General features: G+C 37.5%; 4 protein-coding genes across 7 annotated transcripts in view; 1 reads left to right on the top strand and 3 right to left on the bottom strand.

Moving 5' to 3' along the window:
- crip3 (cysteine-rich protein 3) overlaps window positions 1–5,328 on the bottom strand; it is a 17,253-nt gene extending 11,925 nt beyond the window's left edge. The window contains exon 1 of the mRNA XM_084393657.1: window positions 5,123–5,328. Within this exon, the coding sequence (XP_084249783.1) occupies window positions 5,123–5,165 (43 nt within the window). The 5' untranslated portion in view covers window positions 5,166–5,328. The remainder of the gene's footprint in view (window positions 1–5,122) is intronic.
- A 4,941-nt stretch (window positions 5,329–10,269) lies between these two features.
- Window positions 10,270–40,001, bottom strand: htra1a (HtrA serine peptidase 1a). The gene is made up of 9 exons (XM_084392882.1): window positions 39,373–40,001; window positions 25,930–26,032; window positions 25,599–25,803; window positions 14,040–14,234; window positions 13,798–13,830; window positions 12,907–13,021; window positions 12,752–12,809; window positions 12,437–12,532; window positions 10,270–11,060 (listed from the first exon to the last, which is right to left on the bottom strand). Exons 1-9 carry the CDS (start codon window positions 39,836–39,838, stop codon window positions 10,892–10,894), a joined length of 1,440 nt encoding a protein of 479 aa, XP_084249008.1. The 5' UTR covers window positions 39,839–40,001; the 3' UTR covers window positions 10,270–10,891.
- Window positions 40,002–43,750: 3,749 nt separating this feature from the next.
- plekha1a (pleckstrin homology domain containing, family A (phosphoinositide binding specific) member 1a) lies at window positions 43,751–62,208 on the bottom strand. Of its 4 annotated transcripts, none has more exons than XM_084393963.1 (13): window positions 62,058–62,175; window positions 56,257–56,449; window positions 56,114–56,170; window positions 55,982–56,027; window positions 53,798–53,895; window positions 52,069–52,191; window positions 51,469–51,612; window positions 50,853–50,921; window positions 50,180–50,244; window positions 48,704–48,767; window positions 48,380–48,469; window positions 47,399–47,469; window positions 43,751–45,141 (listed from the first exon to the last, which is right to left on the bottom strand). In XM_084393963.1, the coding sequence occupies exons 2-13, from the start codon at window positions 56,395–56,397 to the stop codon at window positions 44,916–44,918; spliced, it is 1,194 nt and encodes a 397-aa protein (XP_084250089.1). In that variant the 5' UTR covers window positions 56,398–56,449; window positions 62,058–62,175; the 3' UTR covers window positions 43,751–44,915. The 4 variants fall into 4 exon arrangements, with proteins under 4 accessions (XP_084250089.1, XP_084250090.1, XP_084250087.1 ...); XM_084393964.1 differs by having other exon boundaries at window positions 51,469–51,609; window positions 62,058–62,145; XM_084393961.1 differs by lacking the exon at window positions 47,399–47,469 and having other exon boundaries at window positions 62,058–62,208.
- A 1,893-nt stretch (window positions 62,209–64,101) lies between these two features.
- Window positions 64,102–71,140, top strand: cuzd1.1 (CUB and zona pellucida-like domains 1, tandem duplicate 1). The gene is made up of 21 exons (XM_084394179.1): window positions 64,102–64,148; window positions 64,317–64,349; window positions 64,465–64,497; window positions 64,840–64,938; window positions 65,052–65,093; window positions 65,193–65,291; window positions 65,479–65,517; window positions 65,685–65,780; window positions 66,871–66,900; window positions 67,060–67,158; window positions 67,346–67,384; window positions 67,548–67,643; window positions 68,176–68,232; window positions 68,406–68,504; window positions 68,736–68,777; window positions 68,887–69,043; window positions 69,318–69,529; window positions 69,723–69,898; window positions 70,023–70,414; window positions 70,626–70,870; window positions 70,975–71,140. Exons 5-21 carry the CDS (start codon window positions 65,063–65,065, stop codon window positions 71,013–71,015), a joined length of 1,950 nt encoding a protein of 649 aa, XP_084250305.1. The 5' UTR covers window positions 64,102–64,148; window positions 64,317–64,349; window positions 64,465–64,497; window positions 64,840–64,938; window positions 65,052–65,062; the 3' UTR covers window positions 71,016–71,140.
- Window positions 71,141–72,089: the final 949 nt, after the last annotated feature.

The following is a 72,089-nucleotide window of genomic DNA, read 5'->3' as shown; positions in this document are numbered from 1 at the left end:
CTCAAAAGTGAAGGTAAAGACAGAAAAGTTTATTTCAAATAAAACTTTTATTTATCAAAAAAATAAATTGATCACGGTCAAATATATCAAAATGATCAAATCAAAACCTTTTTACAACATTGATAATAAGAAATGTCTCTTGAGCACCAAATCAGCATATTAGAAGGGATTCATTAATTAATTCATTCAAATATAAAGTTATTTTTAAATTGTACAAATATTTCACAATTTAACTATTTTACTCTATTTTTTATCAAATAAAAGCAGCCAAGTGAGCATAAGAGAAATCTTTCAAAAACATAAAATAAAGAAATCTTCTGACCCCAAACTTTTGAATGGTAGTGTACTTAAAGTTCCCCTGTGGTAAAAATCAAGCTTTTAATGTTTTTTATATGTCAATCTGGTGTTTTTAATATGCTTTAAGACAAACCATGTGCATATTCATAAGTCATCACCATTGCTGAGTATTTTCTCCTTAAAACTCAAAAACGCGATTTGAAATCGCTGGTGTTTCTGATGTCACAAACTGTAACCAATCACGTCAACGAGTGGATCTCTGAGCTGGTGAGAGTGAGTGGAGGCGGGGCTAATTTGCATAATCATAGAACCGTGTATACTAAACGAGGCAAGTGTGTAGAGTTGCATTCAAGGCATGACGGATTTTTTTTTTTCATTTTGGTGATCAAAGGTGAGTTTTAAAGGATACAATTATTGACTAAAGCGGAACTTTAAAATCTTTATTTATATAACTTTTATAATTACTGTTACTGTAAATTCATAGTTCTTTTCAGGTGTGCCCAGCTCGGCAAATGCTGAAATACAGCTTAACACAGCAACTACAATTGTGTGTGTGTTTGTGCATTTATATCTGTCGAGATATCTATAAACAGTACTTACAAGAGCTCTGAGAAAGACTTTCCACACAAAATACTAATTCTAATGGGTGGGGTTTGTAAGTGTGTGTGTGTGTGTTTGCAGCTGAACAATGCAGCATCAAAGGAGAGGAAGAACAAACTAGACCATCTGAAGAAAAGCTCCAAAGGGAGATCCTGTTACAACGCAAACCCTGCTGCTGAGTCAGATCTGCTCCTATCAAGAGGATGTTGAAAAGTGCATCTTATCTCTGACCTTCTGACTTTCACAAGCAGTTATTGTGCATAATCAACTCAACAAGCATTTCACTGATATTTCAAAAGAAACTAAGCAATGAAAAAATAGAAACAATACCATTTAAAAGTTTGGGGTCAGTAAGATTTTTTTTTAATTAATACTTTAAATGTTCTTTTAAACTTTCTATTTATTAAAGGAGAACTCCGGTCAATTTTAACATTGAGCTCATTTTTTTGGTACATTTGGAGTGCTGTCAGTACAGAGAACAACGACAAAAATCGGTGTTGCCTACACCGAGTTATCCTCTTTTTAAAATTTGCACCCTGTTGACTTCAATGGGGCAAGTTTTAAACCTGCTTTTAGCCTCTTAACATCCTTGATGTGTAATTACAAGTGCACAGGTCATGTGAGTGATTCCTTCGGAGTGAACGTGGGTGAATCTGACTGCAGTAGATGTGAAAGATATTAATAAAAATTATGTTTATTCAGCCAGCGCACATACCTGTATTTACATCCTGTTTTCGGTCGAAGTCCACAGTAATCGATTGTCGAGTTCACGCGCATAGGTTTAGTACCTATGATCACGAGCGTGAACTCGACAATCGATTACTGTGGCAGCAAAATCAGCATATTAGAATGATTTCTGTAGGATCATGTGACTGGAGAAATGGCTGATGAAAATTCAGCATTGCCATCAGAGGAATAAATAATATTTTAAAAAGTATTCCAATTGAAACAGTTATTTTAAATTGTAGTATTATTTCACAATATTACTGTTTTTACTCAGAGTGCGAATTATACCACCATAATTGGGGGGTACTGCTCCTTCACTTCTTCTATGACCCTCATGGTCCACTACCATATCAATCCCCACCGTGATCGCCAAGTGCAACATGTGTTGTGCAACACACATACAAGGTCTAAACATGCGACAAACTGATAATCAGTAGGCTACAGAATATCTCATTTTTATTATATATCCAAAATAGAACTGTTTTGATCAACTCCCAAAAGTTAGAAGTTAAGTGCACTGAAATACCATTCTAATTACTAGTAAAAGTAATACCTTTACAAGAAGCCTATTGCCTATATCAGGGTTTTTCCTGGCTCAAAATGAGGCGGAGGTGGTAAAATCATAATTTATTTTAATAATAAGATAATTAAATGTGTATTTTTTTTGTAGATCATCATATAGCCTAATGTGTTTTCCACATTTTTTTGTTGGTAGAGCTTGGTATCTCTAGGGGGGTCTCTAGGCCTATAAAATTCATTAATCTGGTGCACTTTGAGTCACCCGAATCCACTATTAAAAATAAATAATCCACCCGCAAACCGCCCATATTCTTTGATTCAGATATCTGCATCTCATCACATTACAATTATTCAAATTCTTAGTGTTTATATGGTAACATATCACAAGTAGGCTGATTTAAAATGAACATTTATTTAAAATAAAAGTTCTTCTTTTGGCAAAATTACATTTCCTTAATAGCCTAAACAGAGGCTTTACTCCCTTCAAGCTTAAATTGTCAATGTTTCATTACATCACTGAATACTGAACAGTTTTTTTCACAATATCAGAAAAATTATCTGACCCCCCCAAAACTGATATTTCTGTCCCTTTGGGGGGTACTGGGTCTTCATTGGGGGGTGTGTATATATATATATATATATATATATATATATATATATATATATATATATATATATATATATATAACCTTTATTTAAACAGGAAAAGTCCCATTGAGACACAGTCTCTTTTACAAGGGAGTCCTGTATAGCACGTTCAATCATATTGTATCGTATAGTACCCCCCAGTACTTCGAACTATGTTTTTACTGTATTTTTGATTATATAAATGCAGCCTCTTAAGGACCCCAAACTTCTGAATGGTAGTGTATGCTGATTTTCAGCCTTCTTTAGTAATGTTTTACAACTTCCATTGCACAAAACTGCTTGCCTGTGTTCTCTCATTTGTCTATCAGCTCCTGAATTTAACATAACTACGGGGGGGGGGGGGGGGAAATCAATAGTTTGCTATGAGCAAACACACAGTAAACAACCATGGACTTTGGAGCATAGGAATGAGAAATACAAGTGATTTAGAGAAAGACACACGTCAACATTCCACACAAAAAATGAAATAAATAAATGTACTTTTAGATTTTTACTCAAAAAAAAAAAAAAGGTTCTATATAGATCTATATTGGCATTGATGGTTCAAAGAAGAACCTTTAACATCCATTGAACCTCTCAATTCCACAAAAGTTTATTTACAGTGGAAAAAAGGTTATTTGAGGAAGGGTAGGCATTAGGCAATTTCAGAGAGGCTAGCAATAGCAAGCTAGCTTTGAATGCATAAGATCCCACCCTCCCTTCAATTCAATTCACATTAATTTGTAGAATGCTTTTAACAACACGTATCGCTTCAAAGCAGCTTTACAGAAAATGCTTTACTTCTCCATAACACATGAATGCGCATAGCCAGAGCAGAGTCTGGAAAGTATCATGAGAGATGGCGTTAAATTACCCCATCTCTCAAAGCACATAACATTACAATAATAATGAATGTAAACGACTTCAAAGCTCTGACTTGTACCACATGACTGCTGCAGCCTACCCTATACCTTCTTAGAATGTTCTTCACACTAAGAAAAACGTTTTTTAGGAACTGTTGACTGGTTATTTGGGGAAACAAAAATGGTTCTTCTATGGCATCGCTGCGAAAACCTAAAATACCAAGCGAAAGAGCTATAATATGGTACAAAAAACATTTGCCAGGTTGACATTGTGCATATGGGGGACTAAACCCACCATCCCAGAACCTCACACACTAACCAGCCAACATTCCTAAGGTCTGTCTTTCTCACACACACATTCCATCACACAAAACTAGTCAGGTCAAACAGAGAGCACACCGAGTCAGACATTTTCAGAAGTCTAGGCTCAATGGGGATATCAAATCATCAAGCTAACATCTCCTCTTTAGCGCAGCCAGAAAGACCGTTACTCCATCCGCTAACCTGCAACAGTAGCACAACAGATCCTCTCACTTTGTTCCAAGAGTCCCTTGCCAAATTCTTACGTAACACTGTCACCCAATTCTCTTTTCATGGGCTAAAGCATTTACTAACCCTGTGGCTACCGGATTCCGGGACAGAATACTAAACAGGAGCATATAACGTGACAAAAACGGGACAGACTAGAGAACATCCTCCAATGCGGTTGTGGGAGCGTCTGGGTCACTTGTGCTTGACCTATTAATAAAAATACTTAGTTCTGCACAGGCTGCAAGATAAGACTTCTTCTTCTTGAGACTGACAGTTTGGTGTCCCATATATCCCTATGCCGTCTATGTGAGAAAATTCATAATAACAATTTTGAAATTAACCTATTATTTTACCCTACATCTTTTCCTCAGACCCAGTTAAAACTACTAGACTGATTAATTTAACCGTTTACAAAGCAGACACATAGCCTACTTTTCAGAATGTTTCTCAAGGACAGGAACACCACTTTTGTTTGGGGCTGACGTACTGATGTGAAGGCTAAAGGTAAGAATATTAGTATATGGAAATACATTGCATTTATTCACATAAATCCCCAAAAGACGAAGAACAATAATGAAGCAGGCTACTTATAAAACATAATTCGTTATAAAGCATTTAAACACACACACACCATAAAGTTTCTAACCGATGCTACACCATGAAATAGGCTATTTGGAACTATTAAACTGGATATGAGGTCTTCAATATCCCCAAAAGAAAAGTGTTCAATTCCCACTGCTTATAACCCAATGACTCCAAAACCAATAAATACACTTTCCATAACACTTGTTATGTAGCCTAACTCTGCCAAGATTTTTTTTTAAAACCTTTGACCTTTCAGAACATAATTTAAATGCCCTGCAATTTGAGTCAATTAGTCCAATCCAATGATATGATAACAATGAAATTAAATTGGCTTAGACTTCTGCTAAGTGATAATTCTAGAGGAAAACTCTCACCGAAAAACACAGTCTTATCGCATCTTGGACAAATGGACGTCATTCTCTAGAAGAATCTTTTTGCCACGCAGGTTCGGGTCTGTTCGTCTCGGTTCGTTGCCTGTCTGTCTCTCAGCGCCTCTGCACACTGTGTGCAACTGCAACACAAGTCGCGCCGCGGCGTTTATTTAACTTTAAAGAGCCTCCGTGCTTGTCTCATGAATAATGAATGCATTGCGTGACGTTCGACCAGTAAACTGATTGACTGAAAGTTAGCTAATCCTACTATGGAGAAGGAAGACTTGTAAATATTAAATAGGAAACGTGACTGAACGCTCCAAGGTTACCAAGCAACGTTAACTTGACCTCATTAATATTCATAGCCTGCGCCATAGTAGGATCCGTTTTTTCGCCTAGAGCTGCGTGGCACCGTTACGCCACGCCTCCGGCTTGACCAATGAGGAATGTTTCTTTCTCGTCAATCAAAACAAAAACGTACAAAGCTACCCATCATCAAACCTTCCCGTTTTTTTTTTTTTTTTATCAGTTTATTTTCAACAAATCAAAAGGTGTTATAAGTCTGTTGGGTTTTTTGTAGTATGAATTGCTGGGGTTTTCATTAAAAACAGAAGAGTTTTTTGTCTCAAAAAATGAAAAACGAAATATTCTTGAAAAAAAATCTTAAAGGGTGTATTTCTAAGGGAATGTGGTTTTTAAAAATGCTATTTTCATCATCTCGATAAGGTTTCATACTGCCTCCTGGTGTTTTAAATCAAAACAGCACTGATAGAACTGGCAGAGCTTTTCATTTGAAAAGATTTTAACAACTTAAAATTAAACAAGATTTTGAACCTGGCTTTATCTTCTGGTCAGATTTCTGTTATGGAAATGTATGCAAAATAGTGCATATTTAATCAGATAGTGCATCATTTAAACATAACATTACATAAAACTTGTAAAATAAAGCATTTGTTTTAATGAAATCTGATTAACCAACTGAGGAAGTATGGTAATATCTATTAAAATGTTTACTTTACCCTATTCATCTGTGCTGTCTTGATACGCTATGAGGTTCTTTTTAAAATGAACCACAATAAAACACACATTGTTCCAAACATGTGTGTATTTCTCTCTTCTATATGGAATACAAAAGGAGATATTAGGCAAAATGTTATGGGCCGACAGCCTCGGGCAATATTCACTTTCATTGCATCTTTTTTTTTTCCATACAATGAATGCCATTCTGTGAAAGGCTGTTGTTCCACCTAACATCTCCTTTTGTGTTCCACCGAACAAACAAAGACATATGTGTTTGGAACATCACAAGGATAAATAAATAATGACAGAATTTGTATTTATGGATGGACTCGGTTGAATCCAAACTTTGTTGTTTACTGGAGCAGAGAGCCTTTCCAGTGCTCTCGTTCATTCTTCTGACTGTTTACAGTAAAGATATTGTAATTAGTACGGTCTAAACAGATGGCAGTGAATGATGGAGGCCTCAGTAAATGCACTTGCAGCCACTGGCATCACCACTGAGATAATAGATGATCTCACACACACGTCCTTAGATGGGGTCATAGGTCACCGTATGAGAGACAGCCATCCTTGGTACCAACTGTTTACGATACAACTAAATCTCACATGGTCTATTACATAACTGTGTCTCACTGTCCATGGGCTTTATACCCTCAGATATGTGTTAAATTACTTCAGTATCTATTCGGAATCATGTTTACTGCAAAAATCAAACAACAAACAAACAAACAACAGCATGCAATAAAAACAGCCCAAAACACCTACGCAAGAATTTATACATTAGCCTATATTTGTGGAGAAAATTAAACAATAATAATAACAAAACCTGAAGAATATTGGACAAAATGGATTGATTAAATAGCTCCAGTTTATCCACAAATATTATATTGTATAATTTGTCTCCCTATTTTTGCTTGTTTTATATTTTATCTGTGTATTCATTTCTATTTATAAGAAAAAAAAAAAAAAAAAAAAAAAAAAAGGATGGCGCTATAGTGAAATATGGATACACTTTGTCGTTTTTTGTATCTACACACTGCTCAAAAGTTTGGGGTCTCTTATGGTCACCAAGGTAATATTGTAAAAATGTCACTTATTCAGTTATCTTGTCTTAGATTTCATTTTCATGGACTTTTAGTTTGCTCAGCGTTGTTTCCTGTGTCCTTTGTTCAGTTTCCCTTTGTAACTATGGTTACTGTTTAATTTGATCACACCTGTTAGTATTCTGTTCATTATCTGTTCTCAGTTCACTGTCGGTTATTGTTTGTGTTAGCGGTTGAGCTTAGATGTGGACTTGGTTTATTTTTCTTATTCATTTGTTTTTGAATCTCTTAAAATCTCTCTCAAAAAAATGACCAAAGAGTTTCGATATTTTTCCTATTTACAACTTGACTCTTCTGTAGTTACATCGTGTACTAAGACCGACGGAAAATGTAAAGTTGCGATTTTCTAGGCTGATATGGCTAGGAACTATACTCTCATTCCTGCGTAATAATCAAGAAACTTTTGATTTTTGACGCAGCGCCTGAAAATAGTCCCCAGCTTCCAACGTGACCGGGACTAAGTTTGTCTAACCTATTAGACCTATTTTAAGGCGCTGCGTCATATCATTACGCCTGCTGGACCCATGGTACGGCAGCAAAGTTTCTTGATTATTACGCAGGAATGAGAGTATAGTTCCTAGCCATATCAGCCTAGAAAATCGCAACTTTACATTTTCCGTCGGTCTTAGTACACAATGTAACTACAGAAGAGTCAAGTTGTAAATAGGAAAAATATCGAAACTCTTTGGTCATTTTTTTGAGAGAGATGCTAATGGTCCTGTCCGATTCAATGATCTATGCTAAGCTATGCTAAAAGTGGTACTGCCAGACCCGGAGATCGGCAGAATGGATTCGAAAACGGTAAAACTGTTTAACTCTGGGGGAGTTGTAAAATGAGCCTATTTCCAAAAAAGTGGAGTATCCCTTTAACTCGTCTTTGTCTTTGGACTTTTAGTATTGTGACAGAAATATTATTACAATTTACAATTATTTTTTTTAAATGTAATTTATTCCTTTGATGCAAAGCAGAATTTTCAGCATCATTACTCCAGTTTTCAGTGTCACATGATCCTTCAGAAATCATTCTAATATGCTGATTTGCTGCTCAAGAAACATTTATTATTATTATCAGTGTTGAATACCGTTGTACTGCCTAATAGCTATTTTTGTGAAAGTGGTGATACATGTTTTTTTTTCAGGATTCTTTGATCAATAGAATGTTTAAAATAAAACCCTTAAGAACAGTCTTGGTTAAAATAGTACCAAATATATAATCAATAACTGAGACAGGTGTTATGTTGTAAATACTGTATTTTCTACTTACATTCACTCATTATACATCAATTTGCTTTTGTATAATATCACTGGGATATTATTATGACATATCTGAATGGATTCATCTGCAGTAGGCAGTGGGAGGAGGATGCTGGGACTCTGAATGAGCCTATGTCTGCTCTCACTGTATGATAGCGCCCTCTACTTGCGTGAAATACGTATGGGAAGTGTGCGTATGTGTGTGTGTGTGTGTGTGTGTGTGTGTGTGTGTGTGTGTGTGTGTGTGTGTGTGTGTGTGTGTGTGTGTGTGTGTGTGTGTGTTTTTCTATCCCGGTGGGGACTTCAACCTGAATGCACACAGACTCATGGGGACTTGTGCCACAGTGGGGACCTAAATAGAGGTCCTCATGGGTAAACAAGCTTATAAATCATACAGAATGAGTTTATTTGGAAATGTAAAAATGCAGAAAGTTTTCTGTGATGGGTAGGTTTAGGGGTAGGGTTAGTGTAAGGAGATAGAATATACCGTTTGTACAGTATAAAAACCATTACGTCTATGGAGAGTCCCCACAAAGATAGTAAACCAGACGTGTGTGTGTGTGTGTGTGTGTGTGTGTGTGTGTGTGTGTGTGTGTGTGTGTGTGTGTGTGTGTTTACTTTACTTGTCTTAGTTTTGCCCTTTTCCTTATTTATCTTGGTATTTTTTATATCATTTTGTGGTTGGAATAATAAAGAGCACACTATTTTGTCTGATTATCACACAAAAACTCTCATCAACATCATTATTAAATTCACATGAAGTTCACTTTTAATATGTTGTTTATGCCTGTTGTTTATGTGTGTTGTTACACACTATCACCACCAGATGGCGTGTGTTCACTGGAGTTTACTGAACACAGGACTATAAGGTCAAAAGGTCGCTGGTTCATTTAGTTCATTTATGGGGGGAAAAGCTGAGGTTTGCCAGTGGTTCTCACCTCTTTTTAATGTAATGGTAAATTTCCAATCATTGCATATATTGTATTTTGTGTATACAAAATCAGTGATTTCAGGTTTCACAGCACTGCGTAACAACTTAGAATAGTGCTGGTTAATTTATGAGTGTAGCTTAATCAAACCTTTCAATTATTTTCTCATGCTGTAGAGAGAACAATCTGGAAGTATTGGCTTGGGTTCTGGGCTTGTTATTCCAGACTCTTTTTTTTTGGCACCTGTTAGTGCCAGCTGAAAGCTGTGTGCCATGCATGACATACACTGAAAGTTTGTGATTTCGGCCAATTCTGTAAAGTGCACAGCAAAAAAAATTAAAAAGACCAACATGATCGTATTTGATTTGATTTTGTTTTTCTTCATGTAAACAGTTTGAGCTTGGCTAAACAACTGGTAAACAGTACAAAATATTGACAAAATCGTTTTATTGTCTGGACAAAGAATGACTTTGTGTTTTCATGTACACAACTGTTCTAAAGTGTTTGAGTTTTTTTTTTTTTGTTGTAAGAAGTCACTTCTGCTCACTAAGGTTGTATTTATTTGATCAAAAATACAGTAAAACAGTAATATTGTGAAATATTATTACAATTTAAAAACAACTGTTTTCTTTTTGAATATAGTTAACATGTAATTTATTCCTGTGACAGCAAAGCTGAACTTCCATTATTCAGTCTTCAGTGTCACATGATCCTAACATGATGATTTATTGCTCAAGAAACATTTCATATTATTATCACATTTAAAAATAGTTGTGCTGGTTAATATTTTTGTGGAAACCGTTATTAAAAGTCATTTTATTAATTTATTAATTATTATTATTTTGATCTTACCAACCCCAAATTGTTTAATGGTAGTATATAGACTTCAACAGAATCTAATATTGAGATGTAGAGGTCAAAAGTACCACCAGTAACTGCCATTAATGTTTTGTTAATACACCACCATGTTTTTTCATGTACATTTTTTTCAGGTGCAATTGTAGTCTTCAAATTATCCAGTAAAACTTTTATTTAAAAAAAACATATGAAACATTTTTGCTCTAGAAAAGCGCAATATCAAAAAGTTTTTAATCTTTTAAACAACAAAAATTTCAATTTATATTACAAAAATTCCAAACAAGTCCAAAAAAATCCTTTAAGCTGCTGTGCACTAAATTGTTTGGTAATGGAAGAGAAAATGTGTATTCTGGAAAAACTAATCCTATCCAATGGCTTATGTCGAACAATAAACAGTAGTAGCATCCTAAATCATTCATTATGATTAAAGTAAAAACATTAATAAATGTGAGTCTACATCAATGTGCTCTGTACAGTCTAAAACCTCAGGCTGAGCTTTCACCCTGCCCGTCATTTCAAGAGCACGGACAATTGGCCAAACGTCCCTCGTTGGGGCGGGACAGAGGACACACCCGGTAAGTTCATTGGTGGGGCCGATGAGCACCGGCTCAAGGGTCAATCTCCATGGGAATGATAGTGAGGATGACGTCCTCGTTGCCACGTCGAACCACCACACGTAAACTGGTGTCCTTTTTGATGGCCGCGCTCACATCCGTTGCTGTAGAGATGCGCTGACCATTGATGGAAATAATGACGTCGTGTTCCTTAAGTCCACCTCTGCAGAAGAGACAAGAGAAGAGGGAAAAAGCATTTGAGGAGGAGGACTAAAGAGGACTATAAAATTAATTTTGATGAAGGTTTCTTCATCTTTAGAGAATTTACATCACAAAGACTGAAACCTCTCCAGTACAAATCTAATATTGCTGGATTTCCCAGAATTACTCCAAAACAGCTTCCAAAACCAACGCTGAAGGCTGTACGTAATGTATTTTTAAAACTGTACGCTTCATCAAAACATCAACATTCAAAAGCGTAATGGCTCTATAATTCAGACCTTATCACTTCAAATGGCTTTTTAAGCCATATTTCAGATATATACTCCTACATCTATATTAGGTCAAACAAAACACACTGGGATCGTATCCACATGCTCTGACAGAGTAACCACCTAGGTTATATACTAGACTTCACAAGTACTTCCTGTTTGTTGGACTGTGTGACATTTGGTGATCATCTGTTATTCAATTGTGAATCATAACCGTAGTGATGTCGCACCGAGAGGAAAGAAGCAGTTGTTTGTGTGTCTGGGTGCCATCTGAGCTTGTTCTTAACATGTCCAAGCTTTCAGGAAAACTAAAAATGTCCTGGATCAGGATGTGGTGGGCAGTGGATTGGACTGTGGTTGTGGAATTATAACAAAACACTGTTTCATGCACAAAGAATTTCATCACACGAACCTGCAAACCATAAATTTGCCTTTGAGTATGTGTTTACTTTTGTTTTGAACAGACATGTATTGAAGACAAAAATGCTAACGGATGTGATGTGGCAGTGACAGGACCTGAGTCACATGATTTGGGTGACTAACTGGAAGTTGTTAGTCGAATTTAAAGGAATTGTCCACACGAAAATAAAAATCTGTCATCATTTACCCACCCTCATGTTGCTCTATGACATTTTCTCTTTTCTTTGTTTTTTGGTTCTGTAGGAATATTTTAGCTGTTTTTTTTTTCTGTCCAATGAAAGTTTCACCGGAAAAAAAAGAAAGTCATACAAGTTTGGAATGACATGAGTTTTCATTTTTAGGTGAACTATCCCTTTAATTCGTATGCATTTTCAGCACTTTAGATGTCTCTCTTGCTCTTACGCACATAATGCTTTTCAAAACAGAATAAGAGGTTTTTTATGAGAGTCAATAAACATGTCGGGCTGAAATGATGAACATCAGCAGGTTTTTGTGCGAGTGTGTTTTGATGGGGCTCTAACATAAATTTAAAACATGTGGAGACAGACGGAGCCAAAGGCAATATCCCTCCAAGCATGACGGCAGAGAGCATGTGGCCAGTAAAAACAGCATGCGAGTGCTGCCAAACGAGTTGACCTGTGCTCTTGACCTGCTTGGCATTATGGGACTTCGAGTTTTGGTGACTCACGCTGCAGCTGGGGTTTTGGAGATGACCTCAGTCACATAGGCTCCTGAAGTGATGTCAGGGAAGTCTCGCAGTCGACCTTTCAGCTCTTTGGACAGTCTGCGAGCGGGAATGAATACAATTACATCAGATCTGTTGCCATCAAAGAATTAAAGAAAATATTAAAACTAACACTCTGTGTAATATGGTACTGTAAATCATGCAGAGTATAAAAACAGAGACCTCATAGGATTACAAAATCATGTAAAATCTTTCATGATCATGACATTAACCTTAGGTATTCATTAGTTTGATGCATGGAAGTGGTTATGTACTCACGCAGGAGTGAGGGTCATCATACGAACACCGATGTATCTTTTTTTGGTCGCTCCTCTACCTGTAAAACAGCCAGATGAACATAATGTAAGTTAGTATAAAGAATAAAGTAACACACCGTTACTCTATGTCATATATCAGTTCTGGAAATGTCGTACCTCTGGCCAGTCTGTCATACGACTCAGCAAGAAACTGACGTATCTTGTCTGAAGGAATAGCAAAGGAGATTCCGGCTGTCACCTTCAATGTGTTGATCCCTATCACTTCTCCATCCTACAGGAAAAAGAATGATCAGGTATGCACATGATTATCCTGCTGCTGACATACTTTAAAAATGACTTTTCATGTCCAAAAACGTAGGAAATGTGGTAAGTAACATCTAAATAAACTTCATTCAAGTCAAGTTGCCCCTGGAAACCAATCAAGAGCACGACTCTCATATTATATTATATTCTAAAATAATTTGTGATCATTTTAACCCAAAACAGTATTGTTATTTTAACCAAAACTATTAAAAATTATTTTCTATAATTTAAATTAATTTAAATATTAAATTGAAGATAAAAGCCAAAAGAAAGTACTAATAAATAGTATAATAGTACATAAATAATACTTAAGTAACTATGACTCAAATAAGTATTTCATGTATAATTATTTATTTATTTGGTAAGCCATTTAATCGGATTATGTACGGATTAAATGGTCATTATCACAAAAACACCTTTGGGATGATATAAGACCCCTCCACTGCAGGTCCTGATCACCTTATCAGGGTTTATCTTTCGATAATGTACATTATCCCTTACATATTCACTATTTACTGTAATCCTTGGGACATGAACTTAAAAAAGATGCCCTTTTACACATTTGACTGAGGGTTAGATGTAGGGTAATGTCAAATTACACTGGGTCTCGTTGGGTAACATTACTGTAACACCAGACACATTCATGAAAATGGGTCCTGATGATTACCACACAGCCATGCTCTGTGCAAATACATAGTGTATATTCATATATGGGATTTTATTGAAGAATGAGAAAATGCTCACCAGATTGACTAATGGTCCTCCTGAGTTGCCATACTGTAAAAGAGACATTTCATGTGTTAGGACATGCTTGATTTGTGTCTTGATTTGTGCGTGCACATGATGTGTGAGCCTCATGGTAAGACCATCAGATGGAAAGACAGACATAAAAATAATAATAAAAAGTAATAAATTGCTTAAATTAAAAATAAAGCAATAAATCAAATTTGCAGTTAGAAAGAGTAATTATTCAATTATTCACTCACATTAATGATGGCGTCAGTCTGAATGTAATCCATATCTGAGTTTCGTAGACCCAGCTCTTTCCCGCCTCTCTGCGTGGTGCTTACTATCCCTGTGGTAACCGTATTCTGGAGGGAAAATGGGCTGCCGATGGCAACCACGAATTCTCCTGGTCTGAGGTCAGCCGATCGGCCGAGCAGAAGCACAGGAAGCTTACTCTGTTGGCCAGAAAGAGAAGGAAAAAAAACTTTACATTGGAAATGTAGCCTTTATTTCAATATCTGCCCATAAGACAAGAATAAACCAAACTTTCACAATCTTAAAGCCTGCAAAAGTTTATAAAAGAACTTTAATTGATATCCAATAGTGGCCACCCAACACAGCTGTTTTTGACATTCTAGCAACTTTATGACATTGCAAAGTCAGTCATGTGATAAATGCTAATGCAGGCGTTCCATAATTCTACCCTTCAGTTTCCTGAACTGCCCAGAACTGGTATACAAACAGTCATATTCTAACACCTCTGTGTGTCCACTATCAAGTGTCTGCTAAACAGGAGTTTGGATTTTAAATTCAGACCTCTGAAACCTTATCACCAGGCAACCTTTATGACATCATGGAAAAATAGGCACTTAGGACAGGACGGGACAAATCAGAATGCTGTTTTGCCCTTCCTGTAGGGAATCATTTACGGAATCTCCCCTCTCATCACAGGGGCTTGACTAGGACGATCAATGTGACAACAGAATATGCATGTTTAGCTACTGCACTGGTGTCTAGTTTGTTTACTGACAGTAAAAATAGAGTCAGAGAGTGGATAACAGACATGCTGAACTTGATATGCACACACATTCTCATTTTGCCTCGCATATATGGGCTTTTTATGAATTGCGGCTATTTTGAGGATATCGGTGTGAGATATGTCTTTACTGAGAAAACATCACTGAAAGGTTAATGAGGGAAATTTTCAATATTGGATTGTTTAGAGGTTGTGTAATGTCTGGCTAAGCTCCCTAAAGGCCCGTTCACACCAAGAACGATAACTATAATGATAACTGTATTTGTGTCCACACCAGAAAATGATGACAGTCAGTTTATTCTAAGCTTACGCACTGCAGTTTAAAAGTATATGTACAACATGCCATTGAACATGTTTTTGCTGTTCTTGTAGCATATACACGGCTGACCTCAGCTATTAACTGATGATTATTTTTTCCGTTTGCCTGTCCTTTTGAGTTCTCATTAATTTCCTTAGCCATTCTGTTCAGCTGTGAACCTGATTACTTTCTTTTGTTTGCCTCAAGCATTTATACCCTGAGTTTGTCTGTTCCTTTGTCCGTTCTCGTTTATGCAAGTAGTTTTCCCTGCGTGTTATATTAAAGCTTGTTGTAATTTAATTCCTGTCGTCGTGTGATTCATTCATCACAGCTAACCCATGACATCCGCAATGTCGTCTGCCATTTTAAATGCTCAAGCCCTTAAATCTGAATGGATTCTGATTGGCTGTCAAGTGTTTTATCGTTCAACCGCTGGAAAAAAACTAGTTCTGAAAGTGATCCCAACGATTTCGTTCCTCTATATCGTTATAGCTGTGGTGTGGACTCTACTATTCTTTTATAATTTTATCACTATATCATTATCGTTATCTTTATAGTTATCGTTCTTGGTGTGAACGGGCCTTAAAGGGGTCATATAATGGTACATGCACTTTTACAAGTTGATTGTACTGAAGTTGATTTAACCATCATAAAATGATAAAAATCCATCCAGTGTTTTTTTTTTTATCTTCTTATATGTTTTCCCCTCTCTCAAATCAAACCGTGACGTCACAAATTCGACGCCCCTCCCACGATTGTCGCTCGTGAGCGAGCTGTCAATCATAGTCCGCGCGGACCGACGCGGTCATTGTTGATACGCTGGAGCACTGTCTATGAGCAGAATGGCGTCTAAGCGATTGTGGTGTTCTGTTCTTGGGTGTAATAACGAACACAGCAGTCATTTTGATGTTCCTAAATCCGAACCGCTGAAGACGCAGTGACTGAGTTTGTTTTCGAAGGGAATATTCCCCACGATCAACGTCAATGCTTTCATGTTTGAGCAAATCATTTCACACACCAGACTGCTTTACAAACGAGGTCAATATAAAGCTGGTTTTGCTAAGAAGCTGCTCCTGAAAAAAGGATCGGTACCAACTATTCGTGTTCCTGCTGCACCTCCAGAAGAAGAAGTGAGTGTAACATTTTATTAACCTTTATATTAATATTTATATTAATCTTTGCAAATCGCTTGCTGCACGCTTCACGATGAATGCGGCTGTTTACACTCAGGGTACATTATGGCATGTTTTCTATATACAACGTTCTCAGTATAATTCATAATCCCACGTTTATAATGAACAACGCGTTATGGTTATTGTGTTATTGTGTTACGGTGTACGCACAGAACAGGGGGGCGGGGTGAGCAAAGCTCATTATCATTTAAAGACACATGCACTTAAACGGCGTGCTTAAAACAGAGCTGTTTTTGACCAGGTAAAATGAGTGTTTTCTTGCAATACTAATGAGAATTTTTAATTAAAGTATATTACAAACTTTTAATTTAGACCCTAAAGAATCATATTAGCTAGTACAAAAATGGCATTATATGACCCCTTTAAGGCCTGATTTGGAAATTACAGGAAGATGTTTCACAATATTACCACTATATCCTAACATAAAATGAAAATCTGAACTAACACCTTAAACGAGAAACAAAATGGTTGCCTTGTTACTGCACAGTTTCTACTCAGGCTGTATCTACCTGATGGAGAGGAAGGAAACTGTAAGTCCAGAGTAGTAAACTGATCCTGAGCATTTATCACGAGGTGAACTCAGCGAACTCGACCTGCGCTACCAGGGTTTTAAAAATAGAAGAGGATAAAGATGATGATGACTGGCAAACAAGACAAAGAAATGTATTACTCCCTCCTCCCTAGAGGCCAAAATGATGCACAGCAATGGGCTAAATTAATGTCATGACAATATGATCCTGTGTTCTTGAAATTTGAATTCATAACCTTATACACTTAAATGTAGTTTATTATTGTTTATTGCACTTATTGCACAGTTTAAATTAAAAAGCAATCTTAATCAACATTGTGTGTATACCGCCCTAATGAAGAAGGGCACATTTTATATCCGTATATGTGCGTGTGCCGGAATAAAAGATCAGCCGAACACTGCCCATGCTCCTGTCAGAACATCAGAGCTCTATTGGGTTACCATTGCAAAGATATGAGATCATGCTTCAGACACAAAGGTCACATTAGAACTTAAACCACTTATTAGCCACAATGAAGCTAAGTCAGCCATTTTGAGTCAATGTGGCATTTTGGTCAACCATTTTGTGTGTGTGTGTGAAATTATAGTTTCCATTTAACATCTACAGGATACAACCACCATGAAAGCTTCCCTCTTTATTTTTCACTCTTTCTCCTCACCACAAAGATGACTCAGTGTTCATGTCCGAACTCAAACTAGGCTATTATCAGTATATTAGAGCAGTGATTATACATTGGCAGGATATCAAAAATGGTGCGAGAGCTAAAAAAGCTTTGTAATTAATGTGTGTGTGTGTCTATTTATATGATATATGCACTAGGCACAGCTGCAAACAAACAAATAAACAAACATTAAAACAACTATGGAAAAAAACAACACAAATTACACTGTATATACACATTTAAGCTTGTATGTATGTATCATATATTTATAAATTAAATTTTGTCTACATTATTATTATTACATAAATTGCCTAATTAAGTGTTTATACACTTGTATATATTGTACTTATCTATATATACCTATATGGACTATGAACAAAAGTATTGAGAGACACCTCTTAATTGAGAGACCCATTTCCACCAGAGTAGAAAATCAAGCACCTAGCCACGCAGTCTGGATTTACAAACATTTGTGATAAAATGGGTTGTTCTGAAGAGCTCAGTGAATTCAAGCTGTGATAGGATGGCACCTTTGTAATAAGTTTGTGAAATTTCATACCTACTAGATATTGCAACGGTCTTCTGTAAGTGCCATTATTGGAAAGTGGAAGCATTTAGGAACAGCAGCAACTCAGCCACGAAGCAAACCCGAAGACCACTTAAAGTCACAGAGCGAGATTACCGAGTGCTGAGGCGCATGGTGCGTAAAAGTCACTAACGGTCTGCTGATTCCATAGATGAAACGTGTGTATATATAGGACAAGTAGCCTATATAATTTTGTGTATATGACAAGCTACTCTGACATACAACATACTGTATGATGGTGACCAGTTACGTTGGTCATTTCAGCAGGTTGTGAGGTTACCATAACAGGCCATGAACTCTAATGAAGCTCTGCTATGTGAGACTACAGGTCAGCAGTTCCTTATAAACATTTACCAGCAGAAACACCTGCATCCATCTGGCCTATAAAAGCATCCAGTTACCCAGGTGTCTTTGTTAATGATACCGCAGTCTGAAAATACCAGTCAATCTGGGACATGTAAAAACAGTCTCACCCTCACCCCATGCCAATGAAACACTAGTAGAACTTTGAAAAAGAAGACTTTGTTGTCCCCATAAGACCTCCAAGATAAGGTGATAGGGATCTCCAAACAGAGATAGAAGACATGTGTCACAAGAAAGGCAAAGAAAAAAAGCTAAACAAGAATGATCTACTTTCAGTAGAGATATACTATGTACACATACCAACCAGACTCATGTCAGACAGAGAAAAACACAAAAACAATAATGAAAACAAATACCACTTGATTTTCTGTAAAGGGTAAGGACACCTCTCAAACATTTATATAATGATATGGAGGATGTGAACAAAATTTCCTCACCTATAAAATTGGTAGTGATATATTTTATTTCTTAAGGTGATTTTAATTTCCTTTTTGAGTTAATTTCAATCAAACCGCATTTCCACTGCCCACATCTGTAAAAACCATTCCAGTAGCTACACTTTAACAAGCACTTATGCAGGTGCAAAATGGGTAACAGTCTGACGAAGGTTTAGTTCATTATTAGAGTGACAGAGTTTCCACAGGTTTACATTCCCATGCACTACTAAAAATGAGTGTCTGCTTTTAAACATCAGTTTTCAGTTAGTCACATTCTGAACAAATGCAGAAAAAGAAGCATTCAAAAGACACCATTAGACTCGTGCAGTAAAAATGACTAGGAACCGGAGTTACTGAGATCACCGTCCCGCTCTGTCATCATTGTGCCCTTCAGTAGGCACCTCGTCCCACGTTGTGCCTCTAATTACTGCGTTGTGAGTGACTTTAGAAGATAAGCGCCAGTTTAATTGCAAGCACCGGATTCTCCACTTGGTGGGTTTGTGTTGGATGTGGCTGCAAGATATTTTCAGTGAGTGAGCTATTGAAGGTTCTTCCCAGAGGAAACCTCAGAGGTTTCTCCATCAAAGCTCAGTAGACTTAATAGAGGTCTCAATTATGTTTCATGTAAGTATAGCACACTCTTTGTCTTTGAGATTTCTCCAAAAAGTCCCTATGAGTAATAAAAATAGGCACATATAAGACAATTACTGACATAGTAAGACATTACTGATATAGTAAGAGTATAGAGCTATAAAAAAAAAATTTGCTTATAGCTTCCCTTTTATTGGCTCACTCACTCAACTTGGTCTTGGTAGAATATGATGAGAAATGTTTGAATCAAATTGATTTAGTTAAATTTGAAATCTCAAATTTTCTTAAACTGTGCTCATGTTTGAGATACAACATCAGTGACATTAAGCGTATTTTCATGCACACAAAGTGTCAGACTAAAACAATAAGTCTTTTGCAATAAGTGCTGAACAACCTTTACTGGTGTGCCATAGATGTAGAATTGGGGGTGGGGACCGTGGTCTGTGCAATGATCTCTTGGTTGTTCACTTTCAGATCAATGGTCTTTTGGATGTTGACTTGTAGGCCACAAGCTTGGTAGACTGCGCATACAACATCTAGTGTGTGCTACATTGTGGTAGGGCTGTGGGATAGCAGAGCACAGTCATCAGCGTATTGCAGTTCATGAATTGTGATGGTGGTGGTCTTAGGCTTGCAGACGGCGGAGGTTAAAGAGGTTCCCGTCCAGATGAAACTGTAGGCAAACACCCTCATTGGGGCTGAGGGAGTTGTGGGAGAGGAGGGTGACTGCTGCCAGGAAAAGGTTGAAGATCACTGGAGCCTGTACACACCCCTGTTTCAGTCCTGCCTGCACAGCAAAGGAGGGGGATTGAGATGTACCCACAATAACACGAGCCTGCATGCCAACGTGAAACTGTTGTAGGATGTCCAGAAACCTTGGTGGCACCCCAAACTTCTCCAGAATGACCCAAAGGACTTGGCGGTCAATGGTGTCAAAAGTCTTTGCCAGGTCAATGAAGGCAATGAACAGGTCTTTGTTCTGTTCTCTGGCCTTCAAAGACAAAGACAAAGACTTGGGGCAGAGCTGACTGCTACCAACCACGTCCATAGGTGGCGGATAATGGACAACCCTTCAGATATGAAGGTAAGCTACGAAATAAGCTGGGGGCTCCGTGCGGTGGTTCCCAGTCGAATAAGTAGCTGTGGACCAACAGCGGAGGTCTATCAGGTATGGAGGGACTAGATGAGTGGCATCACTAGATCCGCTGCAAAAACTCAATTTATGCCAATGATACTCCTCGACATGGCGAGTGCAGTCTGCCATCAACTAAGACTGCTGCCCCCACTGCTCTGTGGGTCGTCTTCCGCGAGCATTTCGTCGTCTCAAGACAAGGGGACAGGCGTTGGGGACACGTGAGAGGCCGGCTCAACAGACAGAGACCTGGCAGCCCCCTGCAACTCCACCGTCCATTTGGTTGTCAAGAGTTCATCTCCTGCCACTGGAAACTGGATTCTGGAGTGAAGCTGTGGAGATAGGGTCTGCGCACCCCTCTCTTCACATTAATCCACTCTCTGCGTATGCTATCACTTACACAAACTACAACTGGCCACACACACTGAAGTGTGTGATGAAAGACAGGAGACATGCATTATGTATTAATGCTTAAAATATTAACATTGTGTAGGCGTATATGCATTGTCTCATGTATACTCGGACAAATGAAGACTGTCTCTTATATGCAAAAAACATACTGACTGTTAATATAAGATCTTATTTAAAACTCTAGAGGAGACATATACGCTTAAATTGGCCAGTTGGAGACTTATTTGCTTCATTTGCTGCTCCCGTTGCATTTAACAATTGCAATATTAAAATATATGATTTTCCTTCCTTCCTATGTGTTTTTGGTGTATTCAATCACAGAGCAGCTGAAAATATCAGCCTGGGACCATGGGATACCGTATACTGCAAACCAGAGACGAGTTCAGACTTGTGAGTTTCTGAGTGTGTGTTTGGGGGGAGGGGGGTGGTAAAGGGGATTCAATGACATTCTATTTCCACGTTGCTGTCACACATGGTAGATTATACCATGTATATCCTCTATGCCTTTCCAGACTTCCACTCTGACCAAAACTACTGCTCTTTTCCCACGTGTGATTCACATCTTACCCAGTAATATTAAATGACTCAATTGGCCCAGCCAGCAGTCAGCCACATTATAGTAGTCTGGACTGCATTTTAGGTCACTGGAACATCGAAAATCCAAAGAAAACTGTGTGTGTGCGCAAGCACAGCATGTATTAGCCTTAATGTTCTTATGCTAAACGGGAACCTTTCTCTTTGCTTTGGCTCACGACCAGAGCAGAGGAATGGAAAGGAAGACAAATGGGAGATTTACAAATGAGTTGATTATGAATGTGTGATGGGCTGAGATATGAAAATGATTCATTTTCCTGGAGCTTCTGAGTTTGGGAACAGGAATGATGGGAAGTTCAACTGAGTGTGGAGGTTGGACCCTTCAGAGCTCCTCATCCGTACAGCATCGGCTTGAATGTGGGTTAAATTTGTGCCCACACACACACGCGCACACACACACACACACTTGGACTCATTTTCAGTCCCTAACCACATTTTCTCTCTCTGAGAGGGAAACTTTCCCCTCTTTTCTGTTTCTGAAGTCTGGCTTCTGCAGTCAGAGTAATGATTTCCCAAGAGACAGACAGCCACCAATAAAGGGAGAGAGAAGGAGGAAGAAAGACTATGTGGAGGACAAAAGATTGGGAAGAAAATAAATAATCTGCTTTATGACTCCCCTCTAAGTTCATCCACCATGTGCTGCCCATTTTCTGCATAAGTGAAACTGTGTTGTGTGATATATAAGCTCATTTTTTCTCATCAAGTCAAGGCATGAGCATATTATGTTAGTGAATGTGAGTTTAGACTCTGAAGTTTGCAGTGGTGGGTAGTAAATAACAAAAATGTGTGATAGACCTAACATTTTTAACTACAACTACAACAAATATTGGACTAGCATGACAGAATGTTACATCACTGTTTTTTGCCTAGCTGTAGCCAAGCAAACTGAGGAATAATCAACACTCTCTGTTTTCTCACTCATACAAACTCTCAAATCTCAGTTTGTTTGGCTCGATTCAATGAATTACATGTATCCTGGTTTATATTAGCGAATCAGTTCATTCGAATTGTTCAGTTTTTGTAGTTGTATTTTTCAAAAGGATAGGTAGTTTGCTACTTCCAACTAGCATTCCTGTAGCTCAAATAATATAGCATGGGATAGCAACACCAAGGTCAAGAGTTAAATTCCCAAAGAATGCATGAACTGAAAAACAGTGTAAAATACTTTACATGAATTTTAAATGTTTGATTTCAGTTGGACTTAAGCAGTCATTTATATTTTGTAAAAAAAAATTAAAAAGCTTTTTTAAGTCAGATGTAAGAAATTGTAGTTTGCCTCGACTCAGATTCCACTCCAAATTATATTTTAGAATGAGCTCATCCCTAAAATGGCTTAATTATCATACAGAAGAAGAAAGTCAAGTTATATTGTTTCTTAACCATTTGGGCTGATCACATCCTGAGCAAATGGTCATCATCAATTGTAGAATGGGAATGGGTGTGGGACACAGAGAACCATCTCAGACAGTGGGGTGTCAGAACTTCATTAACATACTGACCACAGTTGTTACAACAGGAGCAACTTCATTTACATTAAGAGAGGTAAACTGTAAGAGGGTAAAAGGTTTGAGATTTGGATGTTCTTCTTCAAGATCCTCATCATTTTTTCCAACACAGACTACCAGACCTATAGATATAGCTCAGTTTTATCCAACATGTATACATGTTAATCAGACACAGGCTCAGTCTGTAGCTGGACTACTCAAAAACTCGATTATAACAGCATATGTGCAAGCGTACTTACTGAAAGTGCTGACCTACTTAAAACCTTACAACATGCATCAGAAAAAGGGAAGAAATTGCAGTAATTGCTTACAGGGATGCAGGCACACACAAGTTCTCTCAAACACACACACACACACACACACACACACACACACACACACACACACACAAACTCAGTCTTCCCAGGGCCTTTGCTGTGCCTGATCCTTTTCCAGAGCATGAACTCTCACTTACTTGTTGTGCCATTCAAGCCAATGCCCTTTTTTGATCCACTTTTTATTTTTCCCAATGTCCTGTAAGTTAGAGGCTACTCTTATATCAGAGACGAGTCTGAACTGTCTCTATTAAACTCTTTCACTGTAGCTCACACATACACACATGGTCATGATGTCATTCAAGATCACTCACTCAAACTGGGGCAAACTCTTTAGCAGCTGACCATTAAAGAGTCACTGATTCAATCCAGCAGCATCCGAAACACTAGCTGAGAGAGAGAGAGAGAGAGAGAGAGAGCTACATAACACATCTCAGACTGTAGGCACTGCCACGAGATACGTTTTGACTACAGGGATCAGGATAAGAAGCAGTCGAGGAATCTGATCTTGGAGCAGTATGCATTCTTTGGGAACACCGGATCAGATTAAACTTGCAGTCTGGGTTTGCGTGTGCTTTATTTCTCTGGAGAACATATGCTTAAGAGTGATTGAGTGATTGTGAGGTTAGGATTGTCAGCCAAACATGCTGCCTGGTGTCTATCAGCTCGCATTGACATATATTATAAGAGTCTGCACAGTGCACTGCACTGACCTGAGTGAGCGGGGGGTTGTGGGTAATAGAACATTTTCGCCTAAGACGCCTTATAAGGATTGCATTGGTCATTCTGTATTTATGCGGTCAGTAATGTTCCTATTTTGGTTGCATGAAAAGTCTCCTTTCCAAATATTAATAGGTTATGTGAATGCGGTAATTGCTGAAATATAGTCAAGTTTGAATTCCTGCAATCTTTAGTTTGCCTATCTGTTTTCTTTTCTTCTGTTAATGAAACAGAAACATGCTTCAAATGTAATGAACTTGGTTTTTGATGTTGCACTAATAGTAATGGCATATTTGCTGCATCGCAGTACGTACTCATTCTTGAAACTTTTTCAGTATAAACAATCAGGATCAAAAATAAAACCTACGCTTCCATTTATAAACCACGGTGAGGTGGCTTCCTGTGTAAAAAAGACATTATAAAACTGTTCAATCTGTCCACCTCAGTACACAAACCACACCGATGTTTGGTCTGTGGTAGGCTAAACATGCTAAGTGCCTGCTGAGAGAATAATGGTCATTAAAACAGTCAACTGCTTTCTGGAGCATTTCTTTAGCATTCGAGTCTCTGTGTGAATGCGTATGTGCTCAAAAACACTTTTACGCCTAATGAAGAGAGTACAACATCTGTTCCTGAGGCCTAGTAAACTTTTCCTCTCTCTGTAAGTCAACCTTCTTCAACCTCATTTACCCTTTCCTCTGGTCAACCTAAAATGGGAGAACAGCTAAAGGATGCTATTGAAGGGAAGTCAACCTGAATGTTGCCATTATTGTTGCCAGTAAGAGGCTTGGATTTGTTGTAGAAGGATATATGGCACTTTCCATGAATAGAGTACAAAATAAGATCTGAAATTCTTTACTTTTTGTATGGGAAAAGAGATGCTGAACTTTCAAAAAACATTGATTGTCATCCCCAGTAGGTATTTAAAAATAAATACATTAATATTATATAAATATTAAATATTAGCAATACTAGCAATAAACATTAAACACATAAAAAACTAATTCCGTAAGAATGTGTAACAGGGTTTGCAAGGATAAGGGGTGAAATATTAGTCTAAATTAATATTAACTCAATAGATTTCAAAATGCACAAAAACAGTAGGATATATACAATAGTTTTCACAACAACAACAACAACAAACAAACATGGGATTTGTGCTTCTAATGCTCATTCTACTGCTAAAAAAGCAATGTGTACCGTAAAGTGCCTGACCAAAGCGGTGAATGTGATTTCACCAAGAGCCCGTTCTTGGATCAACATCTTTGTTGATCCTGGAATAACATTCCAATAAATCAATCAGATCTGAGAGACAAGTTTACAGTTTATGTCAAGTTTAGGCTTACAACAAGAGTTAAGGCTTCTGCACCATTCTTATTCACCATCATTTCTTTCTGATTGTTACGGGTAGGGTTAGATTTAGGGGTAGGGATAGGGATTCCTCTTACCGGTGAATCAATCTTTATAAGGGCGATGTCTGCTTTTTCATCGACATCTTTGATCTTAGCATCATAAGAGACTCCGTTTTTAAGCTCCACCTTCACACGGTTTTTATTGGCTACCACGTGGGCGTTTGTCACAATGAGGCCATCATCAGACACCACAAACCCTGACCCGCTTGCCACTGCCATCTCACGCTTTGAGTACACCATCCTAAAAAAAGAGGCAAAGGGCATGAAAGAGAAAGAGAGATGGAAATGGAGGTAAAGAAAAATACATTTGGTCAAATGTTCCTCTGTCGAACTTATAGTCTAATGAAAGCTTATGTGAGAACCTTACTTGCGGTAGAGTTCAATATGAACCACAGCAGGGGCGATCTTCTCTACAACGTCTGCAATGAAATTGTACTTGTATCTCAGGCTGTTGGGGTTATCATGGATAGCTGGAAAAAAGAAAAGAAAAAAAAACAGAAAATGAGATGTAATGAGAATGTATAATGGAAGAAATGGACAGTAGAGGACAAACATCTAAAAATATCAAATGACATCACTGACACGGAAAGGAATATGAGACTAGTCGTTAACTAAAAAAAGACAAGTGGTGGGATTTTTCTGTGTAAATATATATATGGGACTTCTGTTGCTTACGTAAGTCAGCATCACACTCACACACACACACACACACACACACACACACGTGAGGAGCAAGATCTGAGGAGTCTCTTGGAGGACATGTCTGGAAATGTTGACTCCGGTCCTCTATAATTTCAACATCAAGGGAAAAGAAGTGAGAGATATTCTTTTCCATTTCAACCAAAAGAGTTTATTATCAGCACTCAAAAAGCTCATAATAAACATACACAAAGTGTATGAAAATTGCTCTTTTAATTTTCTACATTCTTTCGTTCCATCGCCCTCAGGGTCAGACTGTTAAGCTTCACAGACACAAAGGCACAGACGATAGTAATTGCCATTTGATCAAATCAGTAAGACTGTCGCTGCAATGATGGACTAGTCCTTTTAATTATACAGGATCACAGGGACCCCAAGAGGACCTGGCAGTTGGAAAGCATGTAAGTTCAAAAGATAAATGTGTCTGAGGCCAGATAAATTTGTGCTAAGTAAGGGGACATTAAAATGAAAGAGTGGAGTGGTTTATGAACAGTTATGATGTTTGCTCGAGTGTAATTAAAGTCACATCCAGCGTGGCGCTTGTGTGCATTCTGACCTGAGAAATTCAACCTAATTATAGTTTTAACACCAAGTCTTCTCAGTTTTGCGGGATGACAATGTTCCGGATCACTTTCCTCAAATAAATATATATGTATAAAAACACCACCATTCAAAAGAGTCTGTAAGCTTTTTAATGATTTTTGAAAGAAGTCTGTTATGCTCAACAATGCTGTGTTTATTTTATTTATTTTTTTATTACATTATATTTGTCAGGGATATTCTGCTATTTGTTCGTTTTGTTGTTTTCATGGACTTCCCTGTTTCCTTAGTCTTAGTTCCCCACCATTAATCTGTTACTATGGACACTCATTTAACAATCACACCTGCTTGACATTTATAGTTATTTGTTAACTTGAATATAAATGCTCTCTGTTTTTAGTTCCTCATTATTGAATTATTTAATAGACCTTGTTTTATTTTCATCCTTTTGGCATTCATTTTCATCATCATCTGGACCTAATTGTTACATTATTATTATTATTATTTCCTATTTTAATAATTTTTCCATTTAAAATTTAATTTATTCCTGTGATAGCAAAACTTATTTTTTAGCAGCCATTACTCCAGTCTTCAGTGTTACACGATCCTTCAGAAATCATCCTAATATACTGAAACATTTATTATTATTATTATCAATGTTGAAAACTGTTGCGCCGCTTAAAGGAACATTTCACCCAAAAATGAAAATTACCCCATAATTTACTCACCCTCAAGCCATCCTAGGTGTATATGACATTCTTCTTTCAGACGAATACAATCAGAGTTATATTAAAAAATGTCCTGGCTCTTCCAAGCTTTATAATGGCAGATTGGCAGTGAATGGCCGTTGTGTTTTGAAGTCCATCAAAGTGCATTCATCCATCATAAAAGTGCTCCACGCAGCTCTGGGTGGTTAATAAATGCCTTCTGAAGTGAAGTGAAGCGATGTGTTCGTGTATAAGAAACATATCCATATTTAAAACTTTATCGACTAAAATAACGAGCTTCCGGCAGACGTATGCATCGATATACAGCGAAAGAGTAACCTTTGACATGACGCATTGACGAAGCGCAGAGGATAGAGCAAAACAAAACACCAGTCATGAATTAGAAGTTTTAACCGAGAATTTTTAAAGAAAAATCTGGGAGGAGCTTGAGTTTGTTGCCCAGCCCTGTTTGTTTGAACCGCAAGAGGCATCAAAGCTTACGCTACCCCTACATCCTATGCCCTACGTCATACATCGTCAAGTGTTACTCTTTTGGCGTAAGTCGACTTGCATAGGCCGTCTGCTGGAAGCTAGTTATTTTAGTCGAATGGATTTTTTAGTCGAAAATATGGATTATTTTAGTTGAAAATATGGATATTTTTCTTACACGAACGCATCGCTTCACTTCAGAAGGCATTTATTAACCACCCAGAGCAGTGTGGAACACCTTTATCATGGATGGATGCACTTTGATGGACTTCAAAACATAAACGGCCATTCACTGCCATTATAAAGCTTGGAAGAGCCAGGATATTTTTTTATATAACTCTGACTGTATTCGTCTGAAAGAAGAATGTCATATACACCTAGGATGGCTTGAGGGTAAGTAAATCATGGGGTAATTTTAATTTTTGGGTGAAATATTGAAATGAAAAACCTTTTTAACATTAAAAACATCTTTACTGTCTGCTCGCTGAATAAATGTTTTAAATTCTTTTTAAAAAACTAAACTTTTGACCTCAAACTTTTACTGTAAATGTACATCATGAAATGTCATCATATTCTGCCAAAAAGAATTTAGGACACTAAATTGTGCCATAGAAGGCCAACTGTACCGGATTGCAAATAAACTCTTCTGTCATTGACTGTCTAAATTTATCTTACATTTACGGAATATCAGTCTGACTGGACTGGAAATTTACTCTGGGAAGTTAAAGGCCAAAGGATTCTGAACAAATCCTCCCTTTTTTTCCTCTTTGAAAGACAGACCTATGATTAGGTCAAACACACTGGCAGAGACAATAGAATCAGACATGCTTGACTCATCTTGGCCCAAGCTCAGGTCCTGAAACCCAAGAGGATCACAAAGATTTAAACAAATCCATAACCTCTTATCTTTGACAGAACAAAAGGACATTTTATGAATTATTAGTGTGTATTCTGGCCACAATTCTACTATAACCTTCAAAATGATTTAACCAGTGCTACTATTGATGCATTTATGGTTTAAGACTCCATAACCTTTGCTCATAGTGCTGTAAGACTGAAACATCTGACAGTTAATCACATTACCAACCCTGACAGAACCAAAATCACTGTTGACATTCACACCTGCATGGTTTTGTGCATTTGCTGACTTTTCATCTGATGATACGCTTGAACACACAGTACTGAGCACAAAATTCAAACCATCACAACTAACCATCCTCTTCAGACCAAGAGGAAAAGGAAACAAAAGTTTATTTTATGGCAGCAGAATATCCAGTGTGGTGAGACTGACCAGCTCCAGACCATCATTAAACAAGGGACAGCATTCAATCTAAAATCACATGTTTTGAGAAAAGCTCAAAACAAAATAAAACAAAATAAAAAAAAGCTCATGGTCAAGATGGATAAAGTATACCTTTCACATGAAGATGCTTATCACGTTGCCAATATAAAAAGATGGATCAGTAATCCAATAATGCAAAACACCTTATTATAAAATGGAGAGTTCAGAGTTATGACGAGCTATTTGTTTAAAGTCACCATGAAATCAAAATGGGCAATTCTCATTTTTTATGGAATATGGAGGTATTTATTATAAATGATTTATCCGTGCACATACATATATTTTTTTTCATTTCAATTTATTTGCCATCATAAACTCATAAACATAATCAAAATAACTATTGCAAACCAATCGCAAACCACAATAATTCAACGATCCAATCAATTCCCGATGGACAGAATCAAGTCCCATCCTAAATTTTTTCTTGTTTGAGAAGCGGTTTCACATAGATATGTGTCACAATAGGAAAGAACAGACTATGGCAACTTAGTCTCAGCCTCAGATATCACACCCACAGACCGTTGGCTGAACGCCTGATGCATATGGCACACTAATCTGGAAACACTTCAGGAGTTTTGAAGTCGCGATCTGATTGGTTGAATTCTACAGGATGTCCGGGAGACGTGTGTGTCACGTGCTTTAACGGTCCTCCTGGAAGAAGAAAGCCATTGTGTTTACAACTGTGACAATGAGCGCTTACCAGGCTCAACTAAACGCTGGATTTTCAAAAGTTTGTGAAGTTGTGAACAGCTCCATTGTTGCAGTAAACTTGCATAACGTTCTTGAATGAATAATTTATTAGATGCATGCCGGTCTGTTATTGTAGGGACATCGACATTATACTGTCACATCCCTAAACATGACGCGGAACAAACCGAACTGTGATTGGTTGCGTTACATGTCAGTCAAACGTCCTCTTGGGCGGTCCTTGGCCAAGAAAAGCTGCGATAGAGTCCAGACCTTCTGCCGTCAGTCTGAAGGTCTGGCTACTCTGACTAATCAACTTCCATTTCATGCAAACATAAACATAGTGCAATTACATGGCAGAACAATACTGTTTGTCCTTATTTTTGTCAATAATAAATGTAACTATTTATGTTTATATTTATTTAACATTTATTTAAAAAAGCCACATGCTTACACACCTTACCTGTGGTACAATCATTGTAATGCACAACCTGGCTAATTTCTTTAGTAAAATATCAGTAAAGTTACAGTTTTACAAACTATATTGGGCTGGTATCCAAACCTGCCAAGAATTTGCTAAGCTCTGACCTAAATACATCAAAGTCTACGTTTAGTCTTCAGAAATATGAGGCCTTTGTGTTTTTACTGAACCGCTGCCAGATTATAGCATATGGTCTGAGTGAATGAAGTTACATTTGTCCTAAAGATCCTGGGTGTCAGAGACATACAGACTCAAGAAAGCAGTTTACACAATCAATAGCACCACTTTTCAGCTTGTTTTCAGAATAAGTCATCTTGAAATTTAGCGTATACATAAAACTCTTCATATTCCATACTTAAAAAGAAATAGCAAGACATTTGGACACGGATTAAATGCCATCTAAGAGTGTTCAGTGAAAAGTTTGACTTTATTGATCATGTTCCAATATATCAATAATACTCATGTGAACTCAAGAGAGTATTGCAACACAAATAATTTGTGTTCACAATGGATTGTGTAAACAGTATGGTTAAAAAGTTTGTAGTCATAAATTGATTTTTAATAACTTAATTATTTTATTCAGCAAAATACTTTTATTCATTAAAATGATTAAAAGTGACAGTAAAGTAATTCATTATGTTATAAATGATTTCTATTTCTATTTTCTATTCATGAAAAAAATCTATTCATCACTGTTTTCATAAAAATATTAATGTTTTCAACATTGATAACAATAATAAATGGTTTTTGAGGACCAAATCAGCATATTAGACTAATTTCTGAAGGATCATGTGACACTAAAGACTGGAGTAATGATGCTGAAAATTCAGCTTTGCATCACATGAATAAATTACATTTTAAAATATATTAGGAATACTATAATATATCATTATTTAATATAATCATTGAAAACAGTTATTTTTAAATTTGACATTTCACAATATTACTGTTTTTACTGTATTTTTGATCAAATAAATGCCTTGGTGATCTAAGAGACTTCTTTCAAAAACATAAAAAATCTTACCAACCCAAGCTTTTGAATGGTAGTGTAGGCCTATGTGGATAGAGGATAGGGGGAAATTTGTCTATTCTATAAACAAAATGTAAAATATCAAGCAGAACATTTCAACATTTCCTTATTTTTTCCCATTAATTTCCCATCATTACTATTGGTCACCCTTTACATCTGTCTGTGGGTTTTGCAAATATTTAACCAATGAAATGTATTATAAAGAGCTTGTGGCTAAACTTCGTAACTACACTGGATCCTCAAACTGTCAGTCAAACCTCATTATTTCACCCACCTCAGATCATGAATAAAGTCTCTGCTTATTTGCATTGGGTAAAAAGAACTGGTTGTTTGAATAAGTACAGCGTTTTCTTTATTCAAGCAACTCTCTCTGTATATAAAGGCTAATATTTTTCGTATTTGAGGAGCAGAGAAGTCTAGCGAGTCTAGCATTTTGAGTCATTGTCAATATTGTCTTAAATAGCCTGTGCGTAGCACTTTATCTTTTATAACATAAGATTTTGGGCAAATTTAAGACTGAGCGGCCACATAGCTAAAATAAACTAGATAACCTGTATGTTGATGAAAACGTAATGCGATGCACTTACTGCCTTGGAGCATCCATTTCAATGGCAGATAAAACATGTACTATGTCCAACATTCACTGGTCAAAAATAATTAAACAAAGTGTTTAAACGTACACTATGTAATTTTTCCGCCGCTAGGGGTCGCTAACCTCTTACAATAACAAAGTAGTTTGATGACGCAACATTTGCTAAGAATTATGGATCTTGTCGTCAACGTCAAGCCGACCGATCTAATAATGTTTATGGATGAGTAAATACATCGATGTTTTTATCATGACTGTGATATGAAGCAGTTCGGGATTGCTAAGAGACAGCTATCAGCTCCACACGTGACGCGAGTCCCGCGGATATAAAAGGAATATGGACATTTCATTCTACCGAACTCCACGCAAGTGCAGAATTACTTCTCACAGGTCAGTTTATTAGACAAATTAAACTTGTGAGGTAACGCAGTGCTGTTTCACTTGGTCTAACATTACACTATCACACTAAACTGCATTTGAATGTGTTGAAATTTATGTTATTCTGTGTTAGTTTGTCTGTATGAGACTAGCAGTAAGCTAGATCAACATTAGAATAACAAACAGATCATATTCTAACATTGTATCATTGTTGAACTATATAACATTGATTAGTTTTATGTAAATGTGCTCACCTGTTTAATAAAGTACATGTAGGAGCGGTCGAAGTCTCGGACGTGGAGCTCTCGGCATCTCGAAAACACCGCGCTGATACTGATTCCCGTTTTAGTTCTCCTTTTTTATCCAAAGTCTGCTTGCCATGGTCCATAATGTTTGAACGAAACAACAACAGCGTGCAAATAGACATTGCGAACTACACAGTTGTCCATGTCTGTCGCCTTGGTTACTATCAGAGGGCTCTGGTTTCTATGGCAGTACGAGCGGAAACCAGGGAGAACGCTGATATGACGCCATTGACGGCGACAAAACGGAAATAAAGAAACGGTACGTGTCTTCGAATTAAATTACAAATTTCTCCTGGTTTGAAAGTTGTTGGAAACAGTCGGGATAATGTAAGTACACAACTAAAAAAATATATATAACATAGATATAGTGATTTTTGCTATTTTTAAAGCAAAAAAGTTACATATTGTACCTTTAATTATTTTAAAAATACAGTATTTTTTTCATGTCCTAAAAAAGTAGCGGTTTTGGGCATTTGAGGTTTCCACTCAGCAGCAACAATATGGGACGGTATTGGGGGGCCCAAAAAATTATTTTGCCTACGTCACAACATGAGGTAAATCCGGTGTTCTGCCGATTTGTCCTACCTTGTCAGATTTTGCTACCTCCCATTAAAACAGTAAGTACCACAATTTGACAACGAAAAATTTTACCTATCAGATTGTGCTACCAGCATCATATTCATGTGGTTTGAGGCTTTATGAACATCCATACCTACCTCAACCCTAAACCTACCATTAAAACAATGCAAATGTTTTACAAATAAATATTAAATATTGATGTGTGCATGCGCAGTAACCCTGGTAGGATAATCTAACGGATAGGGTGAAATGTCAGGACACCGGCCCTGATTCTATTCTATTCTATTCTATTCTCTGAAACTGCTCTGTTCAGGGAGAGCTCGCTCATGGCTAGCACAATGCTAACAAAACTCAATAGAACTGGTTAGGGATTGAAACCTTGTGAACATGAACAGGTCATGCCTGTGGCTCTAAATTTTAGTTATGGTGTCCAGTTACAGTTGTGTAAGCTCTGTCTGAGGCCTCTCTGCGGGGTTTGTGAAGGCTTCAGACTCGAGAAGTGTGTTTATTTGAGTTCAGTCGAGGCCTATGTAGGTGAGCAGAGAGAAGGAAACGAGTCCTTATTGTGGGAAAGTCCTACTGGCCTATTACACTACAGACGCACAGAGATTATAGGAGAGGTGGCTGTTGGAGAAAGATGGCTGGAGAAAATGTATTTGCAGGAGATGGCAGGATTTTAAGGAAAAGGAGAAGCTCTAAGCTCCAGGGCAGTGAGAAAGACATCACTTAAAGGGATAGTTCGGCCAAAAATGATATTTAACCCATGATTTACTCACCCTCAAGCCGTTCGAGATGTATATGTCAATCTTTTTTCAGACGAACACATTTTCAGTTATTTTAGAAAATGTCTTAGATCTTTCAGTGGTTATAATGTGAAGCTATGGGGTCCACCTCCTTCAAGTCCCAAAATGTGCATGCATCCTTCACAAAAGTAATCCATCCGGCTCCAGGGGGATAAACGAAGGCCTTCTGAGGGTAATCCGTGCGGTTTTGTCGTAAAAATATACATATTTAAAACTTTATAAACGAAAATAACTGGCTTCCGGTAGCGGTCGACGCGCGTTCACGGAGATGGATGCTGGCATATGACGTAAGACGTAGCGTAGGAAGCGTCGTGACTCGTGACGTAGAACGAACGTAGAGTTTTGTTTTGCTCTGCTCTCTGGCTGCGCTGTCACGTTCGTTCTACGTCACGACGCTTCCTACGCTACGTCCTACGTCATACGCCAGCATCCATCTCCGTGAACGCGCGTCGGCCAGTTATTTTCGTTTATAAAGTTTTAAATATGTATATTTTTACGACAAAACCGCACGGATTACCCTCAGAAGGCCTTCGTTTATCCCCCTGGAGCCGGATGGATTACTTTTGTGAAGGATGCATGCACATTTTGGGACTTGAAGGAGGTGGACCCCATAGCTTCACATTATAACCACTGAAAGATCCAAGACATTTTCTAAAATAAAAAAAGATTGACATATACATCTCGAACGGCTTGAGGGTGAGTAAATCATGGGTTAAATATCATTTTTGGCCGAACTATCCCTTTAATATGACGAATCATGCAACATTAATAATGCGTCCCTTCTTGTTCATAACACAATTCATTCACACTTACGTGCCTGTCTGTTCTTGTTCTCAGATTATGCTAATTCCTAGACTGAACATCCACACGTAGACGTTTTTGTGTTAGTATCAGTAAAAAGAGTTCAAGCACTTGACTGCACTCATAAACAAACATGCCTTTTATAACATGCTAATTGAAGAGAGTTAAACAAAGACCGCTTCTGCACAAACAGAGCGCACATACACTAATACAAAGAACAAAACCTTACTCAGAATTTAAACAATACACATTAGTGGAACAATGAGGCAAATAAAGGATGAGATCTTTTACCTCAACATGCATACCGTCACTGCTGTTTAGAGTTTTGGAGAAAAGGTCATCAGTAAAGGATTTGAGAGACTGCGATTCATTATTTTGCAGTTAGCAGGAAAGAGTTAATAAATATACATAGGGATGGGTGAACATAAATCAGACTGGTGGAGACAGTGACAGTGGAATATAAAACAGTAGAGACTGATGTAAATTAAGTCAAATTCCCATTACTATAAGCTTTATTTTCTTAATGAAATGACATTTTATTTTATTTTGATTTTACAGTGAAATGTGATTTGAGAAAGAGAAAGAGAAAGTCAGAGACTGGAGAAAGATGTGCCTCATCAGCATTTGTAAGGCTACTGAACAAATCTGCAGAAGTCTGGACAGGACAAACCTCTGAGTGCCAATGAAAACCGCAGAACAAACACACACAACATATAAAAACGGATAAAAGCACTTTAATCACTGCACTGACATACTACAGAGAGCAATTAAAAACCTGATATGCTGAGTGTGTGTATCCTGAGAGAATTTTAATGCTCTGGTTATACATAAAGAACTGTGATTCTTGAATCTTCATCCACACAAATAAACTGGCGTGAGCAAGAACAAAGACAAAATACACATGTAAAATTGCCAGCAGAAAACAAACAAACGCACAAGACACAACATACAAAACACTCTGGGAAACAAGCCTGAAATCCTTAAATCCTTAATGAAAACCATGCAAAAGAAGAACAGAGAACACTGACATAAACTTAAACACACACACACACTGCCCACTAGTCTTTCCAGCTCAGGGCCCATATAGAGATTTCATAGCTGATCCCAAAGATCCAGTATTAATAAACTACTCACAAAAACACACACGTCATTTACAAACACGTTTGCTCTCACTCTAAGTCCTTTTTCTCACTCCTTATAATGTTCCAAAACCTAGTGATCTGCCTACAAAACTTAATTATGCTATTTTTTAAGATGCCTAATTTCTAGGGATGCACCGATCCGATACTCAGTATCGGTATCGGCTCCGATACTGCCATTTTTGGCGGATCGGGTATCGGTCAGACAAGGCCGATCCAAATCCGATATTGTGCTTATACTATTCAGTGTTATTGTTAAGCCCCACAAAAGGCACACAAACATTATAAAGCACCATAAGTTTTCGTGCACAATATTATAAGTGTTCTGAAGCTGTTATATAGTATAATGTGAGATATAAATTAATATTTAAGTCGTTAAATTCAAGATCACGTAAACGTTTCCCTCAGCTGCGCTGTCAGTCATTCTTCATTCAAACAGCGCGTCGCGTTCGGTTACAACAGTTAACACAATGAAACTCTCTCCAAGATGATTCAGTGTTACTATTATTATACTTGATCTGTAGATAAAGGTCTATGGTTCGCATAAAACAACTCTATCTTGCTGGACTTTATTGCTGTACCTTAATCATGTTACTTTCTACCGGGTGTCTGTTAGATCACAACACTGGAGTAAAGTCAGAGCACTATTTGTTCTTCACGCGCACAGTAACTGAAATTTAAAACGGTTAAAAGAAAATGCTGAATAGACTATTGCATAGATAGATACTGTACAATACACTACGCATCAATATGTATTTTCTTTGTGCTATAAACTTTTCAATGCGGACTCGACGCGCTGCGCGCTGTGACTCATGTTGCTTCAAGCGCATCATTCTGCGCTCGAGATGCGCATAAGCGCTTTGTGCCGCTCTGTATTGGAGACTTTCATATCATAATACAGTGACGCAATGAAACAATATCAATAGCCGTTCTTGTTCTGTCCTATCTATTATGTTGCTACCTCATTAAACAGCTGTGCTATACATTTAAAAAATGTCTCAATTTTATTGTAGGCTATAAAATAATTTACATTTTGGATTTTTGTTGTTGTTTTTCATGAATGTATTTTACAACAAAACAAAGAGCAATGTGTAAAGTTTTACCAGATTTAGTGTTACACTTATTGTCTCTAATTTGTTCCCCACTAAACATTTTTTTTCACAAAATGTTCAAATTTTATACAATTATTGTGCACTCGTAATTTTTCTAGACTAAATTTTACTGCTGAATTATCCACTAATCTAGTTTATAATAGCATTTATGTCAGATTATGATCATATATTTTTTGTTGTTGTTTTTCTTTTTTCAGTTCTTATTATCAGTTCAACACAGAGTTGTAGAAATTCTATTTGATTAAAAAAAACCTGCGCTGGTATCGGTACGGATCGGTATCGGCCGATACTCAGAATTTTTGGTATCGGATCGGATCGGTTCTGAAAAAATGGTATCGTTGCATCCCTACTAATTTCAGACAAAGTGTAAAGCAGAATATATCCTTCGCAGTGAGGTAGGTGAGGTAATTTGTTAAATACATTGCGGCGAACAAATAAACCCAAGATTGCAGACTAAGAAGAAAAAGCATGAGAAATGTAAATTAAACATTCTATTCAATTCACATTAGACTAGATAAACATTTTTTAATGTACTATTTTACCCAATATGTGTATTTTAATGATTATTAAAGTACTGCAGTGTTCATGAGTCGAGTTGCTGCCTCTGCAGAGCGTTTCAAATCATTTCAGAACAGTGTTTTAGAACAGTGCTAATATAATAGCTCAAGGTGCAATGTGAGTCAAGAAAGCATTTGGTGGCGTAGCTCCCATTCCCCTCCTTGGGTTAACCGTGTGCAGGCCATTTCCTTCAATCACAATTATTAAAAACCCAAAACAGGCTAAAACATCTAGTCTTGCAGGAGGGTCTAGATGACTTTCTTTCTGCTTCAGTAAAAATATGTTTCCTGTTGAATGCATAAGACTCACAATATGACCTAAATCTGCAGCCAGCGAAGGAAAAGTGTGCAGAGATGCAGGCAGGCCTTCAGTCCAGATGCAAATGACATCATGAGCTCTGCAGCACAGTGTGTTTTCTTTAGGTGAGGCCAGGACTTGGAAGCCACAGACCTCTCACAGCTTGGCACTTTGCTTAGAGCCTCTATTAGTCCAATATGCAGAGACAAGACACATGCCAATGGTTACGCCAAACATATCCTTAATATTTCAGCTTCTAAAGAAGAGGCTTTGGAGTGCTGATACTCAACAGCTGACGCAAGGAGTGTTTGTGCGCCAAAAAGTGTGTGAGGATTCACTATCACAAATCCACTATCCGGACCAAGGCAACTATCCACTTTCAGCCACAATTGAAGTTTCAATGTGTGCCAAAATGAATACATTGAGGCTCTTTCAGTAGGAATAATGAAGAAGCAAGGAAAAAGATAAAGAGAGACCACATTTCAACTTAAACCAATAGGAACTTTTTCATAAAAGAGCTATCTCATAAAAGCAGATCCCTTACAACCTGCTCAAATTCAACTCTAAAAACGTATCTAACACACATGCACAAACACAAAGTAAGATGTGAGGGGCTTAATTTTAAGAGGTGTAACTGTATTCTGACAGCACACACACACACATACTGTATGCTAAAAAGAGCACCCAAGCTGCTCTGGTCTTTCTCCATTCACAATAGTCTTAATGGATCGGACTGTGTTTGTGTATGAGCAAGTGCTTTGACCAAATTGCACATGATGGTCAAAATGCATTAAAATGACTAATTGCGACTGAGTGCAGAGACTTAAGCAACACATAAGATGCATGGCTTGGGCTGTTCTATCACTGATCACTTTACACTCAGTTTAATAATGTCGCAAGAATTAGCCCAATAAACCCATGCATGACTCAAACACATAGTACAGTAGCCTAATTTGTTTGTTCATCAACAGAAACATGACATTACAATTTTAAAATCTGTCTGCCGTAAAATTGCATGAAAAGAAAGCAACATCCTCAACCAAGAGGGTTTACAAAGGAACAAGATCATAAAAATGGGGTGCATAGTTTTGCAGACGATGATGAATATACCATCCGACTCCAGCAAAGATCTGCATCTGCTGCCAGCATCTGGACAATCTATCTTTGTCTAAGTCAAATTAACTACATATAAGGTGGACATTGCTCATTTAAATGATGTACCTATGTAAAGAGTTTAAACAAACATGTACAGTTAGTTTTGGTGATGTACTCACCCGCCCCACACCCTCCCCGCTGTATGAAGAGCACCGGCGGCTGCTGCAGGCTCTGCGCTCGGTTACTGACCCGCTTCAGATCGCAGATGTTCTGATAGGAGACTCCATCACTGCCGCACACCGGGTCGCTACTTTTACACACGCAGACGCCGTGTTTCCCTCTCCTCCTGACGGTAGCGGAGAAGCCCACTCCTCCGGTAACGGAGCACTCCAAACTCTCTCCACACACCGGGTCCCCCAGCTTACCCACCCCGCCGCACGCCTCTCCCTCTCCGGATGCGCACACCAGGCAGCAGTTACAGTGATCCATCACCTTCCCTGTTGTACAGTCCTTCGGCATTGACGGACACATGGACTTATCACAGTGACTCGGACATCCGCCGACCACATAGGATTTACTGAGGCGCGCATCGGCTTGCAACGTTGTAACCAAGACGCAGATGCAGAACAAAGTTACCCAAATCATATTTGTCAACGTTAAATAAATAAGGAATGTAAATTGAGAATTATGCGGCTTTAAATGTCTCCTTCTAAAACCAACAGAGCTGCCTCCTGGCGGGAATAATCTTTGGACCGAGCTGTGTAAATTTGGTGCGCCGCGGGAGCGAGCACAATGCGCGTCTCTTGAGTTTCTGCTGGCGCAGCGTTTATAAAAGCGCTCTGGATTCCACGCGCACACTTCACCACAATGACAACAAGCGCTGCGATTGGTCTGGATGTGGGAAAACTCTCTCAGGCTGATCTCTCAGATTCAGATCTTGAAATTGTAGTGAAACCCTAGGCTACCTCTAACAAAAACGTACAGTAGCCTATATGTTAACATTATAATGGGATGTTTTAGGATGTTTCTGTAATTGTTGTAATTGCATTTTTGACTAGCCTACTGTGATGTCTAATAAGCCTACTAATTAGCCACAGTTTAGTACGATTACCATGTTAAATGTTTTAAACAAATGAGACGTTTTATGATGCAATAACATGCACTCAGGAGGCCGGGGAATGCTGTAACAGTTTCAATAGGCTACCTGTAGGTTAACTATTACTATTATAGAACAGTGATATTAATATTAGCTAGAATCAGAGGTGGACAGTAAAAAGAACATTTACTTGAGTACTGTACTTAAGTACACTTTTTGAGTATCTGTACTTTACTTGAGTAACCTATTATTTTTTCTGGAAACTTTTTACTTTAACATCACTACATTTGAAAGACATTGTTGGCTACTTTTTACTCCACTACATAAATGTGTACTTCTTTTGTTGGCGTGGTAGAAGTGTAAAAAAAAAGGGGGAGATGATTATGGCTGTTGTTCAGTTGTTAAATTTCTAAAACATTCTAAAAGCTCTTAATTCCACAGATCTACTAACTGGTAGGTGTATTCTAGGTTGCTTCAGAGGCATAATGTACTGTAAGTATTACAAACAACAATGCAACAATAATAAAACAATGCATTGACATTTACTTTTTACTTTTGATAGGTAATTTTAAAAACTAATATTTCTGTACTTTTACTTATAAAAATCGGTCTTAACAACTTTTACTTGTAATGGAGTAATATTTGACCAGTAGTATCTATTTCCCTCAAGTAAGGAATAGTATTAGCTACCTATGATGCTGTTATTTAGAGTTGCTTACCATATTGCCAATTCTCACCAGCTATAAAACTAAGAAAAGAAATGCTTTAGAGAGAACAAAGAGGAAGAATTTTAGGAAAAGAGTGTGGAGTAGCTAAAAGAAAGCAGCAAAAATGTAATGTTTAATGGAGTAAGTTTTTCAACTTTGCAATCTCCCGAAACTTTAAGCATCTACACAAAATGATATTGAAAAATGTGTCAAAGGAGACAACTGATTCAACATTTAAAGTGTCACTATATTTAAATGTGTATAAAAACCCACAGGAAGACAAATAAACTAATTCTTATCTACCACAAACCAGCACATACACACAGCAGGAATGTGTGTCTCTTTCTATGTATTTCCATTGTTATGGAAAACTGTCACATTTATGAATCTGATGGTAAACAGACCCGACGATCCAAATAGCAAATTAATTGAACCCATAATTAAACCATGCAGCAAACAGAGTCACTTAATTGTGGCCGTGCTGAGTTTCAGCTTCCTGCCATAATTTACAGGCGCTTGAATTAAGCCTGATAAACATTTTTGTGGTAACACATGGACTGCAGCGTTCACGGATGAGAGTGAGTCCAGGAATTTTACAGGCCTATAATGTGTCTCACAGAGCTTGTTCGCACACAAACTACATGTCTGAGATGTTAGTGGTAGGTCTATATATTTATGATGCTGCATGCAAAAAAAAAGTAATTAAAAAATAAAAATAATTAGACTAAATACTGACTCTAAATTATTTGACTGACCAGACTGTTGGGCTGTTTTAGTGCTAGCGTCTTTATGAGGGGTGAGGCCTGAGGACTAGGGCTGGGTTGTTATTGTGGTTAAATGGAACTGAGAAACTCAAAGTGGGTGATTTTATGGTATCTTCATTAACAAAACCTTTTAAGTTTGACAGGTCTGACTAATGGTTTAGTTATCCTTTCAATTTTAATGACAAAAACAAAATGTTAGGTCAGCGCTATACTAGCTTGAACTAACTCGAAGAAACTTGAACCTTGTGTGTGTGAATCTGTTGATTCACTTAACAGTGGTTTTATAGTAACTGTTATGCATGAGCCTCTAAAATAATTACAACATAAAGTGCTTAAACCATCCAGTGTTATTCTTCTATTATTTTTATACTCTTTATTAATATTTTGAATTAGCTTTTTAGTTTACATTTTAGTAATTTGGTGCTTTTATAATTTATATCATAGCTTTTTTATACTTCTATTTAGTTTCATTTCAGTTTTAGTAATTTTATGACAAATTTTTTCGGTCAGGCAATTGTTCTAATTTGAAGGTTTATTGTAAGTTTATCTAATATTTATATTTCATTTTTTAACTAAATTATTTCAAAATATAATAGTTTTAGATAACAATAACACTGGAACACTGTTCCAAAAAAGCTATACCTCATGCAAATTAATTTAAAGGAGAACTCCGGTCAATTTTAACATTGAGCTCATTTTTTGGTACATTTGGAGTGCTGTCAGTACAGAGAACGACGACAAAAATCGGTGCTGCCTACACTTGTTATCCTCGTTTTAAAATTTTCACCCTGTTGCCTTCAATGGGGCAAGTTTTAAACCTGCTTTTAGCCTTAACATCCTTGATGTGTCATTACAAGTGCAGTCATTTGAGTGATTCCTTCTGAGTGAACGCGGGTGAATCTGACTGCAGTAGATGTGAAAGAAATATATAAAAAATGATGTTTATTCAGCCAGCGCACATACCTGTATTTACATCCTGTTTTCGGTCTAAGTCCACAGTAATCGATTGTCGAGTTCACGCGCATAGGTTTAGTAGGCTACCTATGATCACGCGCGTGAACTCGACAATCGACTACTGTGGACTTAGACCGAAAATGAGCTCAATGTTAAAATTGACCGGAGTTCTCCTTTAAACAACCTGCCAGTGACAACAAACAGCATCAAATCTGTAAAAAAAAAAAAAAAAAATCACTGTCAATAACTGTAGCTTGGTTTCTGGTTTTCTGACGCAGTTTTGTTCCTGCAAAAATAATACAAAGAATTAAAGAGCATGAAGCATGATGTCATAAAAAAAACTTTCCATAACTCAATACACCTTCTTCATTTGTCAATTTACATTTACACTACAAATTCAGGCCAATGATTATGACTTAAAGTGATAGTTTACTGAAGAAAGTTTCAGAGAAGATTGCAGGAGACAGTTTGGAATGACGTGTAAATAATGACAGAACCGTTATTTGGACTGCTGCTCTACTTTAAAAACTCCCTTTCCCAAAGGTCTTGTGAAATTGTGACAAAATGTTCGCAAGCATTATCCCAGCTGATGTCATGATCTAATAGTTGGAGACATCACATCCTTAATATGACAGTCTCAGTGAGGTCAGTGAAAATTTACTTGAGACAAAATACAGAGAACATGCAAAACCATGGATGTATTTTGACAACTGGACATATTATAGAGCCAAGATTAACTGTTTTTATATATTGGGTGAATTACCTAATGTGTTTGAATAGTATTACAATTAGTGAGTCATGTGTTAAGATATTTATATCAGTTTAGCAGGTGTTTTCAGAGCCGCAATGTGCAAAACAACTATTTAGCAGTTCGACAGTAACTTTAAATGTCCAACAGAGGGCAATAAAGCCTCTGCTTTTTGATGGTAACTGATGGTCCAGCAAAAAAACAAAACAATCCCAAAACATTTCATATATCCCAAATAATTTTCTAGCTTGTATGGGAAAACCAAAATGTGATATTCAATCAACAGCATAAATTCAGACTTGGTTTATTGCTGTTTCTTATAATAAATAATATAAACAAACAAGATTAAAATGGTTACAGCACAATATGACACCAAAAAAACAAAACAACTGAGGGTTAAAACTGCCGGACCTTTAAAAGAAAAAGATGCAGGCGCTTTTTTAGACATAGGGCAAAAATGAATCCGTGTAAAAACAAACACACTGAAATGCATTTCATAGTAGTCATTCACAAATCCCAACAGCTAAAAAAAAAAAAAAAAAAAAAAAAAAGGAACAATTCAACAAACTCTCACTTATCTGGTCAGACATATACAGTAATACCCAGAATGCCAGAAAATTACAGGGATGTAGGCAGATTATACAGCAACAGTCTGCTCAATTTTACTGTATCCAAACCATTGAGTGAATAAGCTGTGGATTTGATCAGTCATTTAGTGGAGGAATAGACAAAAAAAACAGTATTACAGCAACAAGATTTCACCCATATGTATACATGCGGATAAAAGATGAAAATTAACTGTCAGTCAAAATAACCCCCAGCTTAGTCCACAGGATCAATTAAGTCACATTAACAGCACATAGAAAACTTTTACAAATAGGAAACTGCACAGAAAGAAACACAAATGAAGTATGTTCTATAATGCTCAGTGTAGGGGCATTTTTGGATATTAAAAAAGGAATCACTTCTTCTCACAAGCACTCGAACAGCCTTTCCAACTCCAGTCCGTGAGTTTGTGTGAAACTTTGCATCCTCCAACACAGTCCCAGAAACCACTTGAGTTTAGGTAACATTGAATCCATATTCCATGAGTTTCTTTCTGCACTTTTCGGTAAAAGCTCAAAGGTTAGGAGGTTAGGAGATTCTTTGGAATCATAGTAGAGTTTCTGATCTAGATGAACATGACTGAAGCTCTTTTAAAAGTTCAGAATTTGGTTGACAGGTCGGGTCGAATCAGTTTGGATCCGAACGCCCAGGTTATCTTTCCTCCAAAGATCCTTCCATCCCCTAAACTCTGCATACCCATCTTAATATTTCTGGGTCAGAGGTAAAAGTTTAATGTAAAACAGTCAGACTTCACTAACAGGAAGATCTGCACTCTCCAGATCAAGTTGGGGCAAAGGAGCGTCGCACATTCCAAAGCTGCTGCGTCGCCGCCAAGGCGATTCGTGAGTCACTTGGAGAGGCGGGTCTCTTGCAGTGACAGACGGGGCTCTTGCAGTGACAGGCGGGCATGTGGGCGGGGCAGGGGCAGCAGGCTCATGAAGTGCTCGCTGTCCCAAGCCAGACCTCGCGGGACCACGGCATTCTGGGTAGGCTGACACGACAGGGCTGGGCGTCCAGGGGACGGCGTGACTCGTGAGCTGGCGGTAGAAACAGGAGCTGCCAACAATGTGCTCCTAAATGGGAAGAAAGACGGAGAGAAAGTTTAACGATGTTTAAGGTTCTGGTCTGAATAAAGCGTTTTTTTTTTTTTTTTCAGGAAAGCGTTAAGACTGATGCAGTGCGGTAAAGATTGAGAGCAGTCTCAGCTGTGAGTAAGAACATCCGAGAAACAGGTTTTTTGGATGAGCTTAGCAGTAGAAGATGAGAAGTACCAGAAACCAGAGCCAGCAGAGCACCAGATCAGAAGTGTTAGTACTCAGAGAGCCCAGCTATTCCCCCTCACTGGAAAACACAACATGAGAGAGAACGTGAGAAGGAGAGAGAGGTAGAAGCAGGCCTGGACGATACATCAAATGTTCATTTTATACTTAGCTGACAATAAAAATAAAAATAAAAAACCTGAGGAAATGCTTTTCATTGGTCTGATAAGTTTCTGAAAGACAGTATCATCAAGACAAATTTTGACACATGCCATTGTCATAATTCTTGAGTATGTGAACATGATGCATTAATAGCATCTCTAAATTGAATCTTCAGTAACAAAAAAACATTTGAATTGCTTGTCTTATTAATTTCCATGAATCAGTTCAACTAGTTCATAAATGAATCAGTTAAAAAAACATGAATCAAAGATTTATCATAAAAAAAAAATTCAAGAATATGGTATTTTACATATAATGTTGTAGTAAACTTGTACTTCTGGTCAAAAGTAAGGTTTGGTGTCAGGAAGATTTTCAGTAAGGATCATGTGACGCTGAAGGAATATCATTGCTCTGATTTTAAATAAACAATCATTTAAAAAAAAAAAAAAAAGACCCTTAAACTATTTAAGAGGAAATACAAAAATAAAGATGCATATTATTACTGGTAAATCAAGTTAAAGCCTTAAAAATACTGAAGCATTATTATTAAGCTACATCGCCCAGCCCTAGGTAGAAGATGGGAGGCAAAGAGCAATATAATGAAAGAAAAGAGTGGAGAGAGAATATTGAACGACAGAATGAATGTAAGGGAGAGACGACAAATATTGTGACAGTTAGTTAGAACTGCATTCTGTGTTTAGTTACAAATTTACACAAATATAAATATATTATCGTTAGTTTGAGAACTGCAATAAAACCCCCCCAAAAAAAACACAACAACATCTTAATCACTGCTCCAGAATGTCCACAACATTTTACCTAACAATCATGCGAGAAAGCACAGACATGTCTAATCTAATTACAGCAGTGATTGAGAACCTGATGTCGAAGACTCGAGGGTTCACCTCACAAAACAAAAACCTTAGTGCAAGTCAGTACTGGGAAATGTGGATAACATTTAAAACACAGGCACAACAACGCAACTCTCAAACATTAAAGCATGTGTAACCTCATCATAAGAACTGACACAAACATGTTTGCATGGCAACCAAGTCTTAACCCTCTAACAGTCTGTTAAAGGGGTGTCAGAAAGTGAGGGCCGGCCAAAAGGTCCTCACTCCAATGGTCTAAAACTCAAACTGGTCCTCACAAAGACAACTATCCAAGTTCATATGTACGTACGTACGCACACGGTTTGAAAATGTGTAAATAAAGCAATTAACATGCTGGAAAAATAACATTGCTTTATTACATAATCAAAATCTTTTATTTTTATACAATCAATCTCCAAAGGGTAAGATAAAGTTCTATTCTAAACTTCCATATCAATAAATATCCTTTTTCAAGACAAGCAAAATGGGCTATGGGCAATGTTTTAAGTTTATTTTAAATCAGAAATGACTAGTTTGCGTCATTTAGGATGGTAAAACAAAAAGACTTGGTCAAAAAAAATGTATGAACCATGCTACACACAACAATAAAGAATAATTAAATACAGATGAGCAATCAAAACATGTGAAACATGCGTTTTTGGGTGTGTAGCAAGAGACTGCAGTGGGCTGGCAGAGAGGCAGAAGCATTAGAAATGGAGAAGTGCATCAATATTACCCGTTAGTTTAAATGAGGGAGCCACAGTGTTGAGAAGAAACAGATGAGAGAATTAGCGGGAAACCATCAGGTCAGCGGAAAACTGAATGCATCTCGTTAATGAACTGTTGATTACGTTTATTTTCTGCATTTGAATCTGAACTGTTAGGTGTGCATTTGTGTGTGAAGTTATTCTGGAAAAGCGAAATGGAAAAGATCAAGCTAGGTAAGTACGTTTGTGTGCGTATTTGCGTTAGCGACTCTAAAGCGAAGCGAGGAAGAGGAAACAATGGGCGGGTCAAAGGGGGCGGAGATCACATACGTGCTGCCTTGAGTGACACGTGGTGTATATCTCTGAATACAGGGGCTTGAATGCCTTCTGGCCTGACGCATCTGAAACAACAGTGCAAAGCTACATTAGAGGAAGAAAGGGAGAGAGTGATACAGGAGCCCCGAAAAGTATTTGGACACTTAATATATGAATGTCATTTCATTTACATATATATAACAAAATATCAATTACAATACAATGTCTTACAATATATTGTTTTATTATTTTAAAGTCGGCATGAAAAATACATATAATTGATCTTATTGTAAATCATTAATTCATGTATATGTTAATCAAACTGTCATAACTCCATCTTTCAGTGAAATGGTGATGTGTATAGACTTCTTCAATCATTCAGTCCGCTTAAACCCGCTTCTATCTTACAATCGACTGCAAACTCGAATTCACATCTAATCAACAACCAGTGAATAGAACTAAGCCCTTGCTCTATTTTCTTCTTCGATAATCTGTTTTACTCACATGTACGTCTCAATGCCAAAGAAAAGGTCTGTCACTACTTCCCTTAAATCTAGACTTCTTCCATCTTAAATAAATGCTACTTAACTTGATATTTGTCATCAAATGCAATGACGCCCATACATTAAGTGCAACTAAAGTGTCCAAATCCTTTTTGGGGTCACTAGGTTAATTGGGAGTGGGAGAAAGAGTATGAAACGAACAGACTGCTGCCCACATTTAAATGAGTGCACTCTTGATTCCAGAGTGCTTTAACGCTTCTGAACTATTACCAATCTTAAACCCAAACCACTGCAGTCATATTATTGTTCACTCCTCTTTTTGTTTGTTTGTGTACATGTGAGAGAGAGAGAGAGAATGAAAGGCACATGATTGGATATATGTGAGCAGATAAACTCCTGAGGTGTTTCCTGAGGCTGAGAATTCATGCTCCACTGTTTTGCTCAGAGGAGTGACTACCTGCTTTTGAATGCATGTGTGCGTGTGCGTACATACAGAAGCTGCGGACCGGCCTGGGCCCCTCTGAGCCACAATGGCTCCTGAAATAGCCTTGATCCAGCTGTGCATCTCCTCTGGACTATCAGCCTGGAACAGAATGGTTGAAAGAAATGGAAAGTTTTTACATAGAGATAAAATGCTACAAATGTAATAAATGCACACGAACTGAGACTACGGACATCTATATGGATCTGAGATACAGAGATCTAAGAACTCACATATAATACACTAATATTTTCAACCACTATTTTCAATAGTTAGATTTTTTGGACTGTGGGGCCACATTAGAAGCACATGTTGATGCATGGCAGGACCTCTCACCTGGATATAGAATGTTCTGGAGGTTGTGACGACTTCAAAGAGGTTGTCTCGCATCATTATTTCACTGAAAGTGAAACCGGGAAGAGAATAACTTGTAATTTAAATCAATAACTATAAATGCACCACTGCAAATCTAAATATACGTAACCGTTCGAAAGTTTGGGGTCAATATGATTTTTTTTTTAAACAAAATAATACTTTTATTCTAAAAGGACAAAGGTAACAGAAAAGACATTTATAATTTTACACAAATTTCTATTTCAAATAATAATAATACGTTACATTTATATAGTGCTTTTCTAGGCACTCAAATCGCTTTACATGGAAGGGGGAATCTCCTCAACCACCACCAGTGTGCAGCATCCACCTGATGATGAGACGGCAGCCAAATTCAGTAGCACCTCAATGCAGTACATGAGATCCGGGGGGCGGAGTTGGATCCAGATATAAGGGGTGGAGATGGGTAGGTTTAGGGGTGGGTTTAGGGATTAAGGGGTGGAGATGGGTAGGTTTAGGGGTGGGTTTAGGGATCAGGGGGTGGAGATGGGTAGGTTTAGGTATATGTAAGGTGGGAGGAGTTGGATCTGGATCCGACTCCTCCCCGTGGAATTCATGTTCTGCAGTGAGGACCATCTCGCCAAATTGCGCCAGAACGCCCACCACACACCAGCTTACTGGTGGAGAGGAGACAGAGTGATGAAGCCAATCAGTATCTGGGGATGATTAGGAGGCCCTGATGGACAGAGGCCAAGGGGCAAATTTGGCCAGGATGCCGGGATTAAACCCCTACTCTTTTTCCGAAGGACATCCTGGGATTTTTAATGATCACAGAGAGTCAGGACCTCGGTTTAACATCTCATCCAAAGGACGGTCCTCTTTGACAGTATAGTGTCCCCGTCACTATACTGGGGCGTTAGGACACACACAGACAACAGGGTGAGCACCCCCTGCTGGCCTCACTAACCAGCAGCAACTTAGTTTTCCCAGGAGGTCTCCCATCCAGGTACTAACCGGGCTCAACCCTGCTTAGCTTCAGGGTGATATGGCTGCTGGCTATAAATGCTGTTCCTTTAAATTTTTCATTAATAACAGAATCCTGAGAAAAATGCATCACAGTTTCCATAAAAAAAATGAAGTAACAAAAGTTTTCAACATTGATGCTACCAAGAAATGTGGGGTCACGTGACACTGAAGACTGGAGTAATGATGCTGAAAATTCAGCTTTGCGATCACATGAATAAATTACATTTTAAAATATATATAAAAAATAAAACAGTTATTATGAATTGTAATCATATTTCACAGTATCACTGTTTTAACTATTTTTGAACACAGAAAACTTACCAACCCCAAACTTTTGAACGCTATTGTGAATGCACAATGTAATCATTTCTTAGTATAGAATGATTCTTATTTATAGGAATTTTCAGTCAAGAATTCAAAGCATTTGATTGGTAGACATTCTGTTTGTTGTACCCATGTTTGCACTCCTGCACCTTATGGACCTCCTTCAGAAGAATAATCTTCAAAGGCTCCTTCTCCTGAAAGTGAAGTGAAAGGAGAGAGAGAGATTAGTTGGTAGTCTCACAGAGCCAGATCTTTTGGTATGGAGTGCGGTCCACTTTGGATCTTATTCAGGCCTGGACTGGACAGGAATCTGAAATGCTTTTTAAGAGCAGTGATTTACATAATGTTTCACTCTCTAACAAGCAGACACACATGTACATATGCAACAGAATCACACACAACTGGCAGCCGCCTGGAATTTCACAGGTATAGTGCCGTTCATGTTGAGACAGACCGCTGGTATTTGCTTTATCTTTTGTCCGGATTTAAAAAAAGAAAACCTTTAATGCAAAAGAGATTAACCTTTCAATTCATATTCTTTCTTCTAAAAAAATATCAGTCTAAGGTCATCTGGCATTAAAAAAGCCAATAAAAAAATAAAAAAGCCATTAAATTTCCTCCAATAAATAAATCTGCTTGTACAATCTAGACAATTCAGTGAATGCAACCATTCAACCTACATTTTTAACATGATTTATTGGGCACCTTAATCTTTGTTTCAGAATTCTCCACTGACCAGGGATGATGTGTGCATTTAATACAAATCACTCCTGCATAAGTGGCAAATTAACATACAACATACCAGATCAGACTTGAAGTAACTCATCGAGTTCTGCTCCAGAACAAAATATCTCCGTTTCCAGTTCTTCATCTGATATAAGAGGAAAACGGTAACATGTAATTAATTATCTCCAGTAGTCACACAAAGCTTCATACATTTTTACAATTTAGTTTTTAAATATAATATTTTAGTGTGTACAACCGGGCAGGGTTCCTACACATTGGTTAACTTCAAATTCAGACCTTTCAAGGACTTTCCAGTCCAATACCCTCAAATTTTAATGGACTTAATGTGGGGACACATTTCAAGTGAGAGCAAGGTTACATCGTGTTCCCTTGTAAGATACATTATTACAGTTTTGCCCGCGTGAACGTCATGGCAACGTACAACACTAAGTACCTCACGCAGGAAACACTTAACGTAACGCGTAAACGCGCGCAACTAACCTAAACTTCGTGCACAAAATAAATTCAAACACTTTCAAGGACCTGCATCGATGTATGTTTATTTTCAAAAACTTTCCAGGGCCTTGAAAACTTTTTTTCAGATTCACAAACTCTCAAGGATTTCAAGGACCTGTGGGAACCCTGACCAGGGTTACAAAAGACCCACGCTAAAAACAGCCTCTCAGACTCACCAGCGCCCCTTGTTTGACGCAGTATCCTGCTTTAATAACGGTCTGATCCAGCCCTGCTCTAGTGTGCAAATATGGCGGATTGTTTTGAGCCTTCCTCAAGCCCACCTTCTCTCCTCCAACACTGTGTGCCACCTCTCCATCCTGCTAAATAAATCAGACATACATGAACATGCAGAAAAAAAAGAGCTCTGCAAATTAACTAGACAAAATGTTTAATTTGTTCTTAATACAACATTGCTTAATTGAGAAATACACATTGAAATAAAACATGCACTATTAGCATATCAGTTACAGAAACTGTATTAAAATTATATAACACAGTTATTCCATATTTAAGGGATGTACTGAAATTTCGGGTACCGAATTTCGGGACCAAAACATCTAATTAGTAATTTTCCGATGGCACGTTTTGACTGTGTTCCGTGTCTATTTTGTGCACACAATGAGGATAAGCTTCAACAGTTAAACGCGTCAGCATTGTGGATACTAGCTCTGGATTTACAAAATTCATTTTTCAATTTTATCAGTAATGATATGGTTTCTTGAATCTAAAATCGTTTAGTGTGTGGTTTTCTGTTGATGCGCAGCGCAGCCTAATACCTGTGTCTGTGTGACGACAGCCACTCCTGCAATGATCTCGGTCTTGTATGGGACCTGTTTCTTGTTGCCATTTGAAGCCAACCTCTGACTCTCAGAGTGAACGGTATCAGAGGACTTAGGAACCTGTGAGAGAGAGAAAGGGAGAGACAAAAAAAGAAAGAGAAATGAATGACCAGGAAAGACTGAGAGGGGGTTTTCAGAAACAAAATTGGGGCAGCAGCAAAACATTGAAAATGCAACGTAATGAAAAGACAGAGGGGAAAAAAAAGTGAATGAGGCACAGATGAATTAATCATCGATTGTGAGACTCACAGGATAACTCAACAACGGCTTATTGTGTAGCCCTTCAAATCCATCAGCCCACGCTCCAAGAGTGTCTGGCCTACAGACAGAGCACTTCCTGCCATTGCATGTGGAAGTGTGATATATTAGTGAAACAGGGAGAGTGAAAAAGAGTAGAAGAGAGAGAGACATTCTAGGGTACGTGTGTGTGTTTGTACATGTGCATGTGATGTGTGTGAAGGCCTTCTGAATCGCCGATGACTCAGAGGTGAAGGTCGTTCAAACAATACAACTTCCCATTAGTCAGCCAAGTGACTCGCACAAGGAAAAAGCCATCAGGAAGAGGAACACACGGCTTAAACAGGACAGGGTTTTTTTTTGAGAAACTTTCAACTTCCCGTGCGTATGTTTGTATGTGCTTGACTGCACATGTACTCAGAGAGGGGACGAAGACTGCAACTCCAATAAGGAAACTTGCTGTTTTTTTTGTGCGGGTGTATTTGCTTACGGTAATTTGCTTGTAAACTGCTTGTACTTTGTAATTTGGGTTACTTTCAATAGTTAAACTCACAGAGAACACTAACAATAATTTATCTTCCAGTGAACTAATCTGTAGTGTTGACAGAACCACTGACACTGACTGAATGAACTCATTGAATGCTTTCATTGTTTCTTTAACTGTTCCTGTATGCAGTAGTCTGGGATATCAGATTAGCATGTGAGCTTGTTTAATAGCTAGATAACTAATGCAAACAATCCAGGATCCTAAAAAAAGGATGTCTTGGTGAGCAATGAGAAACTTCTTTTAAAAACATTTAAAAAAAAATCTTGCCAACCTTAAACTTTTTCACCCCAAAATCAACAGGAGAAAATTACATTTTGCATAAAGAAAAATAAAGCCTAATACTGTACTTAAACTGTAGTATCAATAAGTATTCAAACATCATGGTAGGATTTTTCGTACTGTTTATTTATTCTGATAAAATTAAATGTACTGTTATATTACAGTACATTTATACTGCAATGCCGAAAAAATATGTTATTAAATTCATTAGAATTAGGGCAGCAAAATTATATCAAAAATCATAATTTGATTATTCCTTTTGATACTGTAATCATGATGATTAACAATTCAGATAAATATATTATAATTATACATTTATTTTGTTTTACCTAAAACAAGCTGTTACTGGTTACAATATACTATTGTGTCGCACTAATGAGAAACACCTTTGAGAAAGATGGGAATTACACACACACACACACACACACACACACACACACACACACACACACACACACACATAAAAAAAACCCTGAAAAGTAAAACATCCAGATCCATGACATTTGGGGGAGTTACAATGGTAAAATTTTGTATGGGGGTTCAATGGATATAGATGCCTGCAGACAGCACATTCACACTTGCATTTTGCATGTGTGTACTCACTGTGATTTTGGTTGCATTGTTGAGCGCGTTGACCCATTCCACGAGATCCTGCTGATCATTAGCCTGCAGAAAGTATTTCCTCATTCCTGCATTGATGACTGCACACAGACAGAGAGAACGAGCTTAACCCCATTTCCCATAATTCAATGTCAATTTTGCTGAGTAATTCTGAGAACTGTCAGTGTATCAGAAGGAACGTGTCAGTGTATTTAAAAAAAAAAGCCCATTAATCCCAAAAGCACACAGATAGCCTTAATTTGAGCCTAGTAGCTTTATGGATTACCATACTCAGCTCTTGAAGTCAATAAGGCATTGCAAAATCAATTTCAGACTAAAAAGCTACAGCAAAATGGAGCTTGACTCAATTTTTCCCGCAATGTCGGTTAATTCAGTGACTGTTATCTGGAATGAAAAGATGAATGCTAGAAATCACTGCATCACAATAAACTCCATTGTGCATGTGCGATGTTCATTATGTGCAGCTGTACTGAAATGGTCTGCCTTCCACCAATAGTTCTCACTCATGTAAGTTGCACTGTATCCTCGTATGGTTAAAACAGGGGTGTCCAAGAGGTCTGGGTCCTGGAGGGCCACTGTCCTACAGAGTTTAGCTCAAACTTGCCTTAACACACCTGCCTGGAACTTTCTAGGATGCCTAGTTGTGTTTAATTGGGATTGGAGCTAAACTCTGCAGGACAGTGGCCCTCCAAGAACCGGACTGAACACCTCGGGGTTAACATTTTTAAAACTATATTTAAAATATTTCTGGGTGCTCATGTAATTTTTTCCTATCAATGAGAATTTGAAAATTATTACTTTGTGTGTGTGTGTGTGTGTGTGTGTGTGTGTGTGTGTGTTTTGCGACTCAAAACAAAATATAAGTCATTGTTCACTAATAATCTTTACCTCCAGTTGTTAAATGTTTCCAATGGATAACTGAGTTGAACCTGAAAACCAGATCAGACTGGTTTTGTGTTCAGGATGTTGTCTGACCCAAAATAAATTACATTCACTGATGAGGCATTTTTGTCATTTTGAAGAAATATAGTTATATGGGTTTTAACAAGAGGGTAAATAAACTCCTAAATAGTAAATAATGTGTGAACTATTCTTTAACCTATATCTGGATAAAAGCATGAAAAAAGTTTGCCAAGAAGCACTGGTTGTTATTTTTGAAGATAAAAAAAACCCCCGATGAACAGGATTTCAAAAACACTTCAAAATGAAGTTCAGATTTCAAATTTCTACAGAAGCATCCTGCAAAAAGCATGCACACCAACTCATCTATCAAGTGACCAGACCACCGTTTCCTGTTTCCACTCATGTTGTGCAGAAGGTTACCATGTGCAGTGCAGTGCAGTAACTGTACATGCAAAGCAACACAAGAGTGTGTGTGTTTAAGCTGTAAGAACGAGTCAAAATAATCTCAAAATGTACTTGAAAAAGAAGTAATGGAAATACTTTTTTGCTTTTCACTGCATCAACATACTATTACAATCCATTCACAGAAGTACAAAAGCAGTGCTTATAGCAAAAACATGACCTAAAACCAAACTTATAAGCTTTCTATATAGCGCCCAGCCAGGATTCAAACCACAAAACTTTTAGTCAACAATTGAGGCTTGAGCTATTCCTTTAAAGGGATAGTTTACTCAAATGAAAATTCTGTCATAATTTACTCCTTTTCTTAAAAATATCTTTGTGTTCAGCAGAAGAAAGAAATTCATACAGGTTTGGAGCAACTTGGGAGTGAGTAAATGATGACAGAACTTTCATCTTTGGGTGAACGATCCCTTTGAGTACTGTTTACACTACGTGATGAAAATATAGACAAAAAATAAATAAAACAAAAAATATCAGGCTTACACCGAGACAAATGGTGTGGCGCAATGGATAAGACACATGCCTTTGGTGTGAGAGACCCGGGTTCGAATCCACTGTGAGACACCAATGTGTCCCTGAGCAAGACACTTAACCCCTAGTTGCTCCAGAGGCGTGCGACCTCTGACATATATAGCAATTGTAAGTCGCTTTGGATAAAAGCGTCAGCTAAATGAATAAATGTAAATGTAAATGTCATCATGACATTCCAAAAGACGGTAATTTATACTATAATCAGAAATCTGACAACTTTGTATCAAAATGCTTGAGAACTGATAGTGTGTTGATGTGAAAAAGTCTTACCAAAGCAGTACTCAGCCTTTGGCCTCTGTTTGGTGGCATCACTGACCTAAAACAAGAGTGGTGGCTTTGTAGTAACTTCTCAAAAGGCAATGATGCAGAAATAGCAGAACATGTGAAAAGGTGGGAGCTTACCTTGGATATGTAGGTGAGACTGAGGGAACCCACATGTTTGGCACCTACAGGCAGGTTCTATGAGACCAAGAAACAATATCACACTCAGATAGCTAATCAGAACTACATTACACAGAAAGCATTGCACTTTAGTTAGATGCTACCTGAGGGTTGTCCATGTACCAGACCAGATTCCCCTGTTGCGTGTCCAGGATGAAATACCGTCGCAGGAACTTGCCACTGTTCTCCAAATCTTCGATATCCAGGAAACCGCATATGCGGTTCTGCCGGTCCACGTAAGGCATGTCCCCCTCTCTTCACACTACTCATTCCCCTTCTCTCTGATATCAGAAACTTCTATGGACAGAGACAGAGATGGAAAGGGAGGAGCATGAGATAGGATACAAAGATTTAAGAGAGAGAGAGAGAGAGAGAGAGGGGTTAGTCAGACTAACAGTAAATGAGCTGATGCCATTTTGTGGTTGTAAAAATTCCCCCTCTATCCTTGATGACCCCTCACGCTTTCTTTTCTTGTGCTCTTTCAGCTGAAAACTATTTTTCTTTCTCTGATGTCTCAGTTTTCTGGCACAGGATCTGAATCACCACACTGCCCTGCATTAGTAACTGACAAAACTTTTTTTTGCAACTAAGTCAACTAATTCTCATTAATTTACAACTAAATGTCAACTAAGGCCTGGGACACACTAGACGATTTTCAAATCTCAATCGATTTTAAAACTGGGAGACCACAGACTAAAGGGCAGTTTCAACTGATTTTTAGCATTATAATCCTCCGAATGCACACACTAGAAGATTCGTCCGGGCCACGAGACCACACACCTGTCGATTGTAGTAACATTTACAGAGCGAGACGAGATCTCACGGAGACTCGTGAGATTAAACGGGACTTGAAGAAAAACAAATGGAGGACAATCGACGTTGTCAGCTGGTTCTGCTGGCATGAGTTTTGTTTTAGAGGTATAAAAACACAGGAAAAAAAAGGAACTTTCTCAATACTTCACTTTCGTGGCATGTTTGTGGTTAGTGAAGCTTGCTAGCTCTCATTGGCTATCGCGGGTATCCCGACAGAGGCAGCACAATCAAGATTTGGGATCGTGCGGGCTCCGACGCGATCGGGAGCAGTAAAATAATCGTAATGACACCACACAATTGAGGAGTTTTTTGGACAAAATGTCAGTTGCGAGAAGCCTCGAATCGGGCCACACCCCCCCAGATCGTTGGGGGTTGCAAATCGGCCCCAAAATCGGGCTTAAAATCTTCAAGTGTGTGGCCAGCCAAACTCTTAGAACATTAGAAGATTGTTAGGTTAGGGTAAGGGTTAGTAGAGTAAGTTGACCCGTACTGGCAAAGGTACTTATAGTAAATAGAATGTCTGTTGGGGCATCAAAATAAAATGCTAGCAGATATTAAGCAGACAGTCTACTAATACTCTAATGACTGGTAGCTGGCATGTAGTTGCAAAGTTACTTATATTTATTAGAATATCTAAAAAGTGGACTATCGAAGTGTTACCATTTTTTATTAGGAGGAAGAACAAAAAAAAAAAAAAAAAAAACTATGGTAAATGACAAACAATTAAAAAACAAAAGGGTTATTGTTATTATAATTATTATATATTTAAAACACTTAGTTTTGTTAATTATTCAACTTCACTTTACACGTTCTGGGTCTGTATGACATTTTATTCAGCAGGGATGCATTAAACTGATTAAAAAAACAAACATTTATATTCTAACAAAAAAATGTTAGATTTCAGTCAAAAACTTTGTTCAAAGAATCCTGAGAAACAATGTATCATGTTTTTTCACAAAAATATTACGCAGCACAACTGTTTTCAACATTGATGCTAATAAGAAATGTTTCTTGAGCATAGGGATGCTCGATATATCGGCTGATATATGTTAATTTTTAATGTTATCGTTATCGGCCAGATAAGAAAATTTGGTCGATATATAACAGCCGATAAATAATGATTATTTCAGATGCACATTGTTTGCCATGATGGTTTTGAATTGCTTGAAATATGATTAGAATCACTTCAAAAAAGGAAAATACAGTAAAGTGCAAACAAGTCTGTCATATAAGCAACAAAAAATATAATAAGACATAAATAATTGTGTACTTAGGACATGGCTTTTAATGGCGAGACTTGTTTTTGTAATCATGCTCTCAAAACTTGCAATATATCGGTTTTCAAATATAAAGAATTATCGGTATCGGCCAAAATGTTCATATCGGTGCATCACTACTTGAGCACCAAATCATCATGAAGGATTTTGTGACACTGAAGACTGGAGCAATGATGCTGACAATGCAGATTTGCCATCACAGGAAGAAAAAAATTACATTTTAAAAGAGTTTTTTTTATATAATAATATTTCACAATATTACTGTTTTTACTGTGTTTGATCAAATAAATGCAGCCTTAGTGAACATAAGAGACTTTTGACTGGTAGTGTAGATAACTACTATATATAGGTTTTTTCATTTTTTTGAAGCATACACTCTCAAGCAGTATTATATAACATTCAGAAATATTCTGAGGCAACACGTGAATATGGGACATAATGTGCCGGAGTGGCAAAACCAAGAATAAATCCACAATTCTCCTCTTCTACTCTGAGGACAGGGGCATTAACGGCATGATTGTAAATCATAAACAGACAAAGGCTGTGAAGGAAGACAAGGCCTGCTGTGTCATCGGCCAGCAGAGGCAACAATGACCATGAGTCACTTGACCAATTAGCATGAAGCGCTGTTCAGCCCCGCCCTGAGTTCCAGAGCACAGAATCAGCCTTCTGTTCTGCAATGCTTATAGGTTCTAGAGGAGCCCTGTTCTTCTAAGTCTTAGAGTATGCAGGACTGTACTGTCATAAAGCAAAACATGACCTATACAGCATTTAGGTTTGAACAAAAGCACACAGATATCACATTCTGAGCTTCTATCTGCTGCTCATCAGAGTCTGCAAACGCAGCTTCCGATCCCTCATTCTTGCTCTCTTCCTCCTGATTTTAGATTGGGCAGATAATCTTCAAGACAGGTCTGGTCACGTTCTAGACAGGATTCATTTTGTTCTAGACTAGGCCAACCGCATTAAAACAAACACACACACACACAGACACGAGGCACAACTCCTTATCTCTGGATCTTAAGATGTGTCTGTAACAAGGTTAGAACTACATTTTGATCTTAATTTGTTCATGAAATTTAACACAAGCAGACACACACACAGGAAGAACCTTACTCACACTAAGTTGGTTGGTTTGCATGCACATATCCTTCTTTGAATCTCTGATAAGAAAACAAATCTGCTGTTTCACTGACAAAGACGAACGTAGGATAAGGTAGATGAAACACCACTTTAACCCGGACTGTGTGTTTGCGTGCAATTCAGTCTTGTATTATAGCGATTCAGGCAAAAAAGACAAGCACACACACCTAATATTTGTTGTGAAGCAGATAAAGTTGTCAGAGAGGTTGTACCGAGTTCTTGCCCTCGAGCTAGTTTCAGCAAATGCAGACATGCACATAAACACACACACACACACACACACACACACACACACACACACACACACACACACACACAAGGTTATTGTAGTTTAACATTTTCAAATTGGATCATTTTAAAGAGATAGTTCATGCAAAAATGTAAATTGTTATCAGTTACTCACCCTCATGTAGTCGGCCTAAAGATTTTTGTTTACATTTGAAACACAACAAATTAAAGCTACACTGTGTAATTTTTTAAGTTGATTCTTAGCAAAAAACACTTTGTTCTTTCAAAAAAAATATGCGCTCATTAATGTGTAATTACTTCTGCCAACTAATCAAGTATTCTCATAAGCGTAGAATCTGCCATTTAGAATACATAAGAGCAACTCACTCAAATGGCGGCAGCCATGTTGCGCCTCCATCTTGAAAATACATTAGCCAAAGAGGGACATACCTGGAAATTCAAGCTTCGCCTTTCGCATTTTTACACTCAGTGGCACCGTGACGAATGCAAGGAGAAGATTACTCGCGACTGCCGGCAGATTTGAAATAATACGGCTAGAGAGTAATATTCAGTTGGTAGTCATAAACAATTTCACCGCTAGATGGGAGAAAATCCTACACAGTGTAGCTTTAAGATATTTTAATGAAACCTGAAAGACTTCTGTGCCTCATATAAAGTCCATTCCACCAAAACTTTGAGACTTCAGAAAGAACATAAAGAGATGACTTGGATTAAATTGCTCAAATGATTTCGCACTTTTTGAAGTGTCAGTGTTTTGGTGGAATGGACGTTCAGTGGATGGACAGAAATCTCTAAGGTTTTATTAAATATTTCTTCATTTGTGTTTCGAAGATGAACGGGACATCTTATGGGTTTGGAATGACATGAGGATGAGTAATTGATGACAGAATTTTAATTTATGTGTGAACTAACCCTTTAATCCTGTTTTAAAACTGACTTAAAATTTCAGTGTCATTTTGGTTACTTTCAATTACAGTTTAGATTTTTTGGTATGGATACATTTCATTTTCATTTTTATACATTAAGTTTTAGTTATAGCTGTACCAATTAAGAATCAGGAACTAACGCGGTAGCGCAAAATAGATTTTGTTCAATTTTAGTTTTCTAGATGCTTCCATTCATAATTTTATATTTCACTTTACGAATATACATTTTTAAATTATAGTATACCATAATAAGCATAAACATACCAACATGTATGTAGACTGTGCATATTTCATCTGTACAGTAAACATATCTCAAGGAAATGCATTGCACAAGATAAATAATCTCTCGTTCTTTCCCTGATTTGGTTAACTAGCCTAACCAAACATTAATATAATGGAAACAAATGAAGACTAGAGTAACGTGGTAAAAATACACTGAAATCAAATAATGCTTCTCACATTATACAGTATGAATGTAAAATGAATGCATCTAACAAATACATCTGCAAGTCATGTCTAATAATCTCTATCTATAAAATAGCATGATCATGGAAAGTCATGTTGTTGGATGTCTTCACTCGTCACCATACTGTCTGTAAACCAAAGTCAATTTAATTTTTGCTGACCGATCCACTCATCATGTCTGTTTATAAACACGCCAACAAAAAGTGATGTCCTCAAACACACAATGACCTGCTGTTACGCAACATTTCAACACATTTTTAGGTCAGGTGTCCATTGGTTGGCCTGCGGTAAGGGCAAGTCAAAAACAGAATGCTTAGAATAACACAAAACCATAACTCGGTACAACATCAAAGATGTTGCCACAGTGGTTGAGGTCTCATTTACCATATTTCCAGTTGTTTGTGATTACTGGATAAGGATTTTAGTACAATATTCAACAGAAACTGTAGTCACAAACAGCAATGAAATGTCTGACATACATTAGCCTATAATTTATTCAAATATATTACATAATAGATGTATACAATACAAGCAAAACAAAAATATCCTCATTTTTACAAATACTTACATAAACTGCCATCTTTAAATGTTAAAATTAATGTAAACATACAGTTTAAATTAGATAAATCACAAAAGGCACAATTAGACAGATAAGACAGAACTACAACTGATAATCAACCCATCAACGCACAACGTTACGAGACCAAATGTGTCCTTGATTGAAGAGATTAACGTTTATGATCTGATATTATTATTGTGGCGATGGAAGCGTACACACAGTTCTGAACTCTATACGATGCTCTTGGTATATTATCTTTATTTAGATAAACATTGTAATTGTATTACAAGGGTAAAATCCACGTCTGTCAGTTAGCAACAGCGCGGAAAAGCCCAACCTCGCCCTGTCTCCATTTAATCCTGCCATTAATCAACAGCAGGATCCGTGTTTACATTTTAACATAACCCCATATCCATAAACACACTCATATAGAGACAGATGTGCTAAAAAGGCGGATTTCTCACACTACTCACTCGGTTTATTATCGCTGAAGTGATTCGGTTCAGCCCATCTCCAGCTCGTGTCCCCGTTCACAAACTTCACGAGTGTTTTTCCTGCAGGAGCGGAAGTGGCTGTATACGTCACTGCGTCAGGTTAAACCAACGTGTCTGCTCTCTCGCTCTCGCTCTCTCTCTCTCTCTCTCTCTCTCTCTCTCTAATTCTTTCATATAGGAACTTTTTTAAATAGTAATCTTTATATTTTTGTCATGTTCCTGACGTTAAAATATTTTTATCAGTACAAAATGATCTTACGAAAAATTCCCATGGAAACCATACTGTAGTTTTCGTCAAAATAGTGGAGTTACTCTCAAATAAAACTGGACATTTTTAAAGGGAACTTAGCATTAATAGAATATTAGCCCCCACGGTAATCAAAAATAAATAAAATATATGACTGATAATATTTATTTGTTTGTTTGTTTGCTTGAGCTACTAATAGGCTACTTTATTATTTTAATGGCTTCTCAATGTTTATTACCGGTAATCCCCTCAGCCTGACAAATATGGAAAGTAGGGAAAAACAGGGAAAAAACACTGTTTATTTCTTTTGATGTTTAATTCTGGCTTTAAATGTCCTCCACATTGAGATGATAGATATAGTTAAATCTAGTTAGGCTATGAGTGCTGCTATTGATTTTTGAAACATGGGACAAAACAGGCTACAAACCTGAAAAAAAGGTTAAGTATCAAATTATTTTGGATACATTTTTAAAAATGTTTACAGGTGCATTCACTGCAATAGGCATTTTTTATGGTGTTGCAAGCTAACAGGGCCTACTTAAAATTAAGGAAAAAACGGTGATTACACAGATCTACAGGTAAACCATAATTCGCTGGAGACAGATTATGAACAGTATAAGCGTTCTTTTGTTCTAGGCTAGCTATTTGAATTTAGAGAATTTGTCATTTTTCATTTACAACTGAAAACTGTGTTTTCCAACTGTATAATATGAATCAAAACATTTGTAATCTGTTTTGACACTCTTGCACTCTGACATCTGTGTCTTAGATCTAGGAACATAAATAGTTTGAATGTAAACACAAAAAAAATGTGTGTCCTTTTAGCCACATCATCTACTGTATGCAAATTTGTAAAAGATTTGACTTGTCAATTAGGAACAGGAGCCTATTTTACAACATAGTCAGCTGTGTCTTTTCCACGCTTTGACATTTATGTTCTTGTCAAATGTTGCAATCTGCAGCAACTGCGTGATGCTATCATGTCATTATATTGCCCATTAACATTTTTTCAGTGATGTACCAAAATCTCTGAGGAATGTTTCTAGCACCTTTTGAATATGATATCCATATATGGGGGTCCAACCCAGTACTATCAAGGTATACCTAATAAGGTGCCAGTGAGTGCATAAAATACAATTATGTTATATTTACTATAATTATGACATTAAAAAAATCATGTAGTGCCCCTGCTGTATGAAAAAAAAAAAAAAAAAAGATTTCATTTGATTATAAGACCAAATTATGTTATAATTCAGTAAGTGGCCATGCTTAGTGGGCAAAATATGATACTGCTAAAATATATACATTTTCAAGAACTTCTAGGCTCATGCGAATGTCTGCTGGGATTCTTGGACCATCAATCACCTATCGTAATAATAAAGCTGTATTTTCATGTCTCTTTTTGTATGTGCACATTTGCATATGTCTCTTTGTGTAACCATAGCATATACAATAAGTACATTTTCATATTTCCATTCCCTAATCTAAATACCGTAGCAAGGAAGGGTAATGAGAGTAAGTATGTGCAAATGTTTAATTAGGCTCTATTGCAATCTATGATCCTCTCATTTGTCAACAAATGTACCAATACATTTACACAAAGTGTTATAAAACACATCCAGCTGTGTCTTTTCCACAATTAAGCTTCTTTAAAGCTTTTTCCCAGCACGGGCTCCAGGATATTGATGTGTCATAAGGAAATCCTCCTTAGGATGGTTTTGACTATATAAGTGATGACTTAAAGTTTGAAGACAAACTTGATCAGAAGAAAAAGATGGAAACTCTGAATTTCCTTCTCTATCTGTTTCTAACTGCCTATCAAGGTAAGATTATCATGGAAATTCTTTGGAAAATGTAAAATTTATGTAAAACTGTTAGTCTGAACATCAGATGTTTCACTCAGATTTACGTACATAATTTATCAGTTCAAAGAGCTGACTTTCAAATACATTGCATTACATTAAATGTCATGTATGTTTGTCACATTACAGCAAATACCATTGAGTCATGGTCATGGACAACATGTAAATATCCTTCAACATTATTGTGGGACATGGGTTTATGCATATTTTCATATAATGTTGAAACAGCAATTCACATGATATATTTTTTAAAAAATGATTGTATTTTTTTTTATAGATGACTGGCTGTATTCAACGGAGGATCCTTCATGTATCTATCTATCTATCTATCTATCTATCTATCTATCTATCTATCTATCTATCTATCTATCTATCTATCTATCTATCTATCTATCTATCTATCTATCTATGTTTAAATTATATTTACTTTCTCAGTTCATTAAGCTGACATATATTAAAACCTTTGGACACATTGTACATTGGACACTTACATTACATGTCATGTCTATGTCGCATTACAGTAATAAATGTTAACTCATCATTAATAGAACCATTAAGAGGAATTGAAACTAGAGAAAGAATTGTTAAAATCATTAGGATTTCCACCCCTGCATATTATGGCATCATGGCTAACATCTCTTTCTCTATTCAGATGCCCATTCATGCTGGAATAACTGTGGAAACCATTTTGGCACGTGCTCATGTACACACTCATGTCAGGACAATAGAAACTGCTGCTATGACTATGACAGTAAGTTTATCTTTATCTTCAAGATCAAATACTATAAAAAAATAAATTAAAAAAATTCTCTTGTAGTGAGCATATTTCCAGGACTGAAGTTTATTTCTCTTCCCCTTGTACAGACTACTGCTCAATGACCACCACCCCCTGGCCAGATACAACAGGTGCACCTACATCTTTTGTATCTTTCTGTCAGATTCAGACCATTTTCTGGTTTCCTGGGTGTAGACGAAGGCTGATCTCCCTGTTTCTCTCTTTTCTAGGTTTTCCCTCCTGCAGGTATAACTGTGGATACAACATCGGCAGCTGCTCATGCAACCAGGACTGTCAGTACTATGGCAACTGTTGCCCTGACTACGACAGTGAGTTCCTCTTGATCAGACACTTCAAGATATAGATATACACTTGTAGAATAAAAGGTTCTGTGTATAGCATCTTAAAGGGTTCGGTCAGGTGCTTCATTTATAGAACCTTTGATTCTTTGTAATTCCAGAAATAAAATTGATCTCTTGAATTTTTAGCATAGTTTTATTTCTTCCCTTTATACAGACTACTGCTCTATGACAACTGACTGGCCAGCTACAACAGGTGCACCTACGACTTTCTTGTCTGTCTGTCTGTCGAATTCAAAACTTTCTCTCTTTTCCTGGGTGTTGGGGGAGACTGATGTCCCTGTAGTCATACAACACACCCATATTAATAGCTCTTGAATACATGTATTAATGGCTTTATGGATAATGTTTCTCTCTCTCTAGCTCCCTCCTGCAGGTATAACTGTGGATACAACCTCGGCAGCTGTTCATGCACCTACAACTGTCATAACTATGGCAACTGTTGCCCTGACTACGACAGTGAGTTCCTCTTGATCAGACAGACACTTCAAGATATATACTCTTCGGCCCCATTTACAGCAAGGTTCAAGTGACCCAATTCCGATTTTTTTCCTCCCATGTGGCGGATGTGACCCATGAATATGTAAGCAGGAAAAAAGCACATGGATTCCGATATTCTCAGATCGGTTTCAGGCCTCATAGACATTGTTTAAATAAATCTGATATGAATCGAATACATGCACTATATCAATTGAATACATGCACAGATCGGATATTGCCCAATCAATGCTATGCGGATATCAATCAATGCGGATATTGCCCAATCAATATGGCAATCAGTTGCCATAGTACTTGCCATAGTACTTTTCATCATTGAAAAGCGAAAGTGGCGAATGACCCAATCAATTGACCAGGCTGCAGCAAGGGCTCTCCTCTTTTTTCTCCGCCTTAAGAGACCAATGTTTTGTTGACCTTTAAAGATGGTGCAGAAAGCAAAAGCTTGTATTATCATTTTGTATGTGTCCATTGCAAATTGCGCCGTTTTTACTTCCTTTTCGTCCTAAGCTTTTCCAGGTCAGTACATCTGCCTTGGGTTGTTTCGCCAAGTGTTTAGTGTAAATGCAGATATATGGGTCACTTTCAAAATGATGTAAGCTAGATATATAGTCAACAAATCGGAATTGGGCATCAAGACCTACAGTGTAAATGCGGCCTCAGAAGAAAAGGTTCAATATAGAACCTTAAAGGGTTCTGTTTAGCGGTTCCCATCATGGGGTAATTTTATGGATTGAGTTTTAATGAATTCATTCTGTTTTAATTCGATTTTGATTGTAAAAACATTTTATGAATTAAACAGCTCATAAATATATAGGCCTACTTTATAACTAGAAAAAATTATAATTACTAAACATAAAAGTATTATGCAATTATTTAAGAAATGTCTCCTTATAGAACCTTTTTGGCATTAAGGGTTCTTTAAAATTGAGGAATTTTAAATTCTATATAGAACCCCACTGAAGCTTTTTTTCAATGATTCTTTGAAATGCCAGAAATGAAATTGATTTCTTGAATTTTTTTGAAAGTAGTTTTATTTTTTCCATTTATACAGATTACTGCTTTTCAACTGACGCGACAACAGGTGCACCTACATGACTTTCTTATCTTTTTCGGATTCAAACTGTCCCTGGTTTCCTGATGTGGAAAGCTGATATATTCATACATCAATCCACAAACATATTCATGGATTTTGTAGTCAAGTATAAATGGTTTTGTGGCTAATATGTGTTTCTCCCTCTAGATTTCCCTTCCTGCAGGCATAACTGTGGATACAACATCGGCAGTTGTTCATGCAACTACGACTGTCAGTACTATGGCAACTGTTGCCCTGACTATGACAGTGAGTTCCTCTTGATCAGACACTTCAAGATATAGATATACACTTGTAGAATAAAAGGTTCTGTGTATAGCATCTTAAAGGGTTCGGTCAGGTGCTTCATTTATAGAACCTTTGATTCTTTGTAATTCCAGAAATAAATTTGATCTCTTGAATTTTTAGCATAGTTTTATTTCTTCCCTTTATACAGACTACTGCTCTATGACAACTGACTGGCCAGCTACAACAGGTGCACCTACGACTTTCTTGTCTGTCTGTCGAATTCAAAACTTTCTCTCTTTTCCTGGGTGTTGGGGGAGACTGATGTCCCTGCAGTCATACATCACACCCATATTAATAGCTCTTGTATACATGTATTAATGACTTTATGGATAATGTTTCTCTCTCTCTAGCTCCCTCCTGCAGGTATAACTGTGGATACAACCTCGGCAGTTGTTCATGCACCTACAACTGTCAGTACTATGGCAACTGTTGCCCTGACTACGACGGTGAGTTCCTCTTGATCAGACAGACATTTCAAGATCAAATAGGCCTACTATACACAAATACAAAACTTTCCTATAGTCAGTACATGGGTCATTGCATTTCCTGTGATGAAATGGATTTTGCTGAGTCAGTTTTCAAAAACATGGCTTTAATTTTACTTCTTCAATATTTATCTTTTCCCTTTAAAAAGGGTACTGCTCAATCAGGGTTGCCAAGTTAGGTTACTTTTAAACTGTTGCCAAGGGTTGATTTTGCATTTTGATATTTGGGATATGGTACTTCTGGGGTATATTTTTGATTGGCCATTGGGCTAGTTCTGTTACGCAGGCCTGGTAACCCTCAATTACAACAACACCAGAACAAACCGACACAACTAACGAAAACTTCGAGATAAAATACTGTAAACACAAATATTAATCTTTCCTGTCGTGAGCACATGGGTCAGTGTATTTCCTGTGATGAAATGGATTTTGCTGAGTCAAAGTGGAATTGTGGCATTCATTTTACTCTTACTTATCTTTTTTCTTTAAACAGGCTACTGCTCAACAACAGATTTTACAACAGAAATTCCAACCTTGCCGGATACAACAGGTGCTGCTGCCATTCAGTTGAATTTAAGGGACACTAATGAGATTAATGACATGAAATGGATCAGTTCAGTGTATAACAATTTCCGTAAAAGGCATTGAGTCCAGTTGAGACCCAATACATCACACACATATTGATGACATCATGAGTAAAATCTGTTCCTCCCTCTGATACAGATTATATCTCCTGCATGCATAACTGTGGACACAGCTTCAGCAGCTGCTCATGCACCCACGACTGTCAGTACTATGGCAACTGTTGCCATGACTTTCACTGTAAGTTCCCCAAAATCAGATGCATCTGCCCCCAACCACAGCTCAGGATAACATATGTATTATGTATAATGCATAAATGTACAAATTATGTTTTGAAGAATATCCACAGTGCTCCTTTGCATAGTCAGATTGTACTGTGAACAGAGGCTTCATGTAAATTATTATTATAAGACTCAAATAATGCACTTCTGGTTCATGCTCATACAGTTTTAACTTCTCCCTTCTATTCAGGGTATTGCCCATCGTATACAACATGGCCAGAAATAGAAACAGGTATTGTAGTTTTTGTAATGCCTGAGGCTAAATTCTCATACCACTTGTATCTGATATTAATTACACTCGTTTGTTACTTTTAAGATTTAAGACACATTTCTTGCTTTAGATCCAGTTTCTCACCCTCAGTGTGGAGGACACCTGTATGGTTCTGGGCTGTTTTCCAGTCCAAACTACCCAAACTATTACCATGACAATGCCTACTGTGTGTGGTATCTCTCTGCTCAGCAAGGACAGAGGATCTTCCTGTCATTTGTTGATGTGCAGTAAGTGAGAGACCAGCAGAGACAAATCCAAATTGGAAATTTGGCATTTGATGTTTGCTATATAAGTAAATATTAGTAAAGATTTAAAGTAATTTAGATCATTTTTTATTCCAAAAATGTTTACAAAAAAGGTATGTGAAATTTCTTATTTTTGCTGTTTTTTTCTTCAGAACCACTAAGAACCTGCAGGTGGAACCATTTCCAAATGGCTCTTTTAAATTAAGTGTTGTTTAAAAAGTTCCTCTTTTTCAGATCAGCTCCCTGTTTCTTCCAGATTGGAGCGCTGCTGTAACTGTGACTACATCTCTATACATGACGGCTCTTCCACTGGTCATTCACAGCTGGGAAAGGTCTGCTTCAATGACACCACCAACCAGGTGTTTCACTCTTCTTCACGATACCTGACTGTTGTCTTCAGGAGTGACTACTCTGGTGTCAGCCATGGTTTCAAGGCCCATTTCACAAGCTCTCTGACTGCAGATAAAGGTTGAATAGCTGTCACATGCATTCCATCCCTTCTCTGACCATATTAGAGTTTTCTCTTCATAAAATTAAATGTGCTTTAAAAACAAATATACACAAGCCAGTTAAAACATGCAGCACATTTGTCTTTCATGAATTTAAATATAATTTAAAAGTGCAAAATTACATTGAGGGGATGAAACTCTTTGCTTTGCAGGTCGTGTGGATTGCTCCTCAGACAACATGGTCATTGTCATTCAACGATCTTACCTGAACTCACTTGGATACAGTGGAAATGATCTTTATGTGGATGATCATCTTTGCAGACCCAGTATTACCAGTACTGAGGTTGTGTTCAGCTTCTCTCTCGACACATGTGGAACCGCCAAAAATGTATGATCTACATGAGTGTCAGATCCAGCATTTAATGCTTGAATTTACTGTGTCGGGTTAGTTAGCATAATTGAGGAGCATGTTTACCACACAACATCACCTGCCCTCTGTCTCTCTCTCCTAGATGATGAACGGTTACGTGTCCTACACCAACAATGTGCGGGCATCTCAGTCTCAGTTGGGTGAGATCACTCGTCAGTCACAATTCCTACTACATGTGGGCTGCCGAATGGAGCCGGACACTATGGTCGAGATATTCTACAAGGCCAAGGAGATCATCAATGCCAACATCACAGGAACGGGACGCTTCAATGCCAGCATAGCCTTCTACACCTCCAGCAGTTTCTACCAACAAATTTATGACTCTACATATGAAGTGAACCTGAACCAGCTTCTGTATGTTCAAGTCAAGCTAAACAGGCCTGACAGCAGCCTGGATCTCTTCCTGGACACCTGTGTAGCATCTCCAAATCCCACTGACTTCAAAGATCGTTCCTATGACCTGCTGCGTAACGGGTGAGACCTTTTCATTTTTAAATGTGACGCCCTCCAGAATGGAATTAATTGTGAAATTAATTGAGATCAGAAATAATAATTCTGTTGCTTTTAGTTTAAATATATTCTTGTACTCATTTGATGTAATAATGAAACCAACTCAGTGTGTGACTGTACTTCATTTATTTTCTGAATTCGAATTTTTATCTCAATTTCCCTTCCTCGGTTGTAGATGTCCCAGAGACAACACATATTATTCCTACACCAGCGGTCAGCACTATTATGCTCGGTTCAGATTCCAGGCTTTCAAGTTCCTCCGGACTCACGCCTACGTGTACCTGCAGTGTAAAGTGATCATCTGCCCCGATAACGATTACAACTCTCGCTGCCGCCAAGGTTGCCGCTTCCGTCGCAAGAGATCCCTTGACAGCACCTACCACACCAATACTGTGACGCTGGGGCCAATCAAACTCAAAGGTCAGAGGCCAGTAGCAGGTTTTCTTCTAATGAATATTCGTTCCAGTTTTTGATGTAATAATACTGAGTCTTTCCTAATGACATTCATTTCTCTGCCTGTCAAGGTCGAGGGCATGATGTGGAGTCTGAGAAGTCAGAGGAATGAACTGATCATCTTCTCAATCATCGCCATTAATCATTACTATTAATCAATCATTAGTAGCCACCCAGCAAATTATTCAAAATACAAATTGTATTTTTGCAATTCAATTAAAGCATTTATAAACAGTTGGTTTTGTCACTGGTGTCTGTAATTGTTTATATATTTACTTTCCATTCTGAAATGAAAAAAAGATAATACAAGGTCAGGCCCGAATTAAGGAAGGGCACTGGGGATATAGCAAACCTAAGGGCCCTTCATAGTAGCCTATCTTGCTGCCACAAAGAAATAATTACAGTTATTTTTTTCAATTGCTGAAATACTTTTGTCCAAATCTGTTGTCACATTTTCAAAACTCTAAACAGAATTAGCACATACATCCGTCTGTTGTGAACGCATTAACACAATTCATGTTGTTTTCACACAATACACAGTCAATTAACACTTTTGTAAAATATAACAAAATTATTTTCACACAAACTTACCCAATACCAAAATCAAGGATCTTTCTGGTCTTATTTACAAATGCTTGAACACAGCATGATTTAACTATCTAAGCGCATGGTCCAAAGTAGGGATGGGCATTTTTCAAAAATATTGTATTCGAATATTCGGGCTCATAAAAATCGAATATTCGTTTATTTAAATGACGTTTAACGAAAAGGTTTATTTTTAAACTTTTTTTTTTTTATACGTTTTCGTCACCATTTCTGAACAATCTTACGATTAGGCAATATACACAACAAGCTTTTAATATATGTTAAAGTTTTCTTTTAGTTGAAAACAGTAGGCATATGTCTAAACAAAAAAATTATCGTAAAGTTATCGTACACACACATACACTCGAGTCAACATGTGATTATCGTGTTTATATTGTTTCACGTTTATGTTGAGAAAAACATTAATATCCACATGCAGGGGCGCCGCCAGAAACTTATGCTCGAGTGAGAAAACGCGCTGCGCTGACAGACGTTTCAGAGACACAAAGATAAGTGTTTCTAACAGCACTTTGCGTTTTCTGTTCTTAAACATGTCTCCCTCAACGAAACTTAAAGGAAGTATATGTCTCAAAATCATTTT

This window comes from Rutilus rutilus (assembly GCF_951802725.1).
Source record: "Rutilus rutilus genome assembly, chromosome: 21".
In the NCBI taxonomy this organism is placed as follows: domain Eukaryota; kingdom Metazoa; phylum Chordata; class Actinopteri; order Cypriniformes; family Leuciscidae; genus Rutilus; species Rutilus rutilus.
The sequence above is the reverse complement of the archived record's forward strand: the minus strand, read 5'-3'. Positions and strand labels throughout refer to the sequence as shown.

Bases quoted from the DNA above. Each gene is read 5' to 3' on its own strand.
- plekha1a (XM_084393961.1), bottom strand. From the start codon at position 56,397: ATGCCTTACGTGGACCGGCAGAACCGCATATGCGGTTTCCTGGATATC. The intron at 56,028-56,113 runs GTAAGCTCCCAC...CTCTTGTTTTAG, and splicing joins GTCTCACCTACATATCCAAG to GTCAGTGATGCCACCAAACA. The intron at 53,896-55,981 runs GTAAGACTTTTT...GTCTGTGTGCAG, and splicing joins AAAGGCTGAGTACTGCTTTG to TCATCAATGCAGGAATGAGG.
- cuzd1.1 (XM_084394179.1), top strand. From the start codon at position 65,063: ATGACCACCACCCCCTGGCCAGATACAACAG. The intron at 67,159-67,345 runs GTGAGTTCCTCT...CCCTTTATACAG, and splicing joins CTGTTGCCCTGACTATGACA to ACTACTGCTCTATGACAACT. The intron at 68,778-68,886 runs GTATTGTAGTTT...TTCTTGCTTTAG, and splicing joins ATGGCCAGAAATAGAAACAG to ATCCAGTTTCTCACCCTCAG.
- htra1a (XM_084392882.1), bottom strand. From the start codon at position 39,838: ATGATTTGGGTAACTTTGTTCTGCATCTGCGTCTTGGTTACAACGTTG. The intron at 14,235-25,598 runs GTAAGAGGAATC...TCTGGCCAACAG, and splicing joins TTATAAAGATTGATTCACCG to AGTAAGCTTCCTGTGCTTCT. The intron at 13,831-14,039 runs GTGAGTGAATAA...TCTCTTTTACAG, and splicing joins AGACTGACGCCATCATTAAT to TATGGCAACTCAGGAGGACC.